Genomic DNA, 72,089 nt, shown 5'->3' with positions numbered 1-72,089 from the left:
ATTTAACCACCTACAAATATGATGAACTCATCGGCTCACTGCTGACCCATGAGATATCTATGAAGAATTTCGAGGTGAAGGAAAAATCTGAAGACAAGAAGCAAAAGTCACTTGTCATGAAAGCTGACTCAACTGATGATGGCTCAACTGACGATGAGGAGATGGCTATGTTCACAAGAAAAATGAAGAGGCTGTTCAAAAGAAATGACAAATACTCCAAAAAGCCTTATAGAAAGTTTGATAAGTATAAGGCTGACTCAAGCGACAGCAAATACAAAAAGGACAGCTCAAAGCCCATTACATGCTTTGAGTGCCATCAAACTGGCCACATCAAGTCAAGCTGCCCAACGCTGAGGAAATAAAAAAAGAATGGCAAGAAGGCAATGGTGGCAACCTGGAGTGACAGTGATGATTCTTCATCAACTGAAGCTGAGGCCACAGAGTCAGCGAAGATATGCTTCATGGCTGACGAACTTGCTGAGCCATGCATTTCTGAGCATGCTGACCAATCTGATGAGTCAGATAATGAAGAGCAATCTAATGAGGTAAGCCTGAGATGTGCCGAGAAGTAAAAAATGTGGTATATTGACAGCGCATGCTCAAGGCATATGACGGGTGATGAAACTCAGTTCATCACGTTTGAACGTAAACGAGGAGGAAGCGTAAGTTTTGGAGACAACAGAAAGGGTAAGATAGTAGGATCAGGCACTGTTGGAGGTAATCCCACTATTGAATCTGTCTCCCTAGTCAGCGGACTCAAATATAACTTACTCAGCGTAGCTCAGCTATGTGACAATGGGAGAAAAGTTATATTTGATGATACTGGATGTAAAATATATGAGGGAAAAACAAATGAGTTGATTTTAACTGCCCCTCGGATAGATAACGTCTTTATGTTGAACCTAGAAAAGAAATTTTCAAAAACTATATGCTTAGTCACAAAGGAAGAAAATTCCTGGCTATGGCACAGGAGACTTGGTCATGTAAGCATGGACCTCCTGGCCAAATTACCAAGAAAGCAACTGGTTGAGGGACTGCCTGAACTTAAATTTCAAAAAGATCAACTATGCCACGCTTGCCAAGCTGGAAAACAAACCAAACAATCTTTTCATAGTAAAAACATTGTCTCAACTAAACGTCCGTTAGAGTTACTACACTTGGATCTCTTTGGTCCAGTCCAGCCGCTGAGTCTGGGTGGAAGAAGATTTTCCCTGGTCATTGTAGATGACTTCTCTCGGTATACGTGGGTTATCTTGCTGACCAGCAAGGATGAGACCTTTGAGACATTTTCAAATTTGGTTAGAAAAATTGAAAATGAAAAAAGACCTAAAATTAGCTCATATCCGTAGTGATAATGGTGGAGAATTCAAAAACCAAAAGTTTGTTGAATTCTGTGAAGCCAGCGGCATTGACCACAATTTTTCTGCTCCTAGAACACCTCAGCAAAATGGGGTTGTAGAAAGGAAGAACAGAACTCTGGTTGAAATAGCCAGGACAATGCTGGATGAGCATAGGCTTCCAAAGTATTTTTGGGGAGAAGCTGTTAACACAGCATGCTATATTCTCAATAGGGCTCTAGTTAGACCTATACTTAAGAAAACCCCTTATGAACTTTGGAAAGGACGAAAGCCCAATATTGGATACTTTCGTGCCTTTGGCTGTAGATGTTTCATTTTAAATACCAAAGATAGCTTAGCCAAATTTGATTCAAAAGCTGATGAGGCTATCTTTCTAGGCTACTCAACAAACAGCAAAGCATACAGAGTTTTTAATAAGAGAACCCAAGTATTAGAAGAGTCTATATATGTGCAATTCGATGAAACTGACCCTGCAGGAAGATACCAGCCGCTGATAGAAGATGAACCAAACTCAGCACCTGCTGATCAAGAACCAGCTACTGAGTCCTTCACAAAACGGCTGACCAAGAGTAAGAGTGAACCTAAAATTGTTTTCACTGACCAATCTACTTCTGCAGAGAATGTTGAAACACGAACAGAACAAGACACGAATCTACCCAAGGAGATAAGAGTCCCAAGAGGGCATTCAGAAAATGCAATTCTTGACTCAGCTGGAAATACCCTGATGACAAGGAATCAACTCAGGAAGTATCTCGGCAATGTAGCCTTCGTCTCAGTTCAGGAGCCGAAGAACTTTGCTGAAGCTGAGCATGACGAATTCTGGATGAATGCCATGCAAGAGGAACTCGACCAATTCAGGAGGAATAATGTATGGGAGCTAGTGCCACATCCAAGGAGCCAAAAGACCATTGGAACAAGATGGGTCTTCAGGAACAAGCTGGATGAACAAGGAAACGTGGTTAGAAACAAAGCAAGACTTGTAGCTCAGGGCTACAGTCAGTAAGAAGGTATTGACTACGGTGAGACCTTTGCCCCAGTGGCAAGGCTAGAAGCAATTAGGATTTTATGTGCATATGCATCTTATATGAATTTTAAACTGTTTCAAATGGATGTTAAGAGTGCATTTCTTAATGGAGTGATAAACGAGGAAGTCTATGTCAATCAGCCTCCAGGGTTTGAGGATCCTAAGTTCCCAAACCACGTTTACAAACTCAAAAAGGCTCTATATGGCCTCAAGCAAGCACCACGTGCTTGGTATGAGAGGCTGACCAACTTCTTACTGACTAGAAACTATGTCAGGGGTCAAGCTGATACAACCTTATTCATTAAGAGAAAGGGTAAAGATACCCTGCCGGCTCAAATATATGTAGATGACATTATATTTGGTGCTACTAATGAATCTATGTGCAAGGAATTTAGTAAGCAAATGCAGACTGAGTTCGAAATGTCAATGATGGGAGAACTCAACTTCTTCCTTGGACTTCAAATCAAACAAGGAAAGAATGGCATCTTCATCAGTCAAACCAAATATGCCAAGGAGATATTGAAGAAATATGAACTAGAACACTGCAAGCCAATATCCACTCCTATGGGCACTGACACTATCCTCTGCGCTGACCAAAATGGTAAGTCAGTAGACAGCAAGTTGTACCGAGGTATGATTGGCTCTTTACTTTACTTAACAGCAAGTAGGCCGGACATTCAGTTCTCAGTATGTTATTGTGCTAGATATCAGGCTAACCCTAAGGAATCCCATTACATAGCTGTAAAAAGGATCCTTAGATATTTGCAAAGCTCAGTGAATGCAGGCTTGTGGTATCCAAATACTCATGACTTTACACTCATCGGATACACTGACGCTGACTATGGACGGGACAAGCTGGAAAGAAAAAGCACCTCTGGAGGATGCCATTTCTTAGGAAGCTGTCTTGTATCTTGGTTCAGCAAGAAGCAGGCGTCAGTAGCCCTGTCTACCACTGAAGCTGAGTACATTGCTGCTGGAAGCTGTGTTGCTCAAGTCCTATGGATTAAGCAACAACTTGAAGATTATGGTGTTCAAACAAAGACAATTGAAGTTAAATGCGACAACAAAAGTGCAATTGACCTTTCAAAAAAACCCAATCCAGCACAGCAGGATGAAGCATGTCAGCATAAGACATCACTTCATCAGAGATCATGTACTCAAGGAAGAAATCAAGCTGACCTATATGCCAACAGATGAGCAGCTTGCTGATATCTTTATAAAGCCTCTAGCACAAGAGCAATTCAGCATACTGAGAGAAGCCATTGGTATGTTTAATCCACTGTCTTAAATTCCTAAGTACAAATGTGATATAATGCATGCTGAATGTTAACATGCTGAGTGTTTAAAGATTATCTGTTAAAATCACATGCCAAGTAACTAATGCACACTGAGTAAGTTATCTCAGACCGAGTAACTAATTACTCTCACTATCCATTGCACAAAACTGACTACTCAGAATATGGAACGTTTGTGACAACAAATGCTGAGTAAAAGTAATCATTAACATTCAATACAAACGCACGCGTAATGACACCTGTACAACGCATGCGCCGTATATGTCATAAAGTGTCATAAATGTCAGGAATTCTGCCGATTGGACAACCCAAGGGTAAAACCGACCTAAATTCAAACGGAAACCCTAATTGTAAAGTCTTTAAATAGTGGGTATTTCCCCACTACTTTCTCTTTACGCGTACTAAACTTTCAAAAGCTTTAGAATTCCTTAAGAACGTAAGTCCTAAATTCACAACACTTCTCTCCCAAAATGACTAAAGCCTCCTTCAACATCTCCGGTGCCGGTCGTTCCGAGACCACCACCGATGAACAAACAACCAACAATCCCTCAACTTAGCTTTCACCCTCCAAAGATGCTGGTCATGGCAAAGAAAAAGCCATTCAAGCTCAGGGGAAACCAGCTAAACCTAGACAATACATCCGAGTATTCGAGAATGTACGAGAATGGAAAGTGGAACCTTCTCGCTGGGTATCCCAGACCTTCATCGACTCAGAACAACCGTTCTGTGATTGGATCAAGAACAACGGTTGGACTAAGTTATTCTCCCTACGGTTCCCAACCTACCCTGACTTGGTTATGGAATTCTACCATAACCTCAAAGCTGATGTAAAAGACCATGACTATCTAGTCACTGAAGTTAGGGGAAAGACCATCTTCATCAACCCAACTTATTTGGGATCCCTACTCAGCCTCAAGACTGAAGGTGCTGAGTTAAGAAGGAATGGTGACTAGGAGGACATCTATTATGATGAAACCTTCTGTAAGCCTACTGGGTACATTGGAGAAGTATCCAGCTCGTCTATGGGCCAGCATCAGAAGATGGCCCACTTCCTGCTGGTCCACCTGATCTACCAGAAGGTCAACTGCACCAGCTCAGCGTCCCACTTCGAGATGTGCTTCATATGGCACATGCTGACCTACAAGCCGATCAACATGCCAGTGTTTCTAGTAGCTGGATTCCTGCGCAGCACAAATAATCTTAGGCTAGGCTCACTGATCACTAAGATCTTAGTTGACCATAAGGTTGACCTACAAGGAGAAACTTATGTAAAGGGATCTGAGATCACAGCAGCATCACTGCGTGCTCTCAAGTTCAATCAGCCTTTGAAGAAGGGAAAATTCATTGAGCAGCCAGAAGAGCAAGCTGAAGAAGAGCTACCTGCTGAGGTAATTGTTCCAGCCAAAGGAAAAAGGACAAAAGCTCCAGCTATCCGAAAAAGGAAGCCTGCTGGTACCCCATCCAAGGAAGCTGAGCCTAAGTCCAAGAAGTCCAAATCGGCTGCTGAGTCAAATCAAGACCATACGCAGTCAGCCGAAAAACGCAGCAGGCAAGATGAGCCTGCAACTGAGGATACAACTGATCCTCCTCAAAAGAAGCAGAAGACTTCTACCCTTTCACCCATCAATGTCCTTCCACTTGACTTCGTTGTCACCACAGACTCGCATTATGCTCAGCATCATGCTGAAGAAACTGAGCAACGGGAAGATGAAGTGGACCTAGACGAACATTTCGTCTCTCAACTCGAGGAAGAGCTTGAGAACGACGATACTGAGGATGAAGGGAATGCACGAGAGCAAGAGGAAGAAGCTGACCCTGAAGAGACAGCTAGTGCAGATAATCAAGCTGACCAAGCTCACACTGAGTCAGCTGATGGAGTTGAACAACAACAAGAGCAAACTGACCAGCACACTGCTGATCAGAATGTAGAAGGTTCTCCATCCCAAGCTAATGTAAATCAAGCTGAGCCTCCTCTTGTACAGAAGACAAGAAGAAGACTGGTAAAGGCAAGCATCCTAGACCAACCGGTCAGCGCCCCAGTGAATGATCCTTCAAAGATCAAAATGACATTCTTCCGAAAGCCAAATCCTTCTGCACCATCTACTCAGCCTTCACCAGCAGCAGAAAAACAAGCCTCTGTTTCTACTCAGGAACAAGCCGAACAAACTATCTCTGCAAACCCACCAATCCAAACCGAGCAAAATCTCAAAGACAACTCAGTACCAGTCAGTTCTGACCCTCTCCAACCTCACTGCACAACTGAGACTGTACCTGCTGACCCACCAACCACACAATCAACACATGTGCAGAACACAATAATAACTCCAGTCACTGACCCAGCAACTTCTTCTCTATCCGGTCAAACTACTATCCATCCAATCTCTCAGGCCACTGTAAATGTCACTGAGTCCAGTCAACGAATCATTGACTCAGTACAGGCTCTGATTAGAGATATTCAGCACTCCACTCCTCCTGCTGCTGCCATCTCACACGTTGAAACTACTCAACCTTCTCAAGTAACTCAACTTCTCAATGAAGTTAAGGAACTCAAGGATCTGCTGAGTACTTTACTATCTTCACAAGCACAGCAAGCTAGGCAGGATTCAATTGCTAAGCTGGCTGAGATTCAGCTGACAACGGTACAGTGCCTCACTTCTCTATCTTCCCAAATCCAGAATCTGTCAGCTGTGAACCCAAATCTCGCCACTTCCTCTGAGTTAAAGATGATGTTTGCTCAGCTTCATACTGAACAGAACAAGACCAATGCACAGCTTGCAAACACATCTCAATGCTCGATGGAGCAACTCAGTGAGGCAGTTCGTCTACTCAATCTACATAAAGAAGAAATGGACACCGACCAGCTCAAACATGATCAAATACTGACCAATTCCCAGAAGATATTTGACCATGTTAGACACACTAATCTTCAGCGCGAGCACTATGATACTTCACTTCTCAAAACCTTCCACAACTCCTTTGCTGCGCTGACAGACACAATCACATGGCTGGGAAAAGGCCAAGCCTATGTGCTCAGTATGCTTAGCGCTGCTGACATTGGTATTCATCCTGATGTCCTCAGCAACGGTGCTCCTATTTTCGATGGGTTAGACGAAAGTGCTGATCGATTGAAGACCTTCTCTGCTGAGCTCACCAGAGCTGTTCTTTTGGACTCCTTCAAGCTGCCTCCACCCGGTGCCGGCAAAACGGGGGAGAAGAAAGATCAGCGAAGAACTCAAGCTGAAGGCAACAGTCAGCAAAAGAAGAAGAAATAGATAGCCATTAAAACTTAGTCTACACTTAGCTTATTTCTCTCTTCGTGTAATATGTATTATGTATGCTGACTGTTCTATGCTATTAATACAATACTTGCATTATTAACTCAACTTGTGTTATTTATCCTTCCATGCTAAGTATTATGAATGCATTTTCTAAGTACAAGCTAAACTCAGTAAATGAGTAGAATACCTGTTAAATGTATGCTGCGTAAAAACAATGTTTGAACTTGTCTAAAATGAACAATTGAACAAATGAATTACTCAGTGCTCTTTTACTATACAAATCTTCCGCTAAAGACTGAGTAAAATAGAATATATCCCATAAGCTGACCTATACTTGAAAACTGACCTTAGAATAAAACTAAGTCAGTAGCTCAGCCCTGACGGGGGAGTTTACTTAGTCAAATAGGTCAACTGTCATGGGGGAGCTCAATGCTGAGTTCCTTGCTGAATAGTTTTGCCAACATCAAAATGGGGGAGTTTGTTGAAACACCTTTCCACAGGATTTTGATTTGACAAAATTATTTAAGTACAATTAAATATTGTATAACACACTAAGTCTAAATGCTTTGATTTATTGTTACTAATGTGTTTGTTCAATGTTGAGTTTATAATTGTTATAAGACATAAAGATCATAAGGCCCAAGCCCTATATAAAAGTCAAAGCCCAAGTCAAACAAGGCCAAGACCACTCAGCCCGCGTATTACAAAACGCTGCCGTTGAGTGTTAAAACGCAGCTGAGCAAAGAAGGATCCAGAAGATCCACGTAGACAACTTCGGTAAGAAGCTGCTGAGCTGTCTCGACAAAATGTACAAGACAGCCGCTGAGTACAAGGCAACTTCCAGACAAAGTATTTCCTCTTTCAGTAAAGAACAGAAGACGCAGGAAGCTGTCTGTTTGACATTACCTGAATTGGAGGAACATACTGCCACACTGACCGAAGAACAGAAGATGCTGGAATCTGATTGGCTAAGAGAACTGCTGAACAGACTGAGTGAAAACGACATGAAGCCGTTTCCCTCCAACGGTTATTTCGAAATTCGAAATAACCAGATGCCCTCACAGCTCTCTATAAATAAAGCTTTCAGAATCCTCATTACATACAGAACTTTGAGAAAAAAGCCGTTACGCTGACCAAAAGCATACAAAAAGTTATGCATCCAAAAGCAAAGCAAATCTTACACTACAATTTCATATCTGTGTAAAAGTCTAGAGTGATTGATCTTCAATCATCTAAGGTGTTCTAGCAATTGTTGTTTAGGACAAATCTTAATCATTTCTAGAATTAGAAAGGAGAAGCTGAGTACTCGGTTTTAGTACTTAGTGAATTAGAATAGAAGTGAGTAGAGGTATAGAGGAAGGTACTCTTGTTATACTCAGCTTCTGATTTTTAAAGGGTTTTTGAGTCTCTACCTTTAAAGAGCTCAGTAGTGAATTTGAAAGCTCGGAACGTGTTCCGGGGATAGGACGTAGGCTTAGAAGAAGCCGAACCTGGATAACTCCACTGAGTGAAGTATTTCTAACCCTTAACTCCTTAATATATTGCTTGCTTAATATAAACTAAAAACTGACCAAGTAAAGAGGTCAAGCTGAGTTGTGCGCTGCAAACGACTTAGTTCAGGAATAGACTCTAAGTGTTGTTTTCTGACTTAAGCAATGAAACTGACTTAGTCACCAGTTGACTAAGCCAGTGTCTTGCTGATTACTCAACGCCGCTGTCATATACTCTTTTCTTAAGTAAAAGAAGTTTGCCCTAATTATTTAAAAAGGTCAAATAGTTCCTAACCCCCCCCCCCCCCTTGGAACTATATTTGCAACCTTACAAGGGACCAACAAGTGGTATCAGAGCTAAAAAGCTCATTGGTAAAGGTCTAACAACCTTGAGTTGATCCATACCATGGGCGAAAACAACACTCGGTTTCTCCCTGGAAACCAGACAACTCAGATATTACCTGAGGGGTTGTCCATTACTAGGCCTCCCCTATTCTTCGGGTCAAACTATACCTTTTGGAAGAATAGGATGAAGAACTTCATTCAAGCTACAAACATGAGTGCCTGGCTATCTATAGTCCAAGGCCCGTTTGTACCTGTGAAAGTTGTTGCTGGCCAGTCAGTTTTAAAAGCTGAGGTTGAATGGACAGAGGATGATCTCAAGAAGCTACAAAATCATGCTTCGGCTATAAACATGCTTCACTGTGCGCTGGATGCTGCAGAATACAACAAAATATCAGGTTGTGAGTCAGCACAGGAGATCTGGAAGAAGCTGGAGGTCACCTACGAAGGAACCAACAAGGTGAAGGAGTCCAAGGTGAACCAGCAGATGAGACTGTACGAGCTGTTCGAAATGAACAATGATGAGGGGATTTCTGAAATGAATGCAAGATTCACCAACATCATAAATGAGCTCAAAAGACTTGGAAAAATCTTCACTGAGGAAGAACAAGTCAAACTGACCAAAGAACAGAAGATGCTGGAATCTGATTGGTTAAGAGAACTGCTGAACAGACTGAGTGAAAACGACATGAAGCCATTTCCCTCCAACGGTTATTTCGAAATTCAAAATAACCAGATGCCCTCACAACTCTCTATAAATAAAGCTTTCAGAATCCTCATTACATACAGAACTTTGAGAAAAAAGCCGTTACGCTGACCAAAAGCATACAAAAAGTTCTGCATCCAAAAGCAAAGCAAATCTTACACTACAATTTCATATCTGTGTAAAAGTCTAGAGTGATTGATCTTCAATCATCTAAGGTGTTCTAGCAATTGTTGTTTAGGACAAATCTTAATCATTTCTAGAATTAGAAAGGAGAAGCTGAGTACTCGGTTTTAGTACTTAGTGAATTAGAATAGAAGTGAGTAGAGGTATAGAGGAAGATACTCTTGTTATACTCAGCTTCTGATTTGTAAAGGGTTTTTGAGTCTCTACCTTTAAAGAGCTCAGTAGTGAATTTGAAAGCTCGGAACGTGTTCCGGGGACAGGACGTAGGCTTAGAAGAAGCCGAACCTGGATAACTCCACTGAGTGAAGTATTTCTAACCCTTAACTCCTTAATATATTGCTTGCTTAATATAAACTAAAAACTGACCAAGTAAAGAGGTCAAGCTGAGTTGTGCGCTGCAAACGACTTAGTTCAGGAATAGACTCTAAGTGCTGTTTCCTGACTTAAGCAACGAAACTGACCTAGTCACCAGTTGACTAAGCCAGTGTCTTGCTGATTACTCAGTGCCGCTGTCATATACTCTTTTCTTAAGTAAAAGAAGTTTGCCCTAATTATTTAAAATGGTCAAATAGTTCCTAACCCCCCATTGGAACTATATTTGCAACCTTACAAGGGACCAACATACGAGTCACTCTAGTAAAATCGGAACTATACTCACTACGCAAAGGTTCAAATCGAAAGATACATTTGTTTATGTCTGACCTTATGTAACTGCTCAGTAAAACGTTTTCAAAAATTCTAGTGGGGGATTGTTGGGCTTGGCCCAATTTTAATTTATGAAAATAAGCCAATGCCTTTGTGTTTTAGGATGGAAAGTATCCCACATTGCTTTCAAAGCACTTGGTGGAGATACTTATTAATGAGGCCCTCACATAGTTGGGATGTGCCCCAAGGGGTACCCACTTTTGTGAAAGGGTGAGGACCTACCTCTTGCTTGACCACCACACGCGCGCGCGCGCGCCGTCGGTCCGAATCAGGCCGGACGGGTTGGTGTGGTGTGGTGTAAATCCTAGAATTTTTTTTATTGAAAAATTAATAATATTTTTTTTATTTTATTAAATTTTATTTTATTTTTTAGTCTCCGAATTAGTCTTTCTGAACGTTATTCTCTTAACGTCTATTTTTCTGAACGTGTCTTTCTCAAACCCAGTCTCACCACATTCCCTGATTTTTCTCTCCCACCTTCTTCTCCACTGAATCAGAGCTCAACAACTCTTTTCTCTAGTATAAATAGGTGTGAGAGACTGGCTTACTGACTGGATTAATTCATTCATTCATTTTTTCGATTATGAGCAAACTGAGCAAATTACTGAGTGTAGACAGAACCGATTTTGTATGGTTGCAATACAAAATCGTATTACAGAGGGCTGTTTTATCTTGGAGGCGACTGGAATTCACACTGCTTGCAATTTTCCGGCAGTTCCGCGAACGTCTTAAAGAAAGCGACATTGTCCGTGACTCTGCCCTTTTTTTTGTTCGGTCTTTTCCTATTTTTCCAATTCCAATTCCAACAGTTGCAGTTAAAAAGATCATTGGGGATATCATGCTAGGATTTATCTATAATGACTTTTGCAAGCTCTTCGACCACAATGAAAAACATAACTAAATCCCCATTATTACCCTCTGTCCCGCTTATTATTCAAACCAAATTCGACGAGAGTATCAATAGGGGCATTGCCTTTAAACTAAAATGGAGCCTCACGAGAGTTTCCCAGTTGCCAAAAATGAGACTGGTGACTAATTATATGATGATTACTAAACTTTCAACGAGGCATGATCATCCACGAACCATGAGGATGGGAGCTCCTTAGGCTCCAACATCTCTTTAGGACCAGACCTATCTGATGCCTCCTAGAGTTACCTTACTGCAAGTTATCTCAACATTTATGTCATTCATCAAACAAGCTAGCAGTAATAATGCTTGCGAACAGACAAGCCTGACAAAGATGTTCGTATCTCCCACAGTTAGTACATGCAGTATAAAGATCCTCGTACTCAACCTGTTGTTCAGACCCTTTAAGCTCGAATTTAGCTTCTAAAGGTTGCATTAAATCGATTTCCACACACGCCCTCGAGAACTTTCCACGTGAATCTTTGAACATATTCTCATCAACCTTCACCGGCTTTCCAACTTTTACTACAACCGCAAGCAACACGTGTTTATCATAATAATAAAGGGGAATTTTAGGGAGCCAAATCCAGACCATGGTTGATTCCTTTAGAGCATCAAAATGGAAAAATGAGGCACACCATGTCCGAACGGTCATATAATGTCCTTGAACTAACCAAGGGCCATCCCTAATCACATATTCCCTGTCTAGATCATTCTCAAACTTCACCAGATGGTAACCGTGTCTTAGGTCCATTAACTCTAGGTCCCCAATTGGCTTCCACAACTAAAGAGTCCGTTTTTGCAACACGACATAACCTAGGTTACGCACTAATAACTTGATAATCAAATGTTTTTCCCATGAAATATTAACTTTTTCTTCAATTCAGGATCAATAGTAACCTCCAGGTTCAATATATTCCCATCCACATACTTTTCCAGAGGCTCTTAAATTTTCTCTAATCTTTATTTCACATGTAGCATCCTTATTCTTCAACAAATCTCGCTAAGATGCTCGGGGGGAGGGGATCAAAATCGTTTATAGGATCACGTCGGCCACCCCTATCAGGCGGAGCAGGAGGCGGCGATCGGCAAAGGGGAGGTTGGAATCACAGTCGCATGCTAGGGCGCGCCATAGTGTTTTATCTCAATCCTACTCTAATTAATTAGGAGTCTCTCATAGACATCATTATCTCCTAAAAACACGGAATTCTACCTCTTTAAGGATTCTTTCCTAACAGATTCGACATATTCATAATAGGGACTCTCCACTAATATAAAAAGTCTCACCCCTTGAAAAATGTATCTCTTTACTCTTATTAGCCATGATGTTTTACTATTGTTGCTACTCTTCTTTCTTTTAAGATTAAATATCAATGATGTTTGTCAGGACTCAACCAACCAACCGTTGTCTTTGTCTTGTATATGCGTATGAAAATTGCTTTTAACCGAATCTTTTTATGAAGTCATCTGGATCTTTTGGAAGGATTTTTACACTTGCATTATGAGTATTTATGTAGTAAATTATTTTTATTATTGTTATTACAAAGTTAAGGTTCCATATATATTATTTTCATATTGAATTTTGTGATTATAACGTAATTGAAATATTAATATTCTATTGATTTTTTTTTTAGGAAATATGTATATATAAGTTAGTATTAAAAGTGCAATGAAGATGCTTTTCTTACAAATAGCCTTGTAGATGAGCATGCTTGAGTTAGAAGAAACAAATTTGGATGGAAATAATATGGAGTAGAGCCTATGCCAAACAAAGAACTAATTATCCAATATACACACATTAAATCAACCAACAAAGAATATTTCATATCCAAGCCAATCCAATCCCTCTGCTCTACATAATCATCTGTATATATATGATATTCTGAAAACAAAACATATAGTAATTAAATTAAAGAAATGGCAACAGCAACAGCAACAAGAACCATTGCAATTCAGTATGAAGATTTCAACCCCAATTTTGAATGGAAGGAAGAACAAGCCTCTAACTCATTGCTTCTGCATCTTCCAGGTTTATATTCTATTTATCATCTCATTCATACAGATTTTTATTTACTTTCCAATTGATTACAAACATTTAATTAATTAATGCAGAATTTGAGAAGGAGCAAATGAAGATCACATATGTCCATTCATCTAGAGTAATAAGAGTTACAGGAGAGCACTTAATTTCAAACAACAAATGGAAAAGATTTAATAGAGCATTTCCTGTTCCTGAAAACTGTAATGTCCAGAAAATTCAAGCAAAGTTCCAAACTCCTACTCTCACCATTACTCTCCCCAAAATCAGCCCAACCCCAACCTCAACCCCAACCAACCCTTCTTTCATTGAAAAACCACAAAATAATAAAACAGATAGTGTTGATAGCAAGAAACAAGAAAAACCACAAAATAAACAAACAGATGATGATAGAAAGAAACAAGAATTAAACCCTGTTCTTCCTCCTTCAAGAGATGAGAAAGATGAGAAAAAAAAGAAACAAGAAGAAGAGGACAACAGTAGCAAGAAAAGAAAAGAATTAGTGCCAACTCCAGGTCCAAGTGATGAAGATGAAATGAGCAAGAAAAGAAAACAAGAGACAATAAGAAGATCAGAAAATTATGGGGAAAAAGCAAAGGAAGTGAAGAAAAAAATAATGGAGTTTGGAAGGGAGATAAGTGAAGATAAGCAATCATTGGTCAATATAGGAGTTGCTATTTTGGTGATTGCTGCACTTGGGGCTTACATCTATTCTTCATCTGCTACTAATGCCAATTCCAATGACTAATTGCTGCTCTATATATGTATAATATTGGAAGAGAATCAAATAATTGTCTGCATCTCTACACAATTTCAACTTATATATAATGAATAACCATTCCATATATCTTTTTATTTTGTATAAATATATTATGTATAATTTTATAGAATTATATTTTATATTTACGTATTTAAAAGTCATTATAAAATAATATTATTACACTAATATCTCGTTTAACTCGACAACATCATTACTTTTTTAATATTAAAAGTAAAATTTATATATATCAAAAGAATTAAAAAATAGCGACCACAGTGGGAGTCGAACCCACGACCTTTTGATCCGAAGTCAAACGCGCTAATCCACTGCGCTATGCGGTCTTGTTTTAATGTTGGTAAAGTATAAGATCAAGTTACCAACTTCGTTTTTTTGAATTGATAACATCGTCATTTTATCAGCATGTTGATTTTGATCTCATCTCCGAATTTACTTTATTATTAAAAAATTTTATATAAATTTCAATTTGTAGATATTATCTCCCAAAATTGGATTGGGCCTACACTGATAAATGGGTTTTTTTAGTAAGTAAACATCACATATAACAATAATATTTGGGTCAAATACATAATAGGTATAAAATTACAATTAAATTATATTATCAAACTTAATTCTTAATATGTCACTATTCTCTATATATTATGATTCTACACTATAATTTAAAAAATCTAGACTCAAATTCATAAATTATAAATCTTAAAAAATATATTCTAGACTTCTAATTTATAAAACTAATCCTTAAAATATATTAAAAGTACTGATTTTACTAGTTTGCCATAATCCAAACCTATATTTTGACATAGTTGTAAATAGTTTTTTAGAATATGAATTTCTGTGTAATTTTTCCATATTAACTTTAATCAAATTGATAATTTTTATTTATATTATATTAGATAGACTCATTTTTATTTTAGAAATATTATAAAGTAAAAAGTAACCACCATCTTGATGAGGGCATCCTTTCGCTAAGCCCAAGCCCGGAGCCAAGAGATGAGAACAGTGAGAACCGGGGGAACCAGCCCAGTACCCGGGGCGTACTCACCAAGGCGCGAGGCGTGAAGGAACCAGTTTTCGAAGATTTGCCCAGAAGCTCAGGAACGCGGGGCGTGCGTTTAGGCGCGCGGAGCGTGGATTCGGCGTCGGAAGAGAAACCAGCTCAAGAGGCCAAGTACGCGGGGCGTAGTCCCGAAGACGCTCCGCGTGAAGTTCATCACCCATGGTCACCAAGAGCAGAGGCTCCAATACGCGGGGCGTGACTCCAGGAATGCCACGCGTAAAGTCATCCGCGAAGACTCTCTAGGATCAGGAGTGGAGTTACGCAGGGCGTACCTGTTGGTCCCTTATTTAGTTGCAAGTATAGTTCCAAGGGGGGGGGGGGGTTAGGAACTATTTAAACTTTTTCGCAATTTAGGCAGACTTCTTTTACTAAAGAAAAGGATTGAACAGCGGCGCTGAGTAAACAGCAAGATACTGGCTTAGTCAACAGGTGACTAGGTCAGTTTCTTAGCTTGAGTTAGGAGATAGCACTTAGAGTCTATTCCTGAGCTCTTACGATTTAATGCGCACAACTCAACTTGACCTCTTGACTTGGTCAGTTTTGATTGTTTAAGCAAGCAATATAAATAAGGAGTCAAAGGTTTAGAAATACTTCACTCAGCAGATTTATCCAGGTTCGGCTTCTTCTAAGCCTACGTCCTGTCCCCGGAACACGTCCGAGATTTCGAATCCTCTACTGAGCTCTTTAAAGGTAGAGCCCCAAACCTTTTACAATATCAGAGATTGAGTATGACAAGAGTACCTTCCTCTATATTTCTACTCAATCCTAATCTCTCCGCTGAGTACTTAAAATCGAGTACTCAGCCTCTCCTTTCTATCTCTAGAAATGATAAGTGTTTTTGTCCTAATACAAAGATGTGCTAAGACACTTTAGACGATTTGCAATCACTCTAGACTTTTACACAGATATGAAAATGTAGTGTAAGAATTTTGCTTTGCTTCTTGCTTACAGAACTTGTAGAGATTTGGTCAGCGTAATGGCTTGATAAAGTTCTGTATCTTGTGAAGCTTGTGATGGCACTATTTATAAAGACGTCTGGTCATTCGGTCATTTCAAATTTCGAAATAACCGTTGGAGGGAAACGTCTATGTGTCGTTGTCATCCTGACTTGTATAGAGCTCTCGGCCAATCACAATCGTGTATCTTCTGTCCTCGGTCAGCTAAGCAGATGGTCTCTCCTTTTATGGTAAAGTCAACTGGACAGCATATTGTGTCGTCTGAACTTTGCCAAAAGAGGAAACACTTTGTATGGAAGTTTGCCTTTGACAGCTGCTGTCTTGTACGCTTTGTCGAGACTACTCAGCAGCTTCATTGTGAAGTTGTTCCTGAAGGTCTTCTAGATCCTTCCGTTTGCTGAGTTGCGTTTTGTTCAAAACGGCAACGTCTTGACATACGCGGGCCGAGTGTACTGAGTTGTTTGACTTGGGCCTTGGCTTCCGTATTGGGCTTGGGCCTTCCAATCCTTATGACTTATAACATTTATACTCAACATTGAACAAACACATTAGTAGAATAAATCAAAGCATTTAAACTTAGTGTGTTTAGAATATGTATTTTAATTTATACTTAAACAATTTTGTCAAATCAAAATTATGTGGAAAGGTGTTTCAACAGTACCAAGACCCACACGGGGCGTGCTCTACTGGAAGAATACTTCTCCTCCAAGTTCTTAACAATAGGGGACCATTTCTGTTGATGTTTATTTACTGTTTTGCCATCAACCCCTTATTACTAAACTGCCATGGACTTTCCTCTTTCCTATTCTATCCTTATACACATGTTTTGCCCAAAACCCTATTCATGGGCTTTTGGTCCTTTCCCTTCTTATTTGGGAGAGTATTTAAGCTCCCTTCTTTGTAATGTTGAGGAACTTTTGATGAATATTACATTTTGAAGCCTCCATTGGAGCAAGGATTTTTATCCATTTGGGTTTACTCAACCTTCTAGTTTAGCTAGAGAAGTTTGTATTCTTTGTTGGTTTATGATTAAAACCTTCAGTCGATTTCAATCTACATCAGTTGGTATCAGAGCCAAGTCGTTTTCCTTCCCGGAGACTTCTTCTTGGAAATGGTTCAACCACGTATCACAAACGAAACCACCGGATCCATGGAACAACGAGTTGAGGCGTTAGAAGGCAACGTGAAGCATCTAACAGAGTCTCTAAGAACGTTTGAGGAAAGATATGACACGAGTACCTGAGAGATTCTTCTTGCCCTTGAAGAACTAAAGATCGGACACTGCAACACTTAACCTCTTCTAATCGGAGAACCCCAACGGCGGCAAGAAGAGCACCCCCGACTTCAACTTGAGCGACAACCCACTCCACCTCCTAGAAGGAATCATGCACCACAACTACCAATGGGCCCTAGGGTTCAAGAGGTAAGATGAAACAATCCCGTAGTCATTAGAAATGTGGATAGTGATAGTGATGGGGACTTATTTGATGACTATGATATGCCTATGATTGCTAGAAATATGGGGATTAGGATGAATGATGATGTTTTGAATGATAGGCATAGGAATGACATGCATATGAATGATGTTGTTGTTCCCGTGCATATGCATGCCGGGAATATGGATATTGTGCATGATAATATTGTAGGTGGTTATGAGAGGGAGAATGTTGGGTTGAATGATCCGTATGGGGGTCAAGGTAATGAAAGAGGCGGATATGGGAGAGAGCCGAATGTGAGAAGGGCATATGGAGGTAATTTTGAGCGGGATGATGCTTTTAAGTTAAAGGTGGATTTACCGTCATTTAGGGGAGAGCTCGACATAGAGGGTTTCCTTGATTGGTTGTTAGAGGTGGAACGGTTCTTTGATTATGCGGGAATACTGGAGGATCGGAAAGTCCGTTTAGTAGCTTACCGGTTGAAAGTAGGAGCTTCGGTTTGGTGGGATAATATGAAGGAAGGGAGAAGAAGAGGAGGAAGGGAGCCGATTAGATCTTGTCTTAGAATGAAATCGATGTTGCGGGAGAGGTTTCTACCACCCGACTACGAGCAATACAGTTACAGTTCTTATCGGAATTGCTCACAAGGCGCAAAGAGTGTGCACGAGTACACCTCGGAGTTCTTGTGGCTTTCGGCAAGGGCTAACTTGTCGGAAACCGAAAGCCAAAAGACTTCAAGGTATCTTGAAGGATTGAGGTACAACATCCAAGACCGGATTGGAACGCAAATGGTGATTCGGGTGCAAGACGCCCGTAATTTAGCATTAAAGGCCGAGGCACAGTTGAGCTTGAGGGGACGTGAAGGCTATCGAAGATCCGGGACTAAAGGTACTTATGGAGGGAGAGGAGCTCCCAAGGGGATTGATAAGGGCAAGGGTATTGCAAGTTCAAACGACCCTAAGGCGCCAAGTGCAGGAAAGGCACCTAGTGGAGATGTGAGGCCTTTTAAGGCGACACACCCCCTAGGGGCAGAAATCCCTATGCTAGACCGGCTTCATTCAAATGTTTCCGATGCAACGAGCCGGGTCACCATTCTAATGAGTGTCCCAAAAGGAGAAGTGCCAACATGGTTGAACAGTATGAAGATGATGATGAGTATGATGATGAAGGGGATGTTTGTTGTGACCCAATTGATGATGACTATGAGGGAGAGTATGATGGTGGGAAAGCCATACATATGGTGAGAAGACTCTTGATCTCGAGTAGAGTGGAAACAGACTAACGACATCAATTGTTCCGAACCCGATGTCTAGTTCAAAGGGTGAAGTGCAATGTGATTATTGATAGTGGTAGCCAAGAGAACATCATTAGCGATACCACGGCTAAGAAGTTTGGGCTGGTGATTGAAGCACACACTAGTCCGTATAGTGTGGGTTGGATCAAGAATGTCGGAGAGCTGAAAGTCACTCAAAGGTGTAGGGTACCTCTTGAGATATGGGAGTACCGGGACGAAGTCTATTGTGACGTCGTGGAGATGGATGCTTGCCACCTATTGTTGGGACGCCCGTGGAAATTTGATAGGGATGCTACCCATGCTGGAAGAAAGAACACCTTTCGGTTCGTGAAGGACGGGGTTCGTTATGTGCTCACACCTCTTGTAGGAGAATCCAAGACTAAGGGGAAATCTACGTTGATCGTTTGCCCAACCCACAAGGCGTTTATCAATGAGTGTGAGGAAAGTCAAACGGTCTATGTAGTGATGGTGAAGTCTAGTACACCGTCGGAAAGGGTAGGTACGTAGCGAAGGTGAAGAAGTCCCGGAAGAAGTGGGGAAGTTGCTTAATGAGTTCCGTGATGTGTTTCCGGAGGAGTTACCATATGAGCTACCACCCCTACGGGACATCCAACACCATATCGATCTTGTGTCGGGAGCTAGCTTGCCTAGTCTACCTCATTATCGGATGAGTCCCAAGGAGAGTGAGGTGATGAAGGAGAAGGTGGAAGAGTTGATAAGAATGGGCTATGTTAGAGAGAGCATGAGTCCATGTGCGGTGCCGGCTTTGTTGACACCCAAGAAAGATGGGTCATGGAGGATGTGTGTGGACAGCCGAGCCATCAACAAGATCACTATTCGGTACAAGTTTCCAATTCCCCGACTTGATGACATGCTTGATCAATTGAGCGGGTCCAAGGTCTTTTCCAAGATTGATTTGAGGAGTGGGTACCACCAAATCCGGATCAATGCGGGAGATGAATGGAAGACGGCGTTCAAGACGCGTGATGGATTGTATGAGTGGCTAGTGATGCCATTCGGGATGACCAATGCACCGAGCACTTTCATGAGATTGATGAACCAAGTATTGTGTCCGGTGATTGGGAAGTTCGTGGTGGTCTACTTTGATGTTATTCTCATCCATAGTAAGACGTTGGAAGAACATGTGGAGCACTTGAGGACCGTACTAGCTTTGCTCCGGGAGAACCAACTCTTTGCCAACACTAAGAAGTGTGACTTTGTGATGGAGAGCTTGGTGTTTCTCGGGTATGTGGTCAGTGGGAGTGGTATCCGGGTTGATGAAGAGAAAGTTAGAGCTATTCGGGAGTGGCCGACTCCAAAGACCGTTGGGGATATTAGAAGCTTTCATGGGTTGGCTAATTTCTATAGACGGTTCATCCAGAATTTCAGTGCTATTGTGGCTCCTATGACCGAGTGTTTGAATAAGGGGAGAGGCTTCAAGTGGGGAGATGAGCAAGAGAGCAGTTTCGCCTTGATAAAGGAAAAACTAAGCACCACTCCGGTTTTAGCATTTCCAGATTTTGATAAGCTCTTCGAAGTTGAGTATGATGCGAGTGGAGTAGGAGTTGGGGGAGTATTAATGCAAGAGAAGAGGTCCATAGCTTATTTCAGTGAGAAATTGTGTGATTCAAGACAGAAGTGGGCCACCTATGACAAGGAGTTCTATGCGGTAGTGCGGGCTCTCAAGACGTGGGAGCACTATCTCATCGGGAAGGAGTTTATGTTGTACACCGACCACCAAGCCCTCAAATACTTGGGAAGTCAAAAGCAACTCCGGAGCTCCATGCATGCTAGATGGTCCGCTTTCGTGGATAAGTTCCCCTATCAACTTCTTCACAAAGCGGGTCAACAAAACAAAGTGGCGGATGCCTTGAGCCGAAGGATAGCTCTCTTGAAAACAGTGGCCTTAGAGTTAGTGGATTTTTTAGCACATCAAGGGAGAATATGAGGAGGATCCGGACTTTGGGCTTGAATGGGAGAAGTGTAGGAGAGGTACCGAAGAGAGTGGATATCAGTTAGCGGAAGGGTTTCTCATGAGGGGTAGCCAATTGCACCTTCCAAATACGTCCATACGAGAAAGAGTGATCCGAGAGTTACACGGAGGGGTGTTGGAGGGACACTTTGGAAGAGACAAAACCTTTGAAGTAGTTAGCTCCCGTTACTATTGGCCTAGAGTAAGGAGAGACGTGGCATACATCGTGGAGCGATGTGAGGCATGCCAAACATCCAAGGGGCATGCTACTAATGCCGGATTACGCATGCATCTCCCGATCCCGGAGACTATTTGGGAAGACCTCTTCATGGATTTTATGTTGGGGCTGCCAAGGACTCAACGGGGTATGGATTCCATCTTTGTCGTGGTGGATAGATTCTAAAAAATGACCCACTTTATCCCGTGTAGAAAAACTAATGACGCCACTGCCATCGCCAAGTTGTTCTTCCGTAAGGTGGTGAGACTACATGGGGTCCCAAAGAGCATAGTGTCGGATAGGGACACGAAGTTTGTGAGCCACTTTTGGCGGACTCTTTGGGCCATTCTTGGAACCACATTGAAGTTTAGCACCACGGCTCACCCCCAAACGGATGGACAGACCGAAGCGGTAAATCGGACCTTGGGAAATTTATTGAGAAGTAAATGTCGAGCCAAACCCAAGATGTGGGATTATGTGCTAGCCCAAGCCGAGTTTGCCTACAACTCTGCCGTGAGTTCCACTACCGGGAAGTCCCCTTTCGAGATAGTATACACCAAGGCACCCAACCACTCACTTGATTTGAGCGAAGTCCCCAAGGGGGAGAAGAAGAGTGTAGCCGCACATAACTTAGCCAACGACTATCATAAAATGCACCAAGAAGTCCGACATAGCATTGAGGAGAAGAATAGTCGGGTCAAAACCAAGGTGGATGAACACCGAAGGGATGTACAGTTTGAAGTGGGGGATGAGGTGATGGTGTACTTGGGGAAAGAACGCCTTATGCATGCTCCAAGTAGCAAGTTGAAGCGAGGAAGTATGGCCCCTACCGGATCACAAAGAAGATTAGTGCCAACGCGTACAAACTAACCCTTCCCAATTGGCTTGGGAAAATGTCTTCTTCTTTAATGTGCAGGACCTTAGCTTGTGGAAGCCGGAGGGAACGTTGCCAACCAAGGCATCGGAGGCGGAGTCCGACTCTTTCAAAGAAGGGGAGAATGATGAGGGCATCCTTTCGCTAAGCCCGAGCCCGGAGCCAAGAGACGAGAACAGTGAGAACCGGGGGAACCAGCCCAGTACACGGGGCGTACTCACCAAGGCGCGGGGCGTGAAGGAACCAGTTTTCAAAGATTTTCCCAGAAGCTCAGGAATGCGGGGCGTGCGTTTAGGCGCGCGGAGCATGGATTCAGCGTCGGAAGAGAAACCAGCCCAAGAGGCCAAGTACGCGGGGCGTAGTCCCGAAGACACTCCGCGTGAAGTTCATCACCCATGGTCACCAGGAGCAGAGGCTCCAATACGCGGGGCGTGACTCCAGGAACGCCACGCGTAAAGTCATCCGCGAAGACTCTCCAGGATCAAGAGTGGAGTTACACGGGGCGTACTAAGACCCACGCGGGGCGTGCTCTGCTGGAAGAATACTTCTCCTCAAAGTTCTTAACAATAGGGGACCATTTCTGTTGATGTTTATTTACTGTTTTGTCATCAACCCCTTATTACTAAACTGCCATGGACTTTCCTCTTTCCTATTCTATCCTTATACACATGTTTTGCCCAAAACCCTATTCATGGGCTTTTGGTCCTTTCCCTTCTTATTTGGGAGAGTATCTAAGCTCCCTTCTTTGTAATGTTGAGGAACTTTTGATGAATATTGCATTTTGAAGCCTCCATTGGAGCAAGGATTTTTATCCATTTGGGTTTACTCAACCTTCTAGTTTAGATAGAGAAGTTTGTATTCTTTGTTGGTTTACGATTAAAACCTTCAGTCGATTTCAATCTACATCACATCTTTTAACCTTTCTAAAAATAATTAATTATTGATAACTTTCCTAATGATAAAATTCAAAATAAAATTTAATATAACCATAAATTTTTCATGTAATATGCTTTTATGTGTAATTTCCTCTTGATAAATTTAAAGTTTTTTTATATGAAAATCATTGATTATAAAATTACAATTTAATTAATCACATTACTAAAATTAATTCTCATCATTATTTTCTATATTTTATAAATAAAATATGTCTTTATATTCTAATTTAAAAATTCAAAATCTCAATTCATAAATCTTAAATTTAAAAAAAAAATGTCATAAATTCTTAATTTACAACCTAGTGCTTAAAATATAAGAATAATAATTTACTTATTTTTTATAATTTAAATTATTACTTAACTTATAGATATTGTTTAAAAAAAACATAATTATAGATAAATTTTTAAAAATGAATTTTTATGTAAATTTTCCATAAATTTAGGGAAAATTACCAAAAATAAATGGTTTTATGATTGTATTCCGTTAAATATAGTTTTTAACTTTTGCACCTGTCATTTTTTTAAATGTACTTCATAAATACTATATTTTATCTTACTGTTATTATTTACCATGTTTCATTCCCACGTGTTGTTTCGCGTGTTTTGCTTTCGTTTTCGTAGCTGGTTTCTTTTTTTTTTTTAGGCTTTTTACATGAATATCATAATTGACTATAAAATTACAACTAAATCATATCATGAAACTTAATTCTCAATATGTCATTTTTTCTATATATACCAAATAAAATATGTTTTTATACCTAATTTAAAAAGTTTAAACCCCAATTCATAATCCTAAACTCTTGATAATATATTCTAGACCTCTAATTTATAAACTTTGATCTTTAAAAATAATAATTTTATTAGTTTGACATAATTTAAAATTATGACCGGACATAATTGTAAATAGTTTTTCAGAAATGAATTTCCATGTAAATTTTCTTTTTTTTCATCCTTATGATATTGAGTTGCATGTGTTTGTTATTTTTTTTTTTAATGTGTAAAGGAGTTAAAAAAAAAAAAAAGTTATTTTATATTCCTTATGATGAGAATGAAGCTTCTTCATCATGTAATGGAGAGGAGTACCAAAAATCATTATTGGGTATTCCATTACCCCTTTCTAGCGTTGAAAAAAGAAAGCAAGTTTGATGAAAGTGGGTGAAATTGGATTGAAATGGTGGAAACTCATTGTAACTTACTTGAAACTGATGTAAACTTGTTGTTAATATAGTTTTCTTGATATATATTGTTTATTTTTGTTTGTTGTATCTTATTGTTCTTGGTTGAGTTTCATCCAGTTTCAAAAGAAGTGAAATTGATGAACTTGTTTTTATGTTTTTGTATGCTATATATTATTCATTTATTGCTTGTTTTTATTGATTTTGGTTCGGTCACCCATTTGCGGTCACTACAAGAAAGTTTGCCATGAGTTTCATTAGTGCAACTAGGTGCAAATGAATCAAACCCATATTGGAATCTATTAACTCTTTCTATTTTGTTGATGGATGTGTTTTAGAATGAAAGATTGTTCTTGTTGTTGTTTAAATTTGCAATTATTTTAATGCGGGAGGTTTTGCGATTATTTTAAATGCTGAGGATCCCGATGACTGTAGATTTAAATGTTTAAGAAACCGTTTCAACTAAAAAATTAAGTTTTAAAAATAATTATTACCTTTGACACTAATTTTGTAGAATCATCAATGATAATTTATTGTTTTTTTAGATCAATGATGGAGAATTGCAATTATTGCAAAGATGGAGTTTGAGAGTGTTTTTGTTTTTATGGGAAAGACCATTTCTAACATGGAAATCTTTTGAATCTATTTTTTTTTAATCTTTTGTATACTATTGATGGTTCAGGAATAATGAAAAGGTATTGTAGGAATATTTGTTAAATTATTATATTATTTAGCAGAGATTGTGTGTGTTGGTAATTTATGATAATTTCATATTTGCCAATGTTTTGCTAAAGAGCCTTGGGCATATTTTTTTTTTTTACAAAAGAAAATCTTAGTATTAGAACTTTTTTCAGTGTTATGAGCAAGCAATACAAGATGAAACAAATAACAAAAAGTTGTCAAAAAAAGATTTGAGGCTGGGTGAAGTTAAGTTCTCATTTCGCCAGTTTGAGGGCAGTTTGGGTCAGACGCGCGTGTCATACAAACTGTTTTTTTCTCACCAATCCCCTTATCCGTGTGCTTCAATTTCCTATTGTTTTCTGATTTGATAAAGCTAACAGGGATAGTTACTGTTTGTAACCAAAACGAATTAAGAAATTATAATTAGTAACATTTCTCATACTAGTTGGTTACAACCAAATTTCTTAGATAACAAAGAAGTGAACTCCACTAGAACTGCTCTTAGGTTAATAGCAACGGCATCATATTTGCAGTCTGACGAGATCACTAGAACACTACTGAAGCCACATTGTGCATTCAATAAGCCTATTAGAACTGCCAGGAGTTAGCCATGTAATGCCAGCCAACGTAACCCGCTCGAGAGAGTCCCTCATAAAAAAAAAACCATGTTGCATAACCAATCTTACCTTAACTCATTAGGGTTACAAATACAAAAACATATCTGAATTCATAGTATTATCGAATTGAGCGATTAATAGCAGTTTAGATATGATGCAACTCACACACATCTCGATTAATGGAAGAGGCTGTATATAAAAGATTGTAATTGTCATAGAAACCCTAATCTATTTATAAATAAAGCATAATTGTTACAATTACTAATCACATTTATATAATTATATATAATTAGAATATTACAACCAAATATCTATACGCATAATTTGACCCATACTCTATTACGGGGTGTTTGTTAGGAGGGATATAGGAGGTGGGATAGGGATCAAAAACACGAGATAAGTTATCCCGAATTTGTTTGTGAGATAGAAGAGTGAGACAGATGAGGGATAAGTCTCTTATCCCTCAAATCCTATACCCAGGAGGGGGGTGGTATAAAGAGGTGGGATAAGCTCCTGCGATTTTAATATGATGGAAAAGTCCATCTTATCCCTCAAATTAATGTTATGTAGTTTAAATAAGGTTAAAATAGTAAACTGTATTATTTTATCCCTATCCCTATCTCACGTACCAAACATTGAATAATAATTTTCGAATTATATTTTTATCCTTATCCCAACTATTTATCCTTGTCCATATCCCAACCTTTACCCTTATCCCTATCCCAGTAGAATACCAAACGCCCCGTTAATGTCTTAAGTTGATAATTCAAATTAGATCACTTAAATAGCTCATAATTTTTTATTAATTAAAGGCAAAAAGTATCATTGGACCCCTGATCTTTCATTTTTTGGTTCATTGAGCCCCTGATCATTTATTTGGATACATTAAGCCCCTGATCATTTATTTTTTTGTTTCATTAAGCCATTTATGACCAAACTAGTAAGTTATGAACATCTACTTCTGGTAAAAATACGTTATTAACTTCATCTGTATTTGAAATTATTAAAAAAGTATTTTTTTACAGTTTGAATTAAAGTTTTTACAGTTTTTCTATAGTAAAATTACACATCCATAACTGCTTTCAAACAGTGAAAAAAATACAAATTTTGAATGCATGTGCAATGAATAAGAGTCTGTTAACCGAATTAGATGTTCATAACTTACTAATTTGGTCATGAAGGGCTTAATGAGACAAAAAAAAATGACTAGGGATTTAATGTATCAAAATAAATGATCAGGAGTTTAATGAACCAAAAAAATGAAAGATTAAGGGTCTGATTATGCTTTTTACCTTAGTTAAATTTTGAGTGTCTATAGATGCGCATTTTAATAGCTAATGTCATATAGATAAATGTAGCCATTAGTGTTGGAATATAGATTAATTAAAACTGAAATCACATAAACTTTATAAGGTTTATGGCTTGATAATCACATTTTCATTAACGTATCAGAAGATCTTAGGTGTCAAAATATTATGCGCATATAATAAGTTTTTTTTAAGAGAGAATAAGTTAATGTTAATTTTTATTCCGATTGCAAAATTATTACATTTAATATTATTTATGTTTAATCACATGAGAAAACAGGAAAAAGAAATTAAATTATTCAAATCGCCGAATAAGAGACAGCTAACTATAATAATAATAATAAGAAAAAGATGAAGAACTAATAATGAATGCAGTGGTTGGAGATATTACTAATATGTTGAAAGATTATTTAGTTATAATAGACAAAAGAGAACAAATAATACTTTATTGTAAAAAAGGGAAAATAAATAATACTATATAGTTTCAGATTGCGAAAGAAAAGGGGTCAAATTAAGACATCTCCCCTTCTTGAAAAGACAATACTTCCATTCTATAGTATACACACATAAGTTAATTATTATATGGTGCTTTTAAACTACATTCATAATCCTTAAATTATGTAGTGTCACACTTAGAATTTCACTTTTTAGCATAAAAATTCATGAATTTTCATTCTTATAACAGTAGAATTGAAAACTGAAAGTTGATTTGGACAACTTTAACCACACCATTAACTCTCTCTTTTTAATACATAAAGTACTAAATTACGGTTACATATCTATTTTATCCTCTTATATAAAGAAATGCTTGAAAAAAAAATGTAAAGGATATATAAGACCAGTAGCGATCCTAGATTAGTTGAGGCTCAATTCAATGAAAGTGCGTTGTTGTTTTTATCAGTAATTCATTTAAGAAAAAATAAATGAAATGTCATTGTTCCATTTAAGTAGAATCTTGTAGTTTTCACTTTGTTAAAAAAAAAATTTAAAAATATAATTACAAACCTAGATTTGTCGCTTTTTTATTTGGCACATTAAACTTACTTATCACATATCTAAATTTGTTAATGTTAAACCTTAGACATGCTTATTTATTAATTTAGAAGTCTTCAAAGTTGATATGGCACTATCGAGTCAAACTTCCAGCTAAAAACATTTTATGTCATGTCAAGCAATAAGAGTTTTGAAGGTCCAAATTGACAAGTTTGGGTTGTTATGTTCAAGTATAAGTTCGAGATATCAAACATAAAAAATGACAAGTTTAGACGTGTAATTATATATTAAGCCAAAAAGTAATAATATATACTAAATCTTTACCTTCAAAATCTAACATATATTTCTTTTACCTTTTACCGACAACGGTCTCTCTTTCTCTCTACTCTTAGATAGGGGCTCAAAAATATTTTGAACTGAATTCCAATAGTACTCTAATCCACTAGGGACTAGATGGCGGACATTTAAGAGAGGTATATGTCTCTATCGGGGAGGAGTCCTGTGGACAATATAAGATATTAGAACTCATAGTACGCACTCCTAAAAGGGATGAAGTCTGATATATAAGAGGATCTCTCGGAACGGTTATTTTAAATTCGACCATACTCTCATAAGTATAAATTGAGGGGATGCGTATAGAAGTGAAATCTCCTTGATATCAGTTAGTAAACTAAAGACTTGAAAAGTCTCAACACCATGGACCGACTAACCCCATTAATTCCACCATTGTATGAAATACAATAGATTTCATTTATTATTTATGGATAAATAAGAAAAGTAAATAGTTAATTAAAACTTGTCTATATAAGAAAAGTGAATAGTTACTTAAAACTTGTCTATATAGGATGATTTTTTGTTCATTTTCACTTTAATATTATAATAAGAACTTAAGGGGTTTTATATATAAAAAAATCTTTTTTTATACAAATGGTTAAGGTTTAGTGACTTTTATATTAGTAGATAAAGTTAAATGAATTTAATGCAAGATTTTGAAGTTTAATAGGGATAATATTGTAAGGAGAAGATTAAGTGGTTACATGTGTAATTTAATAACTATTCATAGCATATATTTTGAGAGCAATTTACTTTATGTTTGCTTTTAAGGACCTTAACATCAATTTTATATTTTTGGTGGCTTCTATTATATATTGAAATATTGGCTTTTTATAATAGCCTAATGTATAAATAACTCTCTGAACTTGTCTAAATATTGCAACTATCCCCGAACTTTCAATTGTAACAACTTACCCCTTAAACTTGTCTAATTATAAAACATAATCTCAAATTATTGACATAGACTGCAATTGAAGAAACACGTAAAATACAAAAGCTGCAACACTCGTTGAATGTGATAATCAGATCTTTAGCGTGATACGAATCCGGAAAAATATTTTTACGGTTGCTTCAAGTACGGGGTAAAAAAATTTCCAATTTGAGATTATGTTTTACAATTGGACAAGTTTAAAGGGTAAGCAATTGAAAGTTGGAGAGAGAAATTACAATATTCGAATAAGTTCAGGGAATTATTTATATATTAATATTTAGATTAAGTTTAAGTAAAGTTTATTGCGCACCCTGTCGAAATATCTAATTTAAACCATATAAAGCCCTTATATATTAAAGCCAATTTTAATTGGTTTTAAAATATTATTATTGAACTTATAATTGTGACAATAGACACTCTAATGAAATTGACGTTCACAATAATATAAAAATAGCTCTTTTTAATTATTTATAATTGCCTTTAAGAAAAGAAAATATTTATATTTGCTATACTGTCATCAGCCACTCTATAATGAAGAAAAATAATAATTCAGATGATTATTTATACCAAATTGAAGTCTAAAAAATTCATTACTAAATGTTTACTACTAATAAATATTCATCCTTTTCATTTTATTTGTTATTTTTTTCAATAGAATTAAAGTTAAATTTAGAATAAATCCACAAATTTAAATCTAATTGATTCTAAATAATAGATTTATACATTTTTAAAATGTTGGATTAAACCCATTTAATGGAATTTACATGTATAATATTATTATAAATTATGAGTTATCATATATTATTGTGTTAAGTGATTTCATTTAGTTTATAGTTTAAGGCGTATATAATTAATATAGATTTAATGGGGAGGGATCAAGTGAAAACCTCCTCTTAGGTGAGGACACTTTCTTAGGTGAGAACCACTAAAACTACGTAGTTTTGAGTCTAAAAATTTAAAAAAAAACACTATTGCCATGGGGGTTCGAACCTTGGATCCTTTGTTTACACTCCAAATTACTTACCACTAAGCCAATTACTTTCCTTGTATGATATGTGCCGCGCTGATTAATATACCATCGCGTTGATTAATGTGCATAATAATGAATTATTAATAGAAAAAAAAGAAATGTGCATAATAATGAATTATTAATAGAAAAAATTCAAGAACATGCTCCAATTTCTTATTTATTTAATTCCTTTATATTTTGTAATTTATGTTATATAAGAAAATATATATATATATATATATATTTTTGATGAAAATGCATATAATTTCATTAGATTAAAACATAATAAGTACAACAAAGAAACACAGTAAGGAATCAAACCTTACGAGATCTACAAAGAGACTAAACTGGCTACAAAGAGCAAAATAGGCCATAAAGGCATAAAAAACACAACCATAACAAAACATATATTTCTCGTAAATCGAAATCTGCAGAAAAGTAGATGCAATCCAATCTTCAGTATTTAAGCCATTTCGAATATTCGGATCTGAATCCTTTTTGTTGATGCAACCACGTAGATCTATTAATCCACGGACAAGATAAATCGTTTCCGTTCTTGCTAAATTCGAAAAAGGTATAAATGAAAGAATAATAGAAAGCAGATACAATTCAGACGGATGAAGAGGTCCGATAAAATATATGGAAATCGACTAAAAAGAAAAAAGTAACGAAATAAAATACATAAAATCTAACCCGGAGTGGGGTAGGAAGAAGGAAGAAAAACTTCCATCTTCCTACTCAAAGTAGATTGTCAAAAGAAGAAAACTTTAAAAACTTCACAGATGATGAAATTTGGAGAGAAAATGAGAGAAGAAGAGTGGAAAGAACTGAAGAGAGGGGGCGGTTATTAATTTTGCAGAGAAGGGATGAAAAAAAAATTAAACATATATTTAACTTACGTTATAACATATAATTTAACTTTTTTTTTTGAAACAACATATATTTTAACTTTTAAAACACGAACTATGAAGTTTAGAACGTACGACATATTTTGTAGAACATACGTTATGTTTTTTCGAACATGAGTTATAAATTATATTTTTGGAACAAATGAAAAAACGACCCAAATATCTACTGATTTTTTTAGAACATTATACTTAATTTTTGGAACACAAACTACAAACTTTAGAACATACGTTATGTTTTTTAGAACATACGTTATGTTTTTTAGAACATGTGTTATGTTTTTTCGAACATGAGTTATAAATTATATTTTTGGAACAAATGAAAAAACAATCCAGATATCTACTGGTTTTTTTAGAACATTATACTTAATTTTTGGAGCACAAACTATAAACTTTAGAACATACGTTATGTTTTTTAGAACATACGTTATGTTATTTAGAATATGAGTTATAAATTATATTATAGAACAAATGCAAAAATGGTCCATATATTTACTGTTTTTTTAAACATTATACTTAATTTTTAGAACACAAATTATAAAGTTAAGAACACATGTAACAATATTTAGAACATCGTCCTTAACATTTTAAAACATAAATTACAAAAATATGGAGGAATTAAATAAATAAGAAATTAGAGCATGTTCTTGGATTTTTTTTCTATTAATAATTCATTATTATGCACGTTTCTTTTTTTTCTATTAATAATTCATTATAATGCACATTTAATCGATATTAATAAGTGCATGCGTCAAATATTAAACAATAGAAGCTAGATGTGCAGTGGTATATTAATCAGCGCGCGACTTAACATACAAGAAAAGTAATTAGCTCAGTGGTAAGTAATATGGAGTGTAAACAAAGGGTCCAAGGTCCAAGGTTCGAACCCTCATGATAGCAGTGTTTTTTTTCTAATTTTTAGACTCAAAACTACGTAGTTTTAGTGGTTCTCACCTAAGAAAGTGTTCTCATCTAAGAAAGGGTTCTCACAAGAACCCTCTCCTATACTTAATTATGTATACATATATAGTTTCGATATTCTAATTCTATGATGAGAAGACTAGTAATTGTAACAATTAAGTTTTATCTATAAATAGATAAATATGGTCTATAGGGCATAAGTATTTTAAGTATGTAGTCTCACCTTTTAAGTGTAGATGTGTTAGTTGCTTTTAGCTCTCGAAAATCAATCAATTTAAAAGCACTTTTGATTCTACTCAATCCGTTGCGTTATAGATTTGGATACGCTTTCATTTTTTTTATCTCAATGGATTAACATGGATTTATAATTTTACGAATCATGGATTTAATTCCAACACTAAATTCTAAGATAAGAGTAAACTTGAGAAAACATTGAAACACTAAAAATTACAAATCGGTGAAATTTGAATTCTATTCAAAATTGATGAATAGATAGAGTAACAATCATACAAAACCAACAACATAATTAATTATATTTGTTTAATTTTACTTTAAATTTTAAGTTTCAACGAAAATAATAATAATAATAATAATTTATTCAGAATTATTTACGTGGTGATGTATGATAATTTAAAGTGACCTTTTAAGAGTCATTCCAATACATGCAATAAGATAGAAAGATGATCAATGAGGGGATTGGGGACTGACGACTCCACTTTAGTGCTTAAGTCAGTAAAAGCAAAATGATGAGAATGATACTGAAAAATATGTAGCTAAAATGTACAAAAAGGATGTTACATTTTAGTGTACTGTGTACATTTCCATTTATAGGATGACATGGTTGTGCCTTAAATGAGTTGGATTTCACATGGCAGCTTCTTAATGGAGGAGGTTTGCTGTCAACTTGAAATGGTTTCACCGATTGTAACCTTATCCGCAAATCAAGGCGTGAGACCATAGTTAAATGTGTGTGACGATGCGATCTTCCTTGATTGATCACCTGGCATTAGGGGTTACTACTTCAGAGGAGATTATCCTATTGGACCATGTGTAACGCTCTATTATGCAATGATATTAGATGCCCCCCCAAAGTCGATAGGCGAAAGTTTTTTAGGGCTTTGTTGTTGATCGAAGAAGAGATCTACTTCCGTCAATACTTGACCGAAGTGATGAGCTTTCGATGTTTGCACAATATATCATCCTACAATTAACTTGTTTGTGTTGATAAGTTGGTGCGTGCTTTTTACCTCTTAGGTAAAGTAGGTGAGGTAAATAATGGAGGCGTGGGAGGGTGGTGTTAATATTGACACACCATGTGAAACTAAAGCGTGACGTCACCCTACCTATTTTGACGGCTATAACTTTGACTTTCTGATAGATATCAAGCTGGCGTGACTTTTCCCTCTGATCGATGGCATTAATGAGTTTATTTTAGATGTCATTTTGACCTTTGGGTGTCTTTCAAATTGTGTGATGATTACTAACTGCCTTCTTTATTGTGTCGTCTTTACTTATTCCTTCTAAAGCTTATAAGAGGAGAAGACTAAACTTAAGGGATTTTTCTACGCTTTCTACTTTCTCTGAGCTTTCTTCAAGTTTTTATTTAGAATGCACGTTTCCTTTTTGTTCCTCTTTCCCTTTGTTTTCTTTTATTGTATGGAAGGATTGCGTTGAAAAAACTCTAAGATCTCCTACAGTTGAAAATTCGAAGAATCCCACCCTTTTTTTTTGTAAACATCCAAAACACAAGGGTGCTGAAAAGCCAAAAGATCTTAAGAAGGCCGCTACTCCCAAACAAATGAATCCTCAAGTCTGGGAGAAGCCTTCGACCTTGACTTCTAGTGGCTACCTAACATGAGCTTAATTTGATGGAGGAAAGTCTTCCGATTGAAGATCAAAGGGCCTATTCTAAATTCAATGGTCACTTTAAGGTATATACTTTATAATAAAGTGGGAGGGGAAGGGGGGGGGGGGGGGGGGGGGTTGAGGTATATACCAATTTTTAAGTACCAATATAAAACTTCTCAAAATTAAGCCACATTGTGTTTTAACATGTAAAAAAAATTGTGTCTAATAGAAAAAATCAGGTTTAGAAGGGCCTTATATGCCAAAAAATTAAAATTTGGATTTAAGGAGGATCTAACATGCAAAAAAAATATAATTTTGGATTTAAAAAGGCCTAACAAGCCAAAAGATTTAGAAATTTAAATTTAGCACCGGATCTAAATTTCTTGGAGACATGATCTAAATTTGGATTTAGAGATGGTCTAACAGGACCTGAGCCAATTTTGAGGTAATTTAGCACCAGATCTTAATTTCTTGGAGACAGGGAGGTCGGAACCACCACAATCTCAAATTTTATGGCGACAGTGGGCCGAAACTACTTATGGTCATGGTGGTTTCGGCGGCTGGAGGGGCTCGGGCCCCCTGTATCCGCCCCTGAACCTCGTCATACCATGAAAAAGCATCTCAAATATATGTCTTATATGATCACCCAATTTAATGCAGCAGGTCATATAATGACAGTTGAGCAAAAAATTGAAGCAGTTATCCTCTCTTTGCCTAATATCCAGGAGTATATGAAAATGCATATGACCCACTAAACAACCATTAAGACTACCAAAGATGCCAGAAAGCACATTGAAGTTGAGGAGGGCCGTTTGCTAGCATCTAAAAGGTAATGTTGAAGCAAAATGTGTTGTCTCTTCCTCAGTTGGAAATCAATCCAATAAACAAGGCAAGAAGTGATGACGTTTCTTAGGGAAAGGTAAAGGAAAATGGAAAGACAAGCAGACGAATAAGTCTAAACAAAAAAGGAAAGAAAAACAACATAAAAAAAGGTATATCTCACTATAGTGACGTGTTATAACTGCCAAGAGAAAGGGAATTATGCAAAAGATTGCAAATCCCCTAAGATACATACTATTAACTTAAAGATGAGTGAAATATGTGTATATTTTATTGTTCTTTTAACTGAATTTAGTCCTATATAGATTATTGATTTAGGTGTCATTTACCACGTGAGTAAAGATCGAGACACCTTCATCCAGTTTTGATGGATCCCAGAAGGACCAATATGGATCTATGTAGGTAATAACTCTAGAGTTGAAGTTAAATGGATCAGAACCTGTAGACTGAACCTACAAAGTGGACAAACTCTCCTCATACACAATGTTCTTGTTTGTTCCAGAGATTTGAAGTAATTTAATTTTTGTTACTTTCTTGATGAAATTAGGATATCATTTCTATTTTAAGGATAATGATTAAGATTGTGTTTGGAAGATACATTTTACGGTTTGTGTTTTATTTCAAATGATGTGAATGTTTTAGGCATTGATTTAGATAATAATGCAATACTTTTCTTTGAATACTACTTCTTATTTTTTGAGTGATAAGGATATTTTGTTATGCACGTTAGACTAAACCATATAGAACAAGAATATATGAATCGTCTTGCTAAAAAAGGTTTATTAGGTAATTTAAGTAAAGTAGAATACCTCTTTGTCATTCATGTCTTAAAGGAAAAATGTTTAGAAACCCGTTTGAAAAGCCACCAAAGCTAAATATCTTTTACAATTAATTCATTTTTATGTATGTGGTCCGATGAATGTAAGGACTAGGCATTATACTCTGTTAATTTTATTTACTTCGTTTCTTAGTTTATAAATCATGAATCTCATAATCAGTTGATTATATAATAATAGTTTCACAATATATCAATAGCTATAGACCTAGTTCTCATAGGAATGATATATTCTTACTATTAAATACTTGATCATGATAGAGTTCACTTTTCTTTAGATTGCGTGAATATGCATTTGGAGCATTGGTACACTATTAAAACTATCAACCACAATCTTAGCATCAGTTTCACAAATAACATTATGCAAACCAAAAGAGTCGACCCAAATTAAATAGTAATAGCCTCGAGAATCTTGACGTCATAAACCTTTCCTCAAACAAATTTGGAAGGCCAAGAACGACATGTCTCTATTAACAATAACTCAGACTCCACTACAATTCTCTGGTTGGAAAAGGGAAACATTTAATGTTACATTTAACAAAGACATAATTAGGCTTCTCCCACTGACAAATCTGAGGCAAAGTAGCAATCACACAAGCAACATGCTTCCGAATAAATGTCTTCTAGTCTGTAATAAATCGACGAGAGGAAGAAAGGGCTACACCAGCTGGTAGAACCTTTTTATTCTAGAAAAAATTATTTTGCTAACACCAGGTAGTCCACAGGATTGAAACAACTCGACAACTTCAACAGATTCTGTAGCTTATATTTATAAGAAGCAATATGAGAAAATGTATAACTTATAACCAAAAACTCTGGTATCGACATAAAGCTAACAAATGCATAAAGGAAAGTAACAAATAAATGATAATCATGCTCTGCATCCCAATTACACAAACTACAAATCTAGGCACGTTAACATGCTTAGACCTTAGTCTAATACAATTAGAGAGACACTAAGGGGGCGTTTGGTTTGGGGGTTTCAGGAAAGGGTAAGGGAAAGGAGATGTTTCATTCCCTTTGTTGGTGTTTGTTTTGCTAATTAAATGATTCCCTTTGCCCTTTTTTAGTTTTGGGTTTACCCCTAACTCCTCTAACCCATTCCTCACTCCCCCTAAAGTTTTCTATTCTCTTTCCCCTCTCTTTCTAACCTACACTCCTTATAAAATTCTACTTTACTCCCTATTTTATTTTTTATTTTTATTTTGGTCTCTATATTTTTTTTATTTTTACATTTCTTTATCTTTGGATTAATTTCATTTTTGTTATATATTTTTAATTATTTTACTCAAAAAATATTTTTTGACTAAATTTTACTTTTTATTTTTATTTTTGTTTAATCCTTATATTTTTTTATTTATATTTTTTATCACTAGATTAATTTCACTTTTGATCCTTATAATTATTTATTTTTACCTTTTTACCTTGAAAAATAATTTTGACCAAATTTTTTTCTTTTATCATATTATTCAGTTTTAATATTTATTTTTAATTATTTTAAAATAATTATTTTCTTTTTAAATATAATATTTATGCATTTTCTTTGATTAATTTTAACTTTTATGAACTTTATATTATTATCAATAAGGATAGCAAGTGAGTGACGTTTTGGATTGTTTGGGATTATATATCAAGTTATTTCACGTTTTATGGAAACTATAGTAAAAGAGTTGATTTTTTTTTGATTATATATGAAATTAAAAAAAATAGTTTTGATTCCCTATTTGAACCAAACATCCACAAAGGGAATATAGTGGAATTGCATTCCCTTTCCTAAACATATCCAAACACATAGGGGTATGAATGCTAATTCATTTCCTTTTCTTTAGTTTCCATTTCTTGATTCCTTTTTCCTTACCCCTTGTGAACCAAACGCCCCCTAAGTAGCCAACTTCCATAAAAAAAAACTTCTATTTTCGGAGGAAAATTGATCTCCCACAGCCTACGACAACTATTTTTGAAATTATTCTTATTATTTAATTCATCGAAAATAATACAAGATAAAATATTCACAAAGGATTATCCTCTTAAATTCATAAAGTGTTGTATTAACCCTTCAAATTTACTTAAAGTGATCTATCGGTCATTTAAATTTATTATAATTGACTTAGGCCCTGTTCTTTATCACTTAATTTCAGTAACAATCAGTTCAGTTCAATTCAATTCAGTTCAGTTCAGTTCAGTTCAGCATTCAGTTTCAGCATCCAGTTTCAGCATTCAGTTTCAGTATTCAGTAATTTATCATTATTTATTATATTATAATTATTTATATATAATTTATTATTATTATTATTATTTATCTATAATTTATCATTATTTATTATTATTATTATTATTTATAGTTTATCATTATCTATAAATTAGATAAAAGTAAGAAATGATAGTTTATTAAAGTATATATGGTTTAATAAAAAAAACAAAACTAAAGTATGCATCCATATTTAAAAATTAGGAATTGCATCCATATTATGAATTATTTCTCAAATTTATCCAATTTATCAATGTTAGGGATAAAATTCCACCATTTTAGACGTTAGAGGTAAAATTACTTCTGACCCAAAACGTTATTTTTGCACTTTAACCCTTAATTAAAATAAAAAGTTAAGAGTTTGTATTCATATGAAGATTTGTATTTAATTTCATAAGCTTTAAATTATATATAAATTTGTGTTTGTATGTAATTTGTATTTTTAATTTAAATTAGACTTATTTTTATTTAATTTCATAGGCTTTTATCGAGCCAAGATTTTATCATCCCGAGCTTTTATTTGATATTCAATTTAGTTTTATCTTTAATAATATATTTATTTATTTTTGATATTATTAAATTTATTAGAACCATTATTATTATTATTATAAGTTCATTAATGTCCAATATTATCATGAAAATTATTTTAAAGTCTAATATCATCATTATTGTTAAGTTCGGTTAAGTTCGGTAGCATTCAGTTAAGTTCAGTAGCATTCAGTTAAGTTCAGTATTCAGTAGTAATCAGTTAAATTCAGTTCAGTTCAATTCAATTCAGTTCAGTTCAGTTCAATTCACTTCAGTTCAGTTTTTTTCAGTGATAAAGAACAGAGCCTTATTATCTTTTGAACTTGATTACACATTTATCTTTATCTGATATTTATCTGATATTATTTACATTTAAAATTTTCAAAAGCTGTGAATTTAGATGATCAAGTTTAATGTACTAATGAAACTTTATAAGTTAAGAAAAACCTATCAAATTTTCTGACTAAATTTAGAAGGTTCATAATGCATTAAACCCTACATTAACATATCTAATTACAAAGGCTTAGATATGTTACTATAAAAGATAAAGAGAAGGTGTAAAGGTGTTTATTTCCTTCAATTCAGAATTCACCAAACATTAGGCTGCAGCCCTTCTAGAAGGTCCTTAAATTTCCCCTTCTAGAGAGTTATCAAAGACTTTTCTTTTTCTTCTTAGTTTGTTAAAAATGAAGTCTTATTACTTGAAGGAATGATCAGAAGGAGAAATTTGAATTTTTAAATGATATGTTGTCGCCAACGCCAGCCTTAGCAGACTCTTCCTCAATCCTTGTAATACTCGTCCTCCTCTTCTCCTTCCTTGCTACAATGCCTTTGACTTTGTACCAGTCTATTTTCTCCATCTTCGAACACGTCTTCCTACCCTCCATTAATTCTATCTCTCCTTATCACTTTATTTACCCCTCTCTCTTTATCTGTATTATACCCTCTTTGCTGCTCGCACTTTCTTTTTCTGCAACACCTTCCAACTAAGCCTCCCGATTCCTTATTCTACTTTCTGATTTTCTTTTTATTTCTATTTCAAATTGTTCTACTTTGCTTCAGCTTCTTCTTCTGCTGCTGCTGTTGTTGTTGTAAATTATTTTATTCTTGTGATTTTGAGTGGGATTTTTCATCTGGGTTTTTGGGCGATCGGCTGTTAATTAGCTCTAATGGTGCTAAAAGGGTCCATTGTTTTCTAGATCATGGCTTCAAAGCGGCTACTGTTTGCATCCGACACCTGTTTTCTCTGATCTATTACCATGATGGACCCAAAAAGCCCAATTGAGAATAATTCAAGCTTTGAAATCTCTTTGAATTCCGCGTCCAGGAGAAGCGCATCTTCCAATCGTTCCAGGGGTTCTGGTTCAGTTAGGGAAGTTACATTTGGTGATGTAGGATCCAAACCCGTCAGGTATGGATCCAGAGGGGCTGATTCTGAGGGGTTTAGTGCATCTCAGAAGGAAATCAACGATGAAGATGCTAGGTTAGTTTACTTAGATGATCCTCACAAGTCAAATGAGAGGTTTGAATTTGCTGGCAACTCTATTCGGACAGGAAAATATTCACTCCTTTCGTTTTTGCCTAGGAATTTGTTTGAACAATTTCATAGAGTTGCTTACATTTATTTCCTTATAATCGCCGTGCTCAATCAGCTCCCCCAGCTTGCAGTTTTTGGCCGGGGAGCTTCCATTCTTCCACTTGCTTTCGTTCTCCTAGTTACAGCAGTTAAGGATGCATATGAGGATTGGAGGAGACATAAGTCGGATAAAATTGAGAATAATAGATTGGCTAGGGTTTTGCTGGATGGGCAGTATCAAGAAAAGAAATGGAAGGAGATTCGAGTTGGTGAAATTATCAAGATTCAGAAAAATGAAGGCATTCCTTGTGATATGGTGCTTCTCTCAACCAGTGATCCAACTGGGGTTGCGTATGTGCAGACCATTAACTTGGATGGAGAATCCAATTTGAAGACTCGATATGCAAAGCAGGAAACCCTTTCAAAGATTCCTGAAACAGAAATGTTAAATGGGTTGATTAAATGTGAGAAACCCAATAGAAACATTTACGGATTTCATGCTACCATGGATATCGATGGGAAAAGGCTGTCCCTTGGGCCGTCCAATATTCTTCTACGAGGCTGTGAGCTCAAGAATACTGAATTGGCAATTGGAGTTGCAGTATATTGTGGACGTGAGACCAAAGTTATGCTTAATAGCTCAGGAGCTCCTTCAAAAAGGAGCCGACTTGAGACCCAAATGAATAAAGAGATTATCATTCTCTCATTTTTCCTTATTACTTTGTGTACTGTTGTTTCGGTCTGTGCTGCTGTGTGGTTGAGGCGCCATAAGGATGATTTGAATACAATTCCTTTTTACAGGAAGAAGGACTTCAACGATGAAGACGAGGATTATAACTATTATGGATGGGGATTGGAAATATTCTTTACATTCCTTATGTCAGTTATTGTATTCCAGATCATGATCCCTATTTCTTTGTACATTTCTATGGAGCTTGTCCGGGTTGGTCAGGCATACTTCATGATTCGAGATGAACTCATATATGATGAGACTTCAAGTTCGAGGTTCCAGTGCAGGGCCTTAAATATAAATGAAGATTTAGGACAAATCAAGTATGTGTTTTCAGACAAAACAGGTACTCTTACTGAGAACAAGATGGAGTTTCAATGTGCAAGCATATGGGGAGTAGATTATAGTGATGGAAAAGCCAGATCACAGAATGAGCAAGTTGGAGATTCTGTCCAAGGTAATAAAACTTTCTAATTAGAAATGTCTTTTACCCTTCAAGTCGTTCACTTTGTTTTAGAAAGTTAGTTTATCATTTTTCATTGCTCTCTTTGTATCAGTGGATGGGAAGATTTTGAGGCCAAAGATGAACGTGAAAGTCGATCATCAGCTTCTACAATTATTAAGAAGTGGGAAGGACACAGAGCAAGCAAAACATGCTTATGATTTCTTCCTTGTCCTAGCAGCTTGTAATACAATTGTGCCTATAACTTCTGATGATCCATCTGATCCAACTGTGAAGTTGATGGATTACCAAGGAGAATCTCCAGATGAGCAAGCACTGGCTTATGCTGCTGCTACATATGGATTTATGCTCATACAACGAACTTCAGGACATATAGTTATTGATATTCAAGGAGAAAAGAAAAGGTGCCCTCTCTTTTCTCTTGCTCTCTTGCTATTTGTTATTATGTACTTGTATGTTTCTTGGATTCTCTTTTGACATACTTCCATTCCTACTGCCACTGCTACAAAACAACAAAATTTCTAAGCGAATCCTGCTAGGACTTAAGGTTATACTTGAATGATATAACTCATGGTTATGGTTGGTTCCTAGGAATATTAGTATTAGATAATAGTCTATACAACGTCCTAATATGAAGAAAGAGATCTTTTATAAAACTAGGTTCTTTGTAGATTCTTTAGTATAAGCATGGTTCTTTTTCCTTTTAGTCTTTTTCAGAAGTACTCCTTGAGTACATGCATCAGTGTGTCTCCTGCTTTTATCTCAACGAGTGAATTATATGTTTATTGTTATAACAGGTTGAAGATGTACTTAGTGATGGTGGCTCTATTTTCTTTCCAGAAATTATTATTCTTATTGTTTCTTGGTTTTGTTGGATTGCCAATTCGGGCAGTACAGGTTTAATGTGTTAGGTCTGCACGAGTTTGATAGTGACCGGAAGAGAATGTCAGTGATATTAGGATGCCCTGACAAGAGTGTTAAAGTCTTCGTCAAAGGCGCTGACACTACCATGTTTGGTGTGATTGATAGATCTTCAAACTTGAATATAATACGTTCAACCGAAGCACATCTCTATACATACTCTTCAATCGGGTTGAGAACTCTAGTGATTGGGATGCGTGAATTGAGTGATTCAGAATTCGAGCAGTGGCATTCTTCTTTTGAAGTAGCTAGCACAGCTTTAATTGGTAGAGCTGGTTTGCTTCGTAAGGTCGCTAGCAGTGTGGAAAACAGTCTTACCATACTTGGTGCTTCTGCAATTGAAGATAAACTGCAAAAAGGTGTCCCAGAAGCCATAGAGTCTTTGAGGACAGCAGGGATTAAGGTATGGGTGTTAACCGGTGACAAGCAGGAAACTGCTATATCAATTGGCTACTCGTCCAAACTCCTGACTAATAAGATGACCCAGATTATTATCAATAGCAACTCTAGGGAGTCATGCAGAAAAAGTTTAGCAGATGCCTTGCTCATGTGTAAGAAATTCAATACTCTGTCTGACACAACAGTTGCGACTGGAGGAAGTTCTGGAACTACTGTAAGCTCAGTGGCCTTAATTATTGATGGTACCAGCCTTGTGTATATACTTGACAGTGAACTTGAAGAACAGGTAACAGTTTGTCAATTTATCTTTCTCTTGTCTATTGTGATGTCTATGCCTGTAATGTTGATGTTACTTATTCTTTGTTGTAGCTCTTCCAATTAGCCAGTAAATGTTCAGTGGTGCTTTGCTGCCGGGTAGCTCCATTGCAGAAAGCTGGAATTGTTGCTCTTGTTAAGAAGAGGACTGCAGACATGACACTTTCTATTGGAGATGGTAATTTCTATTGCTTTATGCTTCCTGAAGAGCAAAATTGAGGAAGCATTAGGAAATATCTTATTATTTCCTAATTTATGGTCTATGCTGATATGATCAAGTTGTACTGAATTTTAATAGGTGCTAATGATGTCTCCATGATCCAAATGGCTGATGTGGGGGTCGGCATAAGTGGGAAAGAGGGTCGGCAAGCTGTTATGGCCTCAGATTTTGCAATGGGACAATTTAGATTCCTAGTTCCACTTTTATTGGTCCATGGACATTGGAATTACCAGCGGATGGCATACATGATACTATATAATTTTTACAGGAATGCATTATTTGTTCTTGTTTTGTTTTGGTAAGTAATTTACGTCTACTGGTTGCATTTTCTCATCATGTGCAGAACTTTCTCTGTGTGAATAAGTTATAGTTTGAAGCTGTTAGCAGACTAAAAGTTAACATAGCACAATTTTCTAACTACTTCCTCCCTTTTTCCTCCCCTCTATAAGAAAATGAGTGAACAAACTAAAGATCATTGCTAGGTTGATTTTGTGGACATCAGAACAATCACCATTCAAAATCAGGTCGTATAATAAAAGTTTTTGAAACAAGTGAAGAGGTCAGGTTTTGATGTCCAGGTTTTACTGCAGCTTCATCAGCTAGGATAGGAGTTATATCGAAATCTGTATATGGAAAATGGGATATGAAATTCATTATCTTAGATAACTGTTTGAAGTCATACCTTTTTTGTGGACATGCTTGTCCATAATGCCATTGATTTGTTTATGCATTTTGTGCAGGTATGTGTTATTTACCGGTTTCACTCTAACAACTGCAATTAATGAGTGGAGCAGCATGTTGTATTCTATAATTTATACTGCCTTGCCTACAATTATAGTTGGTATTCTTGACAAAGACCTAAGTAGAAGGACTCTTCTAAAGTATCCCCAGCTTTATGGAGCTGGCCATAAACATGAGAGCTACAACTCAAAACTGTTTTGGCTAACGATGATCGACACCATTTGGCAAAGTTTGGTAATATACTTTGTCCCGTTCTTTGCATATTGGGGAAGCTCAATTGATGCACCAAGCATAGGAGATCTTTGGACACTAGCAGTTGTCATTTCCGTTAATTTGCACCTGGCCATGGACATCCTTCGATGGAATTGGATTACTCATGCCGCCATTTGGGGATCTATAGCTGCAACTTTCATTTGCGTCATGATCATTGATGCTATTCCTAACTTGGTTGGATACTGGTAAGCTCTTTTCTCCATACCAAAATTCAGATATTTGATCCATCTTATTATTCTGTAGGAGAACGCTAAAATTTTATTCTGTAAATGACTCAATCTGTCATTTTGGCCCCTTGTAAATCAAGTTTTTGCAGATTTGGCCATTGTACTTTAATTATGATCAAAATTTGGTTATTGACTGAAAATTTGATCCTTGACAATTACATGCGCTGATATGTGTCAATGTGTGTATTGCACTGCCAATAGAACTGTTTGTCAATGGCTAAGTTTTCTGTCATGGTTCAGATTTTACGAAAAAATAAACTGAGGGGTAAAATGTGCCAAAATTAAAGTACATGTGCCAAGTGTAAGGGCTAAATTTTAGCTTTTGCAGTACTTTGTATGTAATGTTCTATTTTTGCACACTTTTGTGAGAAGCATGGAAGAACTAGTCTCCTTTGGGACGTTTTTGTATGCTTCTTTTGAACATTAAAATCTTTTTCTTGTTTCAATAATTACTTGTGATAGATTTCTTGCATTTTCAATTTATTGGATATTTTGAGCTGGAAAATTTAAAGCTATAGTAAGTTCAAGGCAAGCCACCAGCAAAAGAATGATCTTTAAAAAAAAAACTTAGCATGCTAGGGTTTCTCACTTTCTTGTTGAGTCAAACAAGTGGAAAGAAAAAGACTTGTCTGAGACTGGATTGTCTACCAATAGACAGCATCAATGTCAAAAGTTCAACTATTATTGTCTTTTCGTAGACGAGTTACTACCTCCGTTTCACAGTAGTGTCCTTTATGGTTTTTGCATATAGATAAAGAAAGCAATTAAAATGTCTTAATTATAGTGTTATTTCTAAAATATCCCTATGAATAAATACTCTTTGAATACGAAACACACTCTTAATTTTATTATAGTCAATATTAAATACAAGGACAATCTTGGAAAATTTATTAAATACCTTTTTTTCTTGTGATGTCAAATAATTTGGAAATGAACTTTTTTTTTCCTCCTCTAAAAAGACAATTATTATGGAACTTGGGCGGGGGAGTATCTGAGAATATTGGTAATATCTCAGCAAGATCAGGCATACTGTCCTTTTGCCGAGTTTCATCATGCATGATTCCTTTTTAGTGTCTGGGACAATTGATTCACACTGAATGCTGATAAACACAAGTAACTCTGCTTATCCTCGCACACAAATTAATGTATCTACTAGTCCTAGTACATCAAAAAAGTAGATATACTTTTGAAAGAACATCATGTTGATAGTGTTAGAAATGCATATACACTAGGCTGAGTTTGAGATTAACAGGGGTATCAGGAATAGACATGGCTAGATTTTCAGGTAAAGAAAAATGAAGATGGTATGATGGTGAGCTGTGATAGAATCATAAAGCATTTTCAGGACCCTCTTCTCTCCTATGTACTGCTATTCTAATTATTTTCTAGAACATGTTTTCAGAACTGAATATTTCCTTATGGTCTTTTGTTACCTATGAGTTGCAATGTCTTGTTTATTATTGATCCATACTGATTGATGTTCATGCTTGAATCCATTGACAGGGCGATCTTCCATATAGCAAGAACAAGATTGTTCTGGTTGTGTTTGATAGGTATAGTAGTGGGAGCACTCCTCCCGCGATTTGTTGTGAAAGTAGTGTATCAATACTTCACTCCTTCTGATATCCAGACTGCAAGAGAAGCAGATTTGTTGGGGAATAGAAGGGAGTTGGGATCTGTAGAAGTAGAAATGAACCCTATCTTGGAACCTTCAAGGAGGTGACATGCCATTTTTTGTTTTCATTTGTAAAAAAGAATAGTATTCTTTAGGCTTTCTCAGATAGTGTATTCTGGTTTGCCGGGTTCGATTTGTTGTTTGGTTAGCTAGCTGTCCTAAGGATGGTTGTTGTAAAATTTAGCCTTACATGGCTTGTTGTCATCTTATAATATTGTTGAGTGTACATTAGTGGTTAGACGGATAGAAATACAGGATATACTTTTTCTATTGTTACACTACACGAATCTTACCATGAATAGAATTTTTTGTATCAGTATTGACTTGTTATTTACATGTTCTAGTAGTGTCTTTTTGCCTGAAATTGAAGTGTATGTTATAAAAGTCTCTGAAGGAAATGTAGAAAGGAATTTATATTAAAACTAATATGGGAAGCTGGTAAAAGTATAAGAGATTAGCAGACATATAATTCAGGTTACACAAGAAAAAAAGGATGTTAAACTTGAGCACAGGAGACAAATGAATGTTGATTGTTGTTGTGTGATTCCTGATCCTGCAGTTGGGTAGCAAAATGGAGATTCCAGATGATATCATCAATTGATGGCCTATCATCTGATAAACATCTAACACATATTTCCATCACTGTCTTCAATGATTTATCTCCACTTTCTCTGCTAACCATCGGATCCACAATACTCCGCCGAGCTTCTGCATCATCCATCCTTGTGCTTACTTGTAACTGCAATAGAGGACACCAACAATTATTCCTTACATTCAACTGGAATACAATTATAAAACTCAACTCGAACATGTATGTGGGTTTTGCTTGCTGTTACCAAATCTTTCAAAAGAGCCACTTCATCGTCGGACATAACTGGTCTTCCAACGATGATTTCAACCAAGATTACTCCAAGCTCATACACATCTTCCTTTTCTTTGCTTATGGTTTGTTTCGGGGCGAGAGAAGAAACCGAAGCACCCCCCTGGAAAAGCTTTTAGCAAGTTACCATACTATAAAAAAATGGAAAGAAATTTCATATTGTATCTTCTGCCCATGTCATACCATACCGTTGTTCCTCTAATCTCAGTCTCAGCAAACAAGAGCAGGTGTTTATAGGTACTGACTTTGACATGAAGATCATGATTCACTACAACATCTGTTATTTTCAGTGTGTTAGAAGAATATAAAGCAGGGAAATTCTGGAGAAACTGGATTCCCTTTGCAACTCCAATGCCAGCTCCTATCCTTTGTTTCCAGTTCATCCTTTTCCCTGCAAATCCTGCAATTTAGGAACAATTTCTCACTTAACTTGCGCTTATAACATTTTTACTTGAATTGTGCATGAATTAATTAATTACCACAAGTATAGTCTCTTAGTGTCCCATTAGGAACAAACTCAAGAACAAGAAATATTGTGGAGAGGGTTGAATCCTCCGGGCAGCAATCGAAGCAGTGTCCAAGACTACTCACTAAATGGCTATGCCTGAGCTTGGAAATTAACTCCATCATCTGCTGGCATTGCTTTTTCTTCACTGTCAATCTCCTAATACCAGCAACACTTCCATCACCAAGCTTTCCCTTGTAAATCTGACATCATAATCAATACAAGCAACCAGAAATGGTCCATTAATTTGTTTGCACAGGACAAATCTGCAAATTCAAACCAATTCCATAAACACAACGTGGATATGTACCTCACTGCTAGAAGAATCACCCAGTCCCAGCATATTAGAGGGATCAAAGTTATTAGTAGCCTCTTGAAGCTCCTCCATAGCAAAGGTACGATAAGCAGGCAGAGTAGCTCCAAGCTTCATTGTTTGTGATATGTGCCCTGAAGAGACCACACCACCAATCAACAAAATCGGATAAAGGGTTCATTTTGGGACGAACTGACCCCTTATCTCCAGAAAAAAGATAAAAACTTGAAAACCTTACTTGCATCTGAAAGAAGCTTTACTGCGTTAACAGATGACACCTTCTCCAGAATGAACCTTGCTTGAGGTTTTTTAACAGTAAGTTTAGTATACAATCTCTTCGTAACAAAGAAAACCAGACCCAAAATTGCCAAGGCTCCAATCGTCCCTGCAACAGCTGCTTTACCGTGACTTGTGTTGTTGTTGTTGTACTTGTGGTTGTGATGTTGAGGCTTCACTGCTAGTGCTTGGTTAGTGCAGAAGTTGGAAGGATGCTGCTTTTGTTCATGGTTTGACAAACAATTCTCACCATACAACACAACCCTCTTCTTCTTCTTAGTCTTCCTGAAGCAACTAGGCAATTCTCCACTCAAAAGATTTGACGAAAAATCAACATGGTCAATATTGGTATTACATGACATGTTCTCAAATAGCATTCCTGTGAATTTGTTGTGTGAAATATTTATGAAAGTTATGGATGGAAGGGAGAATAATGATGGTAAAAAGGGTCCAACAAAACCATTAATGGAAATGTCTAGCTTTTCAAGCTCATAAAAGAATGCTAATTCAGAAGGAATACCATATTGAAACCTATTATTTCTAAGCAAAATTGTGACCAATTTTGTTCCCAATCTAGGAAAATGAGGGCCAAAATGATTGTCTGATAAATCAATAAGTTGAAGATTTTTCAAGTTGTGAAGGTCCCCAACTTCACCAGAAAAATGGTTGTTTGAAAGAGAGAAAACCCGAAGATTTTGCATGGAATTGAAAGATTTAGGAAGAGAGCCGGAGAAGGAATTGTTGTTTAAGCTGAGAAAAGAAAGCAGAGGAAGTGAAGTGAGAGAATGAGGAAGTGTACCAGAGAAGTTGTTGTTGTCTAGAATTAGAGTCTGAAGATTGGACAAAGATGAAATGTTGTCTGGAATGGAACCAGTGAAGTGATTTGAGGTGATATTGAGGAACTCCAAAGAGGATAAGTAGGAAAGAGTAGGAGGAAGTGGACCAAAGAAGCCAAGAGAAACAAGAGAAAGGACCTTCAAAGAAGATAGAGTTGAAAGAGTGGAGAAGAAAGAGTGAGAGGTGAAATTAGGAGGAAGTGAATAAGAAACATTGGTACCTATAATGTGAAGCTGAGTGATATTGTCCTCATAGCAGAGGAGAGTTAGAGATGGAGAAGGTTGTTGGAAGTTGCAAAAGTCAGTAGTAGATGGAGGAAAGGGCAAGTTGAGAAGCTGGAGAATTTGAAGAAGGGAATCATATTGAGAAGGTTGAAGCTGGTTTGAGAGATGAAAAAGTAGAAACAGAAGAAGAAGATGAAGTGGATTAGCCATGCCTAAAATGGTGAAGAAGCTTTCACACACTAACTAAATATGTTGCAGATACATAAGGACAAGAGATATGTGGAAACGGGAGAGTCCAGTTCAATAATGAATAATGAATAATCATGGAGTGGAGAGTAACATTTTAGCTGACAAATTCACTTACATTCTTCTTTACTTTTTTTTTTCTAAAAAAAACTTGGAATAGCATGAATTGATTTTGGAAGGGATAAGGTTATATTGGAAATAATGGTAAAATTTTAAGTAAAACTATTGCGGATTCGTAAAAACAGTTAGTGTAAGTTTTGAATTAATTTTTGGGTCAAATAATATTAATGGCTTAGTTACTTTGTGAAGTACTGTAAAGTCAATTTTTTTAATTACTCTCAATTGCTCTCTTGGAAAGGAATCTCGGAGTTTATGTATAAACTTCATAAAGCACAAATTCATATTGTAGGTTTATATTGTAGGTTTATGTAATGGCGAAGTCATCCAAATTCATACAATGGTGAAGTCATCGATAGAGGTTAAAGCGACATCATTTTGGTTTGGGTTGGAAAAAAATTATTACCATTTTTTTTGAAAGAAAAATTATTACCATTTATTTACAAGGTTCACAACTGAAAATTGGAGCAACTAAAAATTTAAATTGCTTCAAAATTATACATTACAAACTCATCTTATGTGTTAAATTTCATCAATTAAGGGAATTATTTTGATAATTTGATTTAAAAGCTCTAATATCATGTTATAGCTAAATAAAAAACTTAAACCGATAGTTAAAGTTTAAAAGTAGTTTTTTACAGTCTTGATCACATACACCTTAATAAGAATATGAAATTTAATTTTTGAGTTTTTTATTATATAATCTTTGAGAAAGATAGAGAGGTGGATAAAGGCATAACCATTACGTTGGTATGTCGTGCCTTCTGCTACTACTTCTACCTTTAAGTAAGAATTTCATTTTTTTAAGTAAGAATTTCATTTTATAGATTATATGGCCATAAAATTGACTGGTGTATGGTTTTCTTTTACTTAAAATTACTCGAAATTAAAAATGTCAAGAGTATAATTTTATAATCATACTTCAAAAGAAAGTTAGTGCAAATTTAAACCTTATTCCCATTTAGATATAGAGCATCTTTGAGCTGTCTTAATTTTACCTATTTAATTTATTAAGCTTCGGAACTTTCATTCAATCAATTTAATATATAACATTTTATAATTTTTTTTAAACCAATAATATTTTATAATTAAATACATTAAATTTTTAGTTAATTATCATATTAATCATGCAGTTAATTCATCTTACATATTATATCATTCTATTTAAAGGACAAATTATTAGAAGTACCTAATTTTCCATGTTAAATGAAGGATCTTCTAAACGTGAATTGGAGGTCCTCCAAGTGATATGGAAAACCCGATACTTAATGTAAGAACTCTTTATCTAAAAAGATAAATAGTGTTGATAGCTAACAAAATAATTAAATAGTATTAGATTAGGTGTATAATATTTGTTTAAGGAAATGAAAAGTAAATAATAATTGAATAAAACAAAGAGAAAAGAAAAGGTGAGGATGGATTTTGATATTCCCAAAGCAAAAGCAAAGTCACGTGCACAAATAAATAGTTATTTTTGTCTGTTTATCAGAACACAACATGCCTCGCTGCACCATACCAAATCAATCATAAGAAGAGCTACTCAATTTACTTGTTTGTGATAAGAGCTACTTAATTTTGATTTCTTTCAATTAACCTCCTCAATTATTAATTATTATTATTATTATTATTTCAGAATAGGAGGCTAAAAGCCAAAGAACAAAAGCAGGAAAAAACAAAAGGTGCAGAAAAAAGAAAAAATAAAAATAAAACTAGCGGTTAATTTTCCTCAGCACGGAATGTCCAACTCGATCACATTAAGAATAACTTAAAAGTTTGCAGAAGACGCACCACACTCTGATGATTCAAATTAAAAGCGCCTGCGAAATTTGCCATCTAATCAGCAGCTTGATTGCCTTCCTGATAAGTATGAGTAAATCTAACCTCCCACAGTCTATTCCGTAAGACATTTCAAGATTAGCCAAGCGTGAGGATGATGAACATCAACCTTCGAGTTTAGAACGGTTAAAGCCGAGCTTGACTCAGATTCAAATACCACTTTCTGAAACCCTTGGTCTCAAGCAATGCGAAAGCCAAACACTATGCCACAGAGTTCTGCAAGGAAAGCTGTACAAATCCTCAGATTCACTCCAAACCCCCTCAACCATACACCATTATAATCACGGAGTAAGCCTCCCGCTGAAGCAAAATTGGGGTTCCCCTTACTTGCCCCGTCTGTGTTTACCTTGATCCAATCGATCTCAGGTACACTCCAACGAACCCATATGTCCAACCTACCTTTGTCCGCACCTGATAGACCCCTAGTGTAAGCATTCTGAACCTCCAACACCTTTGATAAAATAAAAGCCTTCCTCAACGCCGGAGGCTGAACATTTTCAAAACCCATTGGTTCCTCCACTTCCAATTCCACCACATGCCTAAAGCAAAAATGGTTGACCAAGATAAAGAAAAGAAGGACTGCTGATCCCTGCTCGGGACCAACTGTTGCCACACGAACTGCGCCTGATTATAGTCTCGTACCACGTGTAAAGTCGTTTCCATAGCTCCACAAAAAGGACAGTTCATGGCGTTAGTTATATGTCGAGCAGTGCGTACTTCGTTGCTCATAAGTGTATTTTTTTCGACCAAGCCAAATAAAGACCCGCATGCGTTCCGAGATCTGAAGAGTCCAGATAGGCGACCACAGAACCTCACTGACACTGCCATACTTAGCTCAGAGTAGCTGCTAGAAGCCTAATGCTGCAGTGTAAGATCCCTTCTTTGAATTCCGCCAAGTCCAAGAATCAGGCTTCTCCTCGACCAAATTAAGAACGAGGGACGCCATGTTAAAATGGCAGGTTATCGGGAGATAATTGCTAAGCAAATCCTAGTCCCAACCCTTCCCTACAATCCAGAAGTCGCTAACCATGAGCTCATACCAATTAGCTAGAATAGTATCTGTGGCTTGATTAATAAGGGCTAGATCTCCACACCAAATGTCATGCCAAAAACGTGTTGTGGCACCATTATAGACAATCTGACTCAAACCCGTTTTCAAGAGAGTGGAGCCATACACAATACTCCTCCAAATCGTCGAACTAGAGACTTTAGGGCGGAAAACACTCATCCTTTCCGTATTGCCACAATATTTTGTTTTGACGACTTTCACCCAAATCGAGCTATAGTCATTCAGTACCTTCCAACTTAATTTCGCTAGTATAGACTGATTGGATATTTTTTGTCTCCCGGATTCCCAAACCTCCATGTCCTCTCGGTTAGCATACCTCCTACCACTTAATCAGATGAATTCGCTTTTTCTCACTAGTCGATCCCCGCAGAAAAGCCCTATTCATAGCATCCAATTTTTCACAGACACTACCTCGAAGCCGGATCAGATGCATAGCATAGATGGGAATTGTAGTTGCGATCGACCGGATAAGGGCGATGCGATCCGTAAGAGACAGACATTTAGCCTTCCATCCAGAAATTCATTGCTTAACCCTATCAATTAGGAAGTTAAACGTCTCTTTGCTTACCCGTTTATGAAATAAAGGTCCAAGCAAACTCCCAAGTCATGTGTTCTTGCCACACCTAAGATGTCACAAATACCCCCGACTAGTTGTAGCTGAGACCATAGGTGAGCAGAAGACACAATTTCGACAGATTTACCTGTTGTCCAAAACATTTACAAAATTGATCATTAATATGTCTAATATTTGTTGTCTGGTCAACTCTGGCTTAAGCCATGAAAATGATATCATCGGCGAAGAACACATGTGAGAGTTTGGGACCTCCTTTTGAGCATTGAACCAGTTTCCAACTACCCTCCAGAAATGAGTCCTCAATTAGATGACTAAGACGCTCCAAACAGAGAACAAAAAGGTAATGAGAGCGGGGATCTCTCTGCCGAAGCCCTCGAGATGGTGTAAATCCCTGTAATTGCTCCCTATTCCAAAGGACCTACATTAATGACGCCGCCACACAGCTCATGATAAGATTAGCCTAGTGTGAATTCAAACCAAAAAACTGAAGCATTTCCTTGAGAAATTTGCAACACGGTCATAGGCCTTTTTTCCAAATCCAATTTGATAACCATCCCTCCCTTTTAACCCTTCTTATGTCGTAGAGAATGAATAACTTCTTGCACTAGAATGACATTATCTGAAATTTGACGACCCAAGATGAAACTGGTTTGAGCGATTAACCATACATTTGGTAATGAATTTATAGATGACATTACCAAGACTGATTGGTCGTAATTGAGACCGATATTCAGGGATATCAACCTCAGGAATAACAGTGACAAGAGTCGAATTTACCTCAAGATGAACAAAACCTGTATTCAAGGAGTGAAGCACATACTGGCTCATCTAACCTCCGAATGTCTGCACTGAGACTGGAAGAAGAGTGCTTGCAGACCATCCGACCCCAGGGCCTTGTATGGATCCATATCAAAAAGGGATTTCTTAACTTCAGTTTCATCAAAAGGTTTGCTCAGGATTTGGACCACTCGATTAGCTAGAGGGGGAAAAAGCATGGCCCGACTTAAGTGTTGCGGTTTAGTGTCCTATAGACAATTGTTCTAGGATACAAACTTAATGTAAATGAATTGTTCTTTATATCATTTGTTTAATGAGATATATGTTTTATAACTATATAAAGGCAATCCCTTTTAAGCACTAAATAAAGTCTGATAAAAGGAAATCCGTAAGTTTATTTAAAGTGATTATAAAGTGTTCATACAAGCATGAAGTGAGACAAAACTTTATAGTAAACTGATAAACTTAAAACCACCCCAAGTCAAGTGATATGTTTGGGATTGACATATCACTGTTGAGACTTGTATGTAACAATGTCTTCTGTCCGACAGAAAGCTGATCTCACAAGCTTCATATATACAGATATCTGGACAGTTACATAGATCCGATGAAACGTTTTTCATTAGGATTGGGGATCCGATTTGAGATAACAGGATGGGTAGATTCATCCTTGTCACCTGTTCATCTCATTGGTATTAATAGGTATAACTAATCCTCAGACTCAAAGGAATATTAATTGGTATTCTGGATTACGGAATGTGATGCTTTGACTCTGGTGTAACACGATCCTTAACAAAGATGACTCTGGGGTGTGAACAGTAGACGTTGGGTATCACAGGAAGTAATTACGGAGTCGTTATATATTGGATTGAGCATTTATCACTCCCGATAAATGGGAGATACATCCATGGATCGCTTGTGGAAGACTCGACTCTAAATCCTTGCAAGGTGATAGCTTAAGAGTAAAAAATACAGATTTCACTTAACCTATCTTTTTGAGTTGACTCGGCCTGTACAAGTAAAACGAACGTCTCGCTATATGTGACTTGACATCACCCATAGTCATAAGATTCAGTTCAAAGATGTAGTTGATAAAGGATCGAATTATACTGTAACTAATACGGAAAGGTTAACGACAGAATCAACCTGTCTTCTTATAGCTCTGGGGGAATGATTACGGACTTGCTAATCACATACTCTGTACATCATTCCGTTATGCAAAGATTAAATATAATTCTTTGAAAATTAATTTAATAACGTTGCATACGGCTAGAAGCAATAAGAACCTAATGGATCACACATAAGACTTGGAACCTAAAAGAGAGATAGATGTTAATTAATTGATAGAAGCCCAATTGAGCCCAATAAGGCCCATGGACATAAGGGGGTCGAAATTCATGTAGTAATATACATGAATAATTAATTTGATTTTGTTAATCCTAATTAGATTAGGAATATGAATTAAATTAATTAAGAGATAATTAAGTTAGGAGTTTTAATTAGATTAATATACTCCTATTATTATCCAATAAGGTTATTATTATTATCCTTAATATATTAGATATATAGTGAGATAATAATTAGGAATTCTATTCCGAATGGAATTCCTATTCAGTAACCTAATTCTATCTAACTAGGGATTAGATACAAGAGATTATAAATACCCCTTCCCTTGAGATTTTCGAAATCGAAGCAAGCCATACCCTACTTGTGATTTTCGAAATTCACCTAGTCCAAGAGAGAGAAAATTCGACACCCCTAGTTCGAGGACGAGATTTCTCTACGACTTCGTTTGATCAATTGATTTTCATCTATTTCTTTTATCCTTGATCTTGTGTTGATTAGTTAGAGGCAATCTACTTTGGTTGCTATTCAACGGTTGATACTAAATTAATCTTCCCGTGTTTTATTTCGTGTTTGGAAACTCGAAGAAGAAAAATAAACAAAAGGGAGAAATTCGTTTTACTACTCCTACATCAGGTCAGTTCACGATTTCGCAGATTCCAGGAGATTGAACCGTCGGATCGTCGCGATTTTTGGACAGGAGCTTCTAGACATATCTTCCACGTTTCCACCGAAGGGATTGTGGTTCGGAGGTCTGGAAGGTCTGTTTCGGATAGGGGCAGATTGGTAGACAGTTTCTATCTCTTTTGAAGTTGTGGGCACTTCGTTTGCAACGGTAGATAGAACTTCTAAAAGGTATTTCTTCTTATCCTTCTTTATATGAAATAACGGTTAACGGATCTTGTGGTTAAATGGAAATAGGTTAAAATTTTTATATTTCCGTTGCTATACCTTAGCCTAATTTCCAACAATGGTATCAGAGCTATCGTTAAATCCGTTATTTCATATATGAAAATTTAGAAGTTTTTCAATAGGATTGAATAAATATTTAAAGTTAGGATTAATTAACAAATTGTTTTGATTAATTGATTCTAAAGATAAATAAGTTTTAATTAATTGTTAATTAAAATAGATTATGCGTATGTTCCTAATTATTTTGGTTGATAATCATGATAACGAAATCTATTAGTTTTATAGTTAGATTGATAAAATCAGGTTTGTTAATTCTAAAGATAAAACGGAAATCTATAGTAGTTTTTCCTATTTTCTGAAAATCGTTTTAAAACCATTTTAGAACTGATATATATGTATTTAAAATCGTTTTTATATTTAAATATATATGTTTCAGAAATTTATAGTTTTCTGTTTTGATTATCGAATGAAAAATTCGTTTAAAAGTTTGTTTTACCAATTTGTAAATCAAAATGTTAAATGAATTAAAATCAAAATAATTGGGACGTGCATAATTAAAGTTTTGTATAGTTATATTAATCTAAAGATTAATATAAAAGATACGAAACTATTAGAAGTAAAATTGGATGAAAGTTAATTTGATATGTTAATGTGATTAACATAAATATTACATAAGATAGTTATGTAATCAACCAATTAAATTTATTTAATTGAGTCTATGCATGTTTGGAGTTATGGACATATTTGGACCCTCTTTAGTCTTTTGATATTTTTGAAATAGGGCTTGCGAGTCCTGCCTTTCTACTATCTATTGTAATTTCTCCTCTCATCTGATTCCCTTCAATTCAATTGAAGTTTTCTTTAGTAGTATAGAAATTAATATGTAATTTCAAGGCGCCATGGAGAAGACGGAGGACCTAAAGAGAAATATGTAATAGTTAGTATTTCCTTAGGTTTGCCCTTTTATTCCGTCTCTGGCTCGACGGAATAATTTAGATGATATGTCCATAACGCCAATGTATGTGAATGTATGTGTCTGATGTATGCTAAAGCAAATCAAGACTAAGTTAGATTATGAGACCTAAAATAAAATCCCTCATTAAAAAGTTAGGTAAATAAATAAGTTATTAAAATCGGTTGCCCCTCCCTAATATTATAATTCAGCCGGCAGTGCTGAGGGCCTTTGGGTTGTTGAGTAAACTCAAGCTCGGGGTCCTTTCGGTAACATCTGAATTATCGAAAATCATTTTTCATGAATATGGGGTAATACTTAAATTAGATTATGATAATTGGATGAGTAAACTCATGTTGTCATAAACTAATGGGCAAGACGGTTGGGATTAATATGAATAGCATATTAGTTACTAATGTGGTTAGTAACCCAATAACCTAGGAATCACATTAAAGATGTGATTGATTACATGAATCTACCTAATGAATGAGACTAGCTTGTTGAGTAAACTCAAGGCGAAATCTCAGGAGTTAGGATCCTAGCTCACTAAAGGATTTGTGAAATTCTTCGAATTAATATGGAGGGCTATTAATTTGGCAAAATAGTGGGAGCAATCTAAAATAAACTAAAAGGCCTATAATTTTAGATTGATATACTTTACGCAAATGAATGACATACGTTTACTCTTTCTCACTCTCAGGTTTAATTAAACCCACTCTTATAATCATGACTAAAACCAATCTGCAAAACATTCTTACCGATAACAAATTGAATGGTTCAAACTTCACCGACTGGTTTCGTAACCTCAAAATTGTTTTGAAGTTCGATAAAATAGGGTATGTACTTGATACATCGATACCCCCTCTCCCTGCTGATGATGCTCCCATTGAGGAAATTGATGCTTACCAGAAGCATAAGGCTGATGATGATCATGTCGGATGCATCATACTTGCATCGATAACACCGAAATTACAAAGGCAACACGAGGAAATGGATGCCTATTCCATCATCATGCACCTAAAGGAATTGTTTAGGAAACAAACCAGGTGCGAACACTACGAGATATCCAAGTTGCTATATCGTAGTAGGATGCAAGAGGGCACATCTGTCATGACACATTGTGTCAAGATGATTGGCTACATTACCAAACTTTCTAGTATTGGATTTGCGATGGATAACGAATTAAGCATAGACTTAATTCTTCAATCCCTCCTAGAGAGTTATTCACAGTTCATTATGAACTATCAGATGAATGACTTGCAAACCTCTCTTGAAGAGCTTGCAAATATGCTCAATATGAAGAAAGACAAAGCCATACCGGCTCTTGTCATTGAGGGATCAAAGAAAAGGAAAGGGAGCTATCCCAATCCTAATTACCCCAAGAAAGGTAAGAAAGCCGTGCCCTACAAAGCTAAGGGAAAGGAAGTGAAGAAGCCCAAAGGAGAGTGCCACTTCTGTGGTAAATACGGGCATTGGAAGAGGAACTGCAAGGAGTACCTAGCCTCCCTCAAGAAGGGAAATGGCGGTGCTTCAACATCTGGTATGTTTTATATTGAAATAAATACAGTTTCACTGTCTGAATCTTGGGTATTAGATACCGGATGTGGATCTCATATTTGTACAAATATGCAGGAGCTAAATCAGACTAGTGAACTAAAGAAAGAAAGCATAAACTTGCGAGTAGGAAATGGAGCAAGAGTTGTCGCCCTCGCAATTGGAGATTATGTTTTAAATTTGCCCTCTGGGCTTGTAATAGAATTAAGGAATTGTTTATATGTTCCTCAAATGTCTCGCAACATTATTTCTATTAGTCGTCTTGTTGACGACGGTTTTCATATTTCAATAAAAGACAAGAGTTGCAATTTTTATAAAGATTCGATCTTTTATTTTTCAGGAATTTCACAAAATGGGATTTATGTGTTAGATAACAAAATTCCTGCTTTTGCAATTGATACCAAAAGACATAAGCTAGATAATTCAACTTACTTGTGGCATTGTCGTTTAGGCCACATAAACAAGAGACGCATGCTAAAGCTACATTCAGATGGGCTTATAGATCCAATCGATCCCGAATCATTGGAAACATGCGAATCATGTTTAAAAGGTAAAATGACAAAGACACCCTTTAGCAATAAAGGTGAGCATGTATCAGACACTCTAGGACTCATTCATTCAGATGTATGTGGTCCTATGTCAGTCCAAGCAAGAGGAGGATTCAGATTCTTCATAAGCTTCATAGATGACCATACCCGATATGGTTACATCTACTTGATGAAGCATAAGTCAGAAGCTTTTGAGAAATTCAAATGCTTCAAGAATGAAGTAGAAAATTAATTAGGAAAGAAAATAAATACGCTTTGATCTGATCGAGGTGGCGAATATCTTTCAGATGATTTTCTGAATTATCTAACTGAATGTGGGATATGCTCACAATGGACACCTCCCTATACACCACAACACAATGGTGTGTCCGAGAGGAGAAACCGTACCCTATTAGATATGGTACGATCCATGATGAGCATGGCCTTACTTCCAAAGACGTTCTGGGGCTATGCCTTAGAAACTGCCCTCTTCACCCTAAATCGAGTACCAACTAAATCCGCTAGTTCCACACCATATGAATTGTTCGTTGGTAGGAAACCCGTGTTTTCATTTATGAGAGTATGGGTTTGTTCAGCCTTTGTCAAACGCATTGCGTCCGACAAACTAGATTCGAAATCTGATAAATGTTTCTTCATTGGATACCCTAAGGAAACTATGGGATATTACTTCTATCATCCAGATGATCAGAAAATAATCGTATCCAAGCACGCAACCTTCTTAGAGAAAGAGTTTCTCGAAGAAACACAAAAGGGAAGCATGATTGAACTTGACGAAGTTCAAGAAGAAGAAACACCGACTGAAACAACAGAGGCGGTTGAGGTACCCGAAGGAGTCCCATTAGATGAGAATCCAATGCCACCTATTCGTAGATCACAAAGAGTTCGTGAACTCCCAGTTAGATATGGTTTTCTAGTGGGAGATGATAATGAGGTTCCCGTGTTAGATGACGAACCCGAAAACTACGAAGAGGCTCTTACTAGTCCAGATTCTAAAGCATGGCTTGAGGCCATGGATTCTGAAATGGATTCCATGCATACTAACCAAGTGTGGACTTTGGTTGATCCACCCGAAGGGATAATACCCATTGGGTGCAGGTGGATCTTCAAAAAGAAGACAGACATGGATGGAAAGGTTAGCACCTACAAAGCTAGGTTAGTAGCGAAAGGATATCGTCAGAAGCAAGGAATTGATTATGACGAAACTTTCTCTCTTGTGGCTATATACAAATCAATCAGAATCATGCTTGCAATTGTCGCTCATTTCGATTATGAGATTTGGCAAATGGATGTGAAAACAGCTTTCCTAAACGGAAACCTGCTTGAGGATGTATATATGATGCAGCCTGAAGGTTTCATATCAAAGGATGCAAATAAAGTTTGCAAACTTCAGAGATCCATTTATGGACTCAAGCAAGCATCAAGAAGCTGGAATAAGCGTTTTGACGAAACCATAAAACAATTTGGTTTCGAACAAAATTGCGAAGAAGCTTGCATTTACAAGAAAGCAAGTGGGAGCTCTATAGCTTTTCTCATACTATATGTGGACGATATATTATTAATGGGAAATGGCATTGCTCTCTTACAGTCAGTGAAAGTATGGTTATCTGGTAACTTCTCAATGAAAGACCTTGGTGAAGCAGCTTATATACTTGGTATAAAGATCTATAGAGATAGATCGAGAAGACTGCTTGGTCTTTCACAGGCTACATACATTGAAAAGGTGCTAAATCGGTTTAGCATGCTTGAATCGAAACGAGGTAACTTACCCATGTTACATGGAGTAAAGTTAAACAATCATCAATGTCCTAAAACCGATGATGATAAACGACGCATGGCTGTGGTCCCGTACGCCAGCGCAATCGGTTTGATTATATATGCTATGCTATGCACTAGACCTGACGTAGCGTTCGCGTTATCTGTAACGAGTCGTTACCAAGGGAATCCGGGAGACGAGCATTGGATTGCCGTCAAGAACATTCTTAAGTACTTGAGAAGAACTAAAGATATGTTCCTAGTGTATGGAGAAGGTGATCTGAAAATAGAAGGATTTTCAGACGCAAGTCATCTCACAGATGAGAATGATTATAAATCCCAATCAGGATACATGTTTATCTTGAATGGGGGCGCGGTCAGTTGGAAGAGTTCCAAGCAGGGAAGCGTAGCTTTCTCTACGACCGAGTCAGAGTATATCGCAGCTGCGAAAGCAGCAAAAGAAGCGGTTTGGATTAGAAAGTTCATTACAGAACTAGGTGTGGTGCCTGACATTGTCAATCCCATTACACTATACTGTGATAACAATGGAGCCATTGCGCAAGCAAAGGAACCACAGTCTCATAATGCATCCAAGCATTACCTTAAGCGATACCACATCATTAGAGAGATTGTGGCTAGAGGAGATGTGAGAATAGAAAGAGTACCTACAGAGGACAACGTTGCAGATCCGTTGACAAAGCCTTTAACCCAGAGAATACATGATCGTCATTTAACTTCTACTGGGATAAGTTTTAGAAACAATTGGCTTTAGTCCAAGTGGGAGTATGTTGGGGTTTAGTGTCCTATAGACAATTGTTCTAGGATACAAACTTAATGTAAATGAATTGTTCTTTATATCATTTGTTTAATGAGATATATGTTTTATAACTATATAAAGGCAATCCCTTTTAAGCACTAAATAAAGTCTGATAAAAGGAAATCCGTAAGTTTATTTAAAGTGATTATAAAGTGTTCATACAAGCATGAAGTGAGACAAAACTTTATAGTAAACTGATAAACTTAAAACCACCCCAAGTCAAGTGATATGTTTGGGATTGACATATCACTGTTGAGACTTGTATGTAACAATGTCTTCTGTCCGACAGAAAGCTGATCTCACAAGCTTCATATATACAGATATCTGGACAGTTACATAGATCCGATGAAACGTTGTTCATTAGGATTGGGGATCCGATTTGAGATAACAGGATGGGTAGATTCATCCTTGTCACCTGTTCATCTCATTGGTATTAATAGGTATAACTAATCCTCAGACTCAAAGGAATATTAATTGGTATTCTGGATTACGGAATGTGATGCTTTGACTCTGGTGTAACACGATCCTTAACAAAGATGACTCTGGGGTGTGAACAGTAGACGTTGGGTATCACAGGAAGTAATTGCGGAGTCGTTATATATTGGATTGAGCATTTATCACTCCCGATAAATGGGAGATACATCCATGGATCGCTTGTGGAAGACTCGACTCTAAATCCTTGCAAGGTGATAGCTTAAGAGTAAGAAATACAGATTTCACTTAACCTATCTTTTTGAGTTGACTCGGCCTGTATAAGTAAAACGAACGTCTCGCTATATGTGACTTGACATCACCCATAGTCATAAGATTCAGTTCAAGGATGTAGTTGATAAAGGATCGAATTATACTGTAACTAATACGGAAAGGTTAACGACAGAATCAACCTGTCTTCTTATAGCTCTGGGGGAATGATTACGGACTTGCTAATCACATACTCTGTACATCATTCCGTTATGCAAAGATTAAATATAATTCTTTGAAAATTAATTTAATAACGTTGCATACGGCTAGAAGCAATAAGAACCTAATGGATCACATATAAGACTTGAAATCTAAAAGAGAGATAGATGTTAATTAATTGATAGAAGCCCAATTGAGCCCAATAAGGCCCATGGACATAAGGGGGTCGAAATTCATGTAGTAATATACATGAATAATTAATTTGATTTTGTTAATCCTAATTAGATTAGGAATATGAATTAAATTAATTAAGAGATAATTAAGTTAGGAGTTTTAATTAGATTAATATACTCATATTATTATCCAATAAGATTATTATTATTATCCTTAATATATTAGATATATAGTGAGATAATAATTAGGAATTCTATTCCGAATGGAATTCCTATTCAGTAACCTAATTCTATCTAACTAGGGATTAGATACAAGAGATTATAAATACCCCTTCCCTTGAAATTTTCGAAATCGAAGCAAGCCATACCCTACTTGTGATTTTCGAAATTCACCTAGTCCAAGAGAGAGAAAATTCGACACCCCTAGTTCGAGGACGAGATTTCTCTACGGCTTCGTTTGATCAATTGACTTTCATCTATTTCTTTTATCCTTGATCTTGTGTTGATTAGTTAGAGGCAATCTACTTTGGTTGCTATTCAACGGTTGATACTAAATTAATCTTCCCATGTTTTATTTCGTGTTTGGGAACTCGAAGAAGAAAAACAAACAAAGGGGAGAAATTCGTTTTACTACTCCTACATCAGGTCAGTTCACGATTTCGCGGATTCCCGGAGATTGAACCGTCGGATCGTCGCGAATTTTGAACAGGAGCTTCTAGACATATTCTTCCACATTTTCACCGAAGGGATTGTCGTTCGGAGGTCTGGAAGGTCTGTTTAGGATAGGGGAAAATTGGTAGACAGTTTCTATCTCTTTTGAAGTTGTGGGCACTTCGTTTGCAACGGTAGATAGAACTTCTAAAAGGTATTTCTTCTTATCCTTCTTTATATGAAATAACGGTTAACGGATCTTGTGGTTAAATGGAAATAGGTTAAAAAATTTATATTTCCGCTGCTATACCTTAGCCTAATTTCCAACATTAAGCCTCTCGCAGGATGCAATCTCCTTATAGTAGAGCTTCTCAAAATGCACTAACACCATCTCTTTCATCTTTCTAGAGTCCCAACACCAAACTCCAGTCTCATCCAGCAGTCCAGCAACCTTATTTCTTCTTCGCCAGATCAGAGCAGTCAGATGGAAAAAAGTTGTGTTTCGGTCCCTAAACTGCATCCATTTTACCTTACTTTTGGAACCACAGAATCTCTTCCTACCACAAAATTTCATTGAGCTCATCCCGCAACTTCCATCCAAGCCAAATAAGGCCTTTATGAGCATGCACAACAAAAGCACGTTGGACCCCAGCAAGTCTATCAAAAACTCGGCGCTTCTGAAAATTCAAGTTACCAAAGACCTGGGAGTTCCAGTCGATGAAGAGAGGGGTAATAGCAGCTATACTCTCTCTGATGTCCAAGTTTTGATGCGAGGCACCCGCAAAAAAGAGACGCAAACTGAGGATGGTGAATCCATGCTGTTTGGAATTGAAAAGGATGCGGGCCTAGAACTACAGCAGTCCCGTAAAGGTTCAGAATGATGGAAACATGATCTGATTTATTTCTCAGCAAGTGACGAATAGAAGCCTCGGGGAAGAGGGTGCGCCAACACGGAGAGCAAAGGGCCCAATCAAGTCGACATGCAGTTATACCCCTAAACCAAGTAAAAGTAGGGCCCTGAAAGCTTATAGGGGTCAAAACCCCCTATATTTTAGTACGGTTTTAGGGATTATTTTGTGTCTTTTATTATCTTTTTATTTACCTTAATATCAATTTGTCCTTGTTTTGTTAATTTTAGGTTTTGAATTGCCTTTTTAGTATTTTATTAAATATTCCTAACTTTTGTCAAGTATTTTGTCACTTTTAATGAATTAATCTCTATATGTTACTTTGAGCTTTATCTGTACCCAAAATTAAGAAATTAACCTACTAAAAATAAATCAAATTTGACTTGATAATTAAAAAGGATTTTTTGTAGGATAATTAATTAATTTTAGGTGAATTATATAAATAATATGTTATGAGATTATGTGCATATTTTTAGAGATAAAAGTGGAGATTTTTAAGGATCAGAATCATGATGCTTTTTCTAACCAGATTCATTGGATTCAGCCTTTCTGACCAGATTCATTGAACCTACTTAAGAGTTCAAATTCAAATAAAAATCCTGCATAATATTTTGGCAGATTTTTAGAGATTATTTTTGGGCTTTTGTATTTAAATAATTGGATTTTTTTATCCCCAAAGATAATTTAGTTTTTATTAGATAATGTTTGGAGTCTTAGTTTTTCATTAGAATAGTTTTTCATTAATTAGTGTTTCATTGGAAATAGCTTTTTATTAATTAGTCTTTCATTAAAAATAGGTTTTATAAATTAGTTTTCATTATAATGGCTTTTAGTTTTTCATTATAAATAGTTCCATTTGTTAGGAATACAAAGTTAGACAGTTTGTAAATTAGAGAGAGTAGAGAAAGTTTTTGCAATCAGTTTTTCATCAATCAGTTTTTAGTTTTTAGTTTTAGTTTTTAGATCTTTTAACTTTGTAAAGAAACCCTAGCCTTCATCCTTGAAGAATCCTCCTCTTCCTTCCGTCTGCCATTGAAGAACATTCAACCTCCGTGCTCCCCGAGGATTATTCAAGACTCCATCCTTTAAGTCCTAGGAAGACGTCTGTATTAGTCGACAGGTTCCGTGAAAGAGATTTCTTTCTCTTTTACATTCTATTTGCCATTGATCCATTCTATGAATCCTAGCCTAATTACATTTGCGTGACAATATTTTCCATCTTTAAGATTAATTCAAGTTTATTTTGTTCAATTGATTATTATTATTATTCTGAGTCTTACGCTTTGCTTGGATTAACTCATTCATAAATCCAAACATTAACTTGACTCATATTGCGAGCTGAATCTGACCTAGTCAGAGCCTATAAGATTGACAACCTTATGGAAGATTAAGCCCAAATTTCTAAGTCTTAGAGCTAGTTTCGACCTTATAAGGGAATCACGCGCTAGGAACCATAGAAGGATAAGTAGGGTTAATTACCTTAGGCACAAGTGACTCGGATTAGTTTTACAATTGAATGATAAAATAGGATTGAAATTGGTATTATCGTATCACCCCATATCATTCCAATTCAATTTACATTGTTAAGGATCACTTAGGAGTAGGTTTAACTTAATTAGGAGTAGCCTTAATCTAATTATGAGTAGTTTAACTTATAAACCTTCAATCTCAAACCCCCTATAGCCTAGATAATATTAAAAGCCTAGTAGTTTGGTACTTGTGGTATAAATCCTGTGGATTCGATACCTGGACTTGTCCAGATTATTACTTGGTAGCGACGAGGTACACTTATCCCTTAGTAAGTCCTTTGTAGCGGCAGCTCCAGGGGCGCATCAAAAGCCCAAATTCATAAAGCCCATAGTGCCAATCCAATCTGCAAAAAAAAGAGCATTTATTCAATACACTCATGGAGCCTCCCTACTTCTCATCCAGTGATTAAATACAGTCAAAATCACCAATTGCCAACCAAGGAATTGAGTTTTGGGTGTTAATAGCCAAGATTTTTTTTCATAAATTGGCACTTAAAATGCATCTGAGGATGAACATAAACGAATGTAACATTGAAAGAGGTACCATGACTAGAGCCACCAATCACAGTAACATGTGTATGGAGGAATTAAGCGTCAAGACCACCGATTGAGAGGGAAATCCTCATAGGATGTTGTTGTCTCCTGAATGGACTCTAGCAAGTGTACTAGATACAAGTAATAAAGTGATAAGTCAAGTATCGTATCCATAGGGATTGAGGATCAAAGTTTACAAGAAATACTTTGTAGAACAGGGTGTTCGTGGTGTGTGAATTCCTTAAATTGAGAGATGTTGTTTAAACAGTAGCAAAGTCAATGATTTAGTTGATTAAAACGATTACTTAACAATGGAAAAAGGCAGAACAGGTTAAGCACAGCGGAACAGGTTACTTTCAGTCTCTAAACATCCTATTTATTCATGAATGACGTAAAGTGATGTCAAGGTTTCTGTTTTAATGCTCACTTAAGTCAACTCTCGTGTGTTCTTAAGATTCTAAGACGTACTACAACCTCAAGCGTCCCTAAAGTTGGTTCTTTCTTGCATTACGATCGAAACAACATTTCAATGAAGAAAACCCTTGATACAACCTCCTGACATCTCTGTTTCGGGGTTGAATGCTTGACAAATAGTTCCGTGAAGATGAAAGCAGTTTCCTATCATGCATCTAACACTAACATACATGCATTTAGCAATGGAGTTAAAGATTTATCAAGCACATCATAATATATCGACATTCATTCATAAATAAGATAATAGAAGGCTTACATAACCGGCCCTAATTGGCCTTACCCATTCAAAATGACTACTCACTCATAGTGTAGAGTGAACAACCTGAGTTAATTCCACAAATCTCCATTGATGGAGTCATCTTCCTTAGAGAGCTTCCTCCCTCTCCAAGAAACTAAAAATTCTAATTAAATCGATTATCCGAAGTCAAAAGGTACCCTCTCCTTTCCTCCACTACATCTATATAAAGGAAGAAATACGAGCCGTACCACAAAATATTACAAAAAGATTGTTTTTCTACAGCTATGTTACTAGGAAATGATTAATTCTAGTTTGACCCTTAAACACTCAAGGGGGTGATCCATCTTGTCATCATGTTGCTTTTCTGCCTTTCCTACGTCTGCTGTCACTGCCACACCGCTCCTGCCACTTGTCCAGTTGCTATCCGTCATCAGGTATGCAGCGGAGATCCGCTGGATCAAAGGGTGCTCGATTCCTCAAGGGTTGTTGCAAAACAGGCTGTGTAGTAGCCCTTTTTGACTTAATCAATACAAATCTGCATAAAACACTTATAAGTCCTTTTATTTAGGAAATTTCGCCTAAAATACACACAAATTGTAATTAACATGCTGTATTATCGCAGTCATATTCAAGCCTAAAAATACCGCCAAATAAAATCCTTACTTGTCCTCAAGTAAACAAAAAGATAATAGCAACATCACAAGGGATTAGGTATGAATAATGGAAGAATATTTATAGAACAAAGATGAACAGGAGAAACAGATTTAGAAAAATGATTCAAACAGAAAGAATTTACGACAAAAAACTTTTTGAGCAAATCATGATTGCTATTGAGGTTTTTTCGCTAGAGTTAATTTTTTTTTATCCCTTTCTTATGAAGTTCCTCAAAGCTTCAAATTGAACCTCAATCATCATTTAAACCACCTGCATTGCTCCAAGCCTCACTAAGTTCAGGAGGATTCACTCACTCTCAAATGGCCTTTGTTGCCATAGGGGAAAGGATCATCACTCCTCAGCTTAGTGCCACTATCGTTAGGCTATGACATTGCTTGTTGGCCCTATCTCGATGGATCAAAAATTTTCCGATCATAGTCAAAAGGTCTTAAACATAGGTTGTAATGTTAGGCTAAGGCTAAGGTATGGAAGTGAATGGCCATTTAAGTGTAAGAATTTTTGTCTACATGCAATGCAATTCACCATACTTGGCACTCAACACTGATCACTTCTGCCTCAACCTACTCATTTTACACAGCCTGTTTCACAACATCGGCCAAACTATTCTTCAAACACACAAAATACAATCATCCAGACATTTTATTTTAGGCTCAAGATATAAACATGTGTCCTGAAAATGAAGAGACTTTATTCAAATATTTTTCTGTTATCTTCTACAATTCCTATTTGGGATTTTTATTTTTATTTTTCTTTTAACCTTATTCGAAAAGTGGCCCTCACTCCATCATCATCCCTCAAATTTCATTATTTCAACAATTTGATCATTATACACTCAGATTTTTTTCAAAAATTGCATTTTCTTTAACTAGAGCAGCTTGTTCTGAGGCATGAGACAAATTCAAGGTATTTTGGGATTACAGTGAAGGGAATTGGTTCCTTTAAGTAGTGTTTTAAGAAAAAATAGGTCAAGGCTCAAGTTGGATATCCTAAAAATGTGAGTGCAAAGCACGGGTAGGACTTTTGTGGAGTGAATTTGGGATCTAAATGCCTTTTTCCTCCTATGTTCGTCCAAAATTTAACCATAATGACTAGGCAACCCAAGCAATGCCTACCTAAAGACAATATGCACTAGCCCTCTCATGAAGAATCAGTGCATTTTCATGCTAATGTAGGCTCAAGTTCTCACATTTTAGGGCTTTTGCATTGGAGCAGGAGATTCTTTAAGTGAAGATTGAGTTAAAACTTAAAATTTTTTAGAACTTCTCGATTTGGGAGTTCAAATAATTTCACAAAGCTATCACCTCAAATTGCAATCATAAAAGCACAATCAGTTAGGAATTAGATCAAAGAGTGAGATAATTACAAGAAAATAAATACAGGATACGATTTGCTTAAAGCGGACGCCGAGATTTATTAGAGGGTAATTTGTTAAACATATCATTCTATAACAACAGCATGTTTCATCTTTTTATCATGTTATGCTCAAAAAATTTGCAGTTTAAACGCATGCATCCCACCCCCAAATAAAATTTAACATTGCCCCAATGTTACACTAAAAACGGGAGAAAATACCATAACATGATAGCATGGGGGTGTAACAATAAATGCAAAGAAGGGTTATAAGTGTTACCGGATGCTTGGATAGCGACAAGTTTGAAGGTTTAGACAAGTGGGGAAAGAGAGGACTCAACCTCTCGATCCTTAGCAGGAGCAGCACCATCCCCTTTCGAGGAGGCAGTGGCATGTGTTTCAGGGGCAGCAGATTTCGCTCTTATCGGACTTTTGATCGAGGTACCCGAAGGACTTTCCCGCCCATGCTCTTCTACACAGAGATGCTTCAGCATATCCACCTCTCCTTGCAGAATAGCAGTTTTATGCTCAAGGGCATGGATCTGGTCTCGGTTAGCTACATTTTGCGCAAACAGTGCATTGAACTGACAAACAATATCATCATTGGTGAGCTTTGCACATTTCTTGTAAAAGGCAAGGTCTTTTTCGTGCTCAATTTGCTCGGACTCAAAGGAGATAGAGACAGTAGGTTCACTCTTCCTCTTTCGGCTTTCGACTCTCCTGGCTTCAACAAAGTCTGCCATCCAGACCCACTTCCCATTCACCAGTTTCCCAAACAACATGCTCTGTAGGCTCCTTAAATCAATCTGGCCAGGGTGGTTCACAACAGTGAGCCGGGTGCGGTCCTCTGGCTTAAAAACTCCAATTTCTGCTGCAATCCGAGTCATGATGCTCCCACAACAAATGACCGAGGAATTCTTCTTTCCAAAGTTGGCAATGTACTCCCCAAACCAATAGCCTAAATTCATTCTGGGCCCGGTTGTCATACTCCACAGAGCCGTAAGGTCGGCATGGGGAATAGTGGCCTGGTTTTCGCGGGCAAAGATTGTTCTAGAGACCAGTTTACGTAGGTAACGGATGGCATAATCATCAATATTCGAAGCTTTGAAAGTGCTACTGTAGACACCGAGTCGGAGGACCTGTGACGAAAACCTGTAACAAGACGGTCGAACCGGTTGATTCCGGAAGTTTTAAAACAAAAATTTATAATAAAAAAAGGAAGAAGTTAGTGGGAGTCGCGATTATCGAGTGGACGGCTCGCGAGTGCTCAGCGACGTGGTGTGAACGCCTAGCGGCAGCGCAGAGCGCACGCGCGATGTCCGATGGGTGCGCACGACCGGCAGCGCGGAGCGCACGCGCGACGTCCGCTGGGCGCGCACGCCCGGTAGCATGGAGCGCACGCTCGACGACCGTTGGGCGCACGCGCCCGACAGCGCGGGGTGCACGCCCGACGGCCGCTGGGCGAGCGCCCAGCGATGTTGGGCGGACGCCCAACGCTCGTCGGGCGAACGCCCAACATCAGTTGGGCGCGCACGCCCAACGCTGGTTGGACGCGCGCCCAACTGAGGTTGGGCGTACGCCCAACCATGTTGGGCGTCCGCCCAACGAAAGTTGGGCGTTCGCCCAACATAAGTTGGGCGTCCGCCCAACTAGGTTGGGCGTTCGCCCAACCGGCTTTGGGCGACGCCCAATTTTATTTGGGCGTCGCCCAAAGCTTCCGGGATCCGTTGCCTATTTAAGGCACGGATCCCCATGCATTTGGGAGAGTAAGACTTTTGGAGCTTTCTTACTCTAAACATTTTTAGAGAGAGAAAGTCAATTTTTTGGAGAAAAATATTTTTTTTCCCAAAAAAATCTAAATTTTCTAAAGTTGAATATTTCATCAAAAACACGAAAAAAAAACACCGGAAAATCACGATTCGCGGAATCAACGGACTTCGACTGTCAGATACCGATCTTGAGGTATTATCCGAGGACTAGACTCGTTTTATTTTATTTAATTTAATTTATTTTTCCTTATTTATTTATTTTTATGTTATAGTTTTTTATTTATTTAGTTGTTTATTTATCACGTTTTATTTATTATTCCGTATTTATTTAATTTTCGTCACGTGTAAAATAAACGTTCGGTTTTGTTTTGAAATAAAAACCTCGTTTTAATATCCCAACACGAACCGTGATCTGATTTAGATGTAGTTCGAGAATTAAAAATGTTGTAATTATAAGTTTTGAAAGTATTTCAAGATAACGTTTTAAAATAAAAACGTCGTTTTAGGAGTCTCCGTTATAGGCTATGATCCAATTTGGGTAGCTCGGAGATCCAAAACGATAGAATAGATCTAATTTAAGATGTTTGAATAAATCTGGAAAGTTTTGGACTGCTGCTGTAATTCTACATTTTCTGTCACTAACAGCAGATTGGTGACGGATTTTCCGTCGGTAATCTGCTGGAAACCGAAAATCACCCTTTAAATCCATTTTCTCATTTTCTTTTATATTGAATCTCTTATATACATGTATATAATTATGTAATATATTGGTTAAAATTATTTTTGAGTTACATAACTACTAATTAGGTGTTATGTAGCTACTTACTTCATTTTGAGATTTAATTTGTTTTGGTCTAGTTTTATAAAGTAGTATATACGTATATATATGTAGTTTTGGATTATTTGAGCTATATTAGATATTATTTAGGATGGAAGTTATTTTTATTATGTAAAACTAGTTTGAGGTAAACATGTTTTTTTTTCTTCTTTTTTTCTTTCTTATTTATGAACTTTGTTTATTATTTTTACATGTTTTGATTATAATATATCATACTTATTGTTATTTTCACTATTATACATATACTTAGCTATATTATATGGTATTCTTTACTTGGTTTTCAAAGTTATAGGTATATCATTATTTTTATCTAATATATATATATATATATATATATATATATATATATATATATATATATATATATGTATATTCTTTTCCTTATCCTTTTGGCATTTGGGGATATATGTTTTAAATTGGTTTTCAATCGACAAATTTTGGTTTAGTTGGTTTATTGTTGTAATTATGATAAGTAAAGAGTTAATTGAGTGAAAAAATGGAAAATAAACCACAAAAGAGTTTAATTTGTTAATTTAAATTAAAGCTTTTCTAGATAGTCCTAGAGTGTAAATAATGTTTTCTTGTCATTTTTAAACCATTTCCAAAATATCACGTGTTGAAACCTTGATTCGTTCCAACGACGAATTACTCGAACATTGTAATTAAAATTGTTTTCATTGTAAATAATAGAGTTTTGAATTGTTTTCTTAACTAAATGGCTTTGCACAAAATAAATTGACTTGTATGCTTAATCACGTTTTTAGATTAAAATTGTTTGCTTAACGTTTTCAAACGCTCGAGTCATTCCAACGGCGACTCGAGCGAACACCATTAAACGGGGTTTTGAAACGTACCTAAATCGTTTCAACGGCGATTAAGGTACGAACCATGTAAATAAACTTGTTTTTGGGGAATGAGATTAGTTTAGAGTTAGTGTATAAAACGAAACATAAATCACACT

At 36.6% G+C, this 72,089-nt stretch overlaps 3 protein-coding genes and 1 non-coding gene across 4 annotated transcripts; 2 read left to right on the top strand and 2 right to left on the bottom strand.

Moving 5' to 3' along the window:
• The first annotated feature begins 13,197 nt into the window (after positions 1-13,197).
• Positions 13,198-14,165, top strand: LOC136226827 (inactive protein RESTRICTED TEV MOVEMENT 2). Its single transcript, XM_066015486.1, has 2 exons — positions 13,198-13,317; positions 13,401-14,165. The coding sequence occupies exons 1-2, from the start codon at positions 13,206-13,208 to the stop codon at positions 14,072-14,074; spliced, it is 786 nt and encodes a 261-aa protein (XP_065871558.1). The 5' UTR covers positions 13,198-13,205; the 3' UTR covers positions 14,075-14,165.
• A 188-nt stretch (positions 14,166-14,353) lies between these two features.
• TRNAR-UCG (transfer RNA arginine (anticodon UCG)) lies at positions 14,354-14,427 on the bottom strand. The gene has a single exon. It is a non-coding gene; the product is annotated as a tRNA-Arg (tRNA).
• Positions 14,428-38,697: 24,270 nt separating this feature from the next.
• Positions 38,698-45,886, top strand: LOC136226128 (phospholipid-transporting ATPase 1). The gene is made up of 7 exons (XM_066014456.1): positions 38,698-40,779; positions 40,880-41,189; positions 41,683-42,391; positions 42,475-42,598; positions 42,719-42,938; positions 43,381-43,839; positions 45,385-45,886. The coding sequence occupies exons 1-7, from the start codon at positions 39,276-39,278 to the stop codon at positions 45,602-45,604; spliced, it is 3,546 nt and encodes a 1,181-aa protein (XP_065870528.1). The 5' UTR covers positions 38,698-39,275; the 3' UTR covers positions 45,605-45,886.
• A 59-nt stretch (positions 45,887-45,945) lies between these two features.
• LOC136226129 (probable inactive leucine-rich repeat receptor-like protein kinase At3g03770) lies at positions 45,946-48,801 on the bottom strand. The gene is made up of 6 exons (XM_066014457.1): positions 47,493-48,801; positions 47,252-47,388; positions 46,916-47,144; positions 46,625-46,836; positions 46,393-46,539; positions 45,946-46,295 (listed from the first exon to the last, which is right to left on the bottom strand). The coding sequence occupies exons 1-6, from the start codon at positions 48,799-48,801 to the stop codon at positions 46,053-46,055; spliced, it is 2,277 nt and encodes a 758-aa protein (XP_065870529.1). The 3' UTR covers positions 45,946-46,052.
• Between the last annotated feature and the right edge of the window lie 23,288 nt (positions 48,802-72,089).

This window comes from Euphorbia lathyris, chromosome 4 (assembly GCF_963576675.1).
Source record: "Euphorbia lathyris chromosome 4, ddEupLath1.1, whole genome shotgun sequence".
Lineage (NCBI taxonomy): Eukaryota > Viridiplantae > Streptophyta > Magnoliopsida > Malpighiales > Euphorbiaceae > Euphorbia > Euphorbia lathyris.
This window is presented reverse-complemented; position numbering and strand designations above follow the sequence as displayed.

Excerpts from the sequence above, each read along its gene's own strand:
- LOC136226827 (XM_066015486.1), top strand. The coding sequence starts at position 13,206 with ATGGCAACAGCAACAGCAACAAGAACCATTGCAATTCAGTATGAAGAT. Across the intron at positions 13,318-13,400 it reads ATTGCTTCTGCATCTTCCAG|AATTTGAGAAGGAGCAAATG; the intron begins GTTTATATTCTA and ends TAATTAATGCAG.
- LOC136226128 (XM_066014456.1), top strand. The coding sequence starts at position 39,276 with ATGATGGACCCAAAAAGCCCAATTGAGAATAATTCAAGCTTTGAAATC. Across the intron at positions 42,599-42,718 it reads GACACTTTCTATTGGAGATG|GTGCTAATGATGTCTCCATG; the intron begins GTAATTTCTATT and ends GAATTTTAATAG. Across the intron at positions 42,939-43,380 it reads TTTGTTCTTGTTTTGTTTTG|GTATGTGTTATTTACCGGTT; the intron begins GTAAGTAATTTA and ends CATTTTGTGCAG.
- LOC136226129 (XM_066014457.1), bottom strand. The coding sequence starts at position 48,801 with ATGGCTAATCCACTTCATCTTCTTCTTCTGTTTCTACTTTTTCATCTC. Across the intron at positions 46,837-46,915 it reads ACTAAGAGACTATACTTGTG|GATTTGCAGGGAAAAGGATG; the intron begins GTAATTAATTAA and ends CCTAAATTGCAG. Across the intron at positions 46,296-46,392 it reads TGGCTCTTTTGAAAGATTTG|TTACAAGTAAGCACAAGGAT; the intron begins GTAACAGCAAGC and ends CCTCTATTGCAG.